General features: G+C 36.1%; 2 protein-coding genes and 1 long non-coding RNA gene across 5 annotated transcripts in view; 1 reads left to right on the top strand and 2 right to left on the bottom strand.

The window, feature by feature from the left end:
- Nucleotides 1-28,259: 28,259 nt before the first annotated feature.
- On the top strand, nucleotides 28,260-45,434 carry LOC105045383 (mediator of RNA polymerase II transcription subunit 33A). Of its 3 annotated transcripts, none has more exons than XM_029264663.2 (12): nucleotides 28,260-28,707; nucleotides 29,524-29,634; nucleotides 34,465-34,812; nucleotides 36,446-36,759; nucleotides 36,884-36,975; nucleotides 37,089-37,443; nucleotides 37,648-37,858; nucleotides 38,497-38,611; nucleotides 39,045-39,206; nucleotides 39,302-39,980; nucleotides 43,314-43,520; nucleotides 43,620-44,094. In XM_029264663.2, the coding sequence occupies exons 1-12, from the start codon at nucleotides 28,388-28,390 to the stop codon at nucleotides 44,048-44,050; spliced, it is 3,345 nt and encodes a 1,114-aa protein (XP_029120496.2). In that variant the 5' UTR covers nucleotides 28,260-28,387; the 3' UTR covers nucleotides 44,051-44,094. The 3 variants fall into 3 exon arrangements, with proteins under 3 accessions (XP_029120496.2, XP_010921944.1, XP_029120495.1); XM_010923642.4 differs by lacking the exon at nucleotides 43,620-44,094 and adding an exon at nucleotides 44,101-45,434 and having other exon boundaries at nucleotides 28,269-28,707; XM_029264662.2 differs by lacking the exons at nucleotides 29,524-29,634; nucleotides 43,620-44,094 and adding an exon at nucleotides 44,101-45,434 and having other exon boundaries at nucleotides 28,269-28,707.
- Nucleotides 45,435-62,657: 17,223 nt separating this feature from the next.
- LOC105045384 (sm-like protein LSM2) lies at nucleotides 62,658-67,726 on the bottom strand. The gene is made up of 3 exons (XR_832045.4): nucleotides 67,571-67,726; nucleotides 67,316-67,474; nucleotides 62,658-62,954 (listed from the first exon to the last, which is right to left on the bottom strand). It is a non-coding gene; the product is annotated as a sm-like protein LSM2 (long non-coding RNA).
- Nucleotides 67,727-71,784: 4,058 nt separating this feature from the next.
- The window catches only part of LOC105045385 (mitogen-activated protein kinase 15), a 19,470-nt gene continuing 19,165 nt past the window's right edge, over nucleotides 71,785-72,089 (bottom strand). Inside the window, exon 12 of the transcript XR_012141575.1 lies at nucleotides 71,785-72,089. This exon is cut by the window's right edge and continues 188 nt beyond it. The gene's annotated coding sequence lies outside the window, so the exon portion shown is untranslated.

The following is a 72,089-nucleotide window of genomic DNA, read 5'->3' as shown; positions in this document are numbered from 1 at the left end:
GTTAACCTAATGTCATCAGCTTGTCCAATCCACAGTCAACGAGCTATACTGGATAAATGGTTGGATATTGATAATTAGGTTAGATGCTATAAATTAGACTTCATAGTTGATGAAATCTAATATATACATAAGGATATGTAGACTGTTAATAACATGCTGATTCATTTGAAATAGTTATGAGATGATCAAAGTCGCATAGTGCATGAGATGCGTAATGTGCAGTTTGTCCATGATCGATGATTAAGGACATTGAAGAGCTTGAAAGGCTTGACATGACCATGTATAAGAAATTGTTAATGGATTTGATTCTGCAATCCCTATTCATATGGATAGTTTATGAAACTATTATATGAATAAATATTATAACACCTTAACTGAATTGATCAATATGCTGGTAACTAAAAGACCTTGAAAAGTTCAGAAGTACATACCTGGAGAACCTAAAAAAATATTGACATGCTTTTGGAAGGTATGTCAAATTGCTCAAATTTGATCTTACGATTTTCTCTTTTTTATTAGATTCTAGTGCATATTACGTACTTTAGTATAGGGTCTAAAGAAGGAAGAGAACTGAGAGATGGTGAAGTAACTCTTTTGAGTCGGGAATGGTGCAATAGTTGCACTGAGGCCGTGGGCACCTAACCTCGGTGATTACCGTTTGGATTTAGTTCTTTATCATTTGCATGGTCATGCATTTGTGAAAATTATTTGAGTAAAATAGTAAATGCCATTGGGTCTGAGAGATCCAGAATCAAATAACCTAAAATATATAAATGATTCTTTTGGCTAGGTCATGTATGAGAAGAAATGATCTGCCGACTGGAGAAAATGAGCCTTTGGGCTCATTGACTGTTAAGTCATATTTGATCTATGAATCATCTCTTTGTAGATTAATGATCAAGCTATCCTTTGTTGGTCAAAGGGATAGGACTACTAAGATACTTATCCTAGTACACATACGATGTGCATGACCCATTCGATGAACCAGACTAGGAGGTTATCATTACTTTATTACCTTTATCAATGAAAAGTCATGGTATCGGTATATGTATGTGAGATACAAATCTGAAAGACTTTAAAAGGTTTAAAAAATTCAAATGTGAAGTAGAAAAGATAAATCAAAAATTTTTAAAAGTACTTCGATCAGATCGAGGATGCAATATCAAATAAGAAATTTGTCTATTATCTGAAATGAATAGCATAATTTTATGATAGAATTTTTCTTATACACCTCAGCTCCACAGGATATCTATGAGATGCAATGGCACTGTATGAGATATGATCTGATTCATCATGAACATCACTAATTTAATTATTATTTTTTTAGAAATAAGATTTAACTTTTAAATTTTAAATTAAGTTTTCTCTAAAGTTGGTTTCACCACACCATATGAGATATGATATGGTGGATAGGTTAGAGGATAGGTTTGTGAAAGCTCATTTATGGGATATCCTAAAAGTGTTTAGGATCTCATTTTTCTTCTCAATAGTTCACAATGTGATTGTGAGCAATCATACTATTTTCTTAAAAATAGTGAGAGGATGGACTCAAAGAAAAAATTTTTAAAGAAGAACGAGTCACAGGACCTGTACAACCTATTTAAGATGAATTAGTATATATAGTACCTCCTCCACCTCGTAGATCTAGTAGTATCTTTCATCCTTTAGAAAGATACTTGGTATTCTTATAAAAGATTCAGAAAAAGTATTTCTCAAGGAAGATTGGGAACCTAGGGATGATCCCAAAATCTTCAATGACGAGATATGAGGAATCATGTAGTTATATGAAAGTCAGTGGGAGGATCTCATACTGACATCGGTTATGATGTGATTACATATAGAATTTTCTTATCAAAAATCTAAGTCAAACATCTTGTATTCTGAAAATAAAGGTCTATAGAGATAGATCCTAAAAGGATGTTTGATTTTCATAGATAAGTACATAGAAGAGATACTGAAAAGGTGCAGCATTGAAATTTTCAAGAGAGATCCATTATCCTCTTAGGCATGGGTGTATGTCATGCTATGTACTCGACTTGGTATATCTTGCTGTGAAAGTCACGAGCAGATATTAGTCGAATCCAGATTGAAAGCATTGGGATGCTGTGAAAATATCTTTGAGTACTTAAGAAACACTAAGGGATTATTCCTCATCTTTAAAGAAAAGTTAGAGCTAAGAGTGGGAGGATACACTGATGCTGATGGTAGAATGTATACATTAGCATATATTTTTAAGTTATGTTAGTTTGATATGTTGGAAGGATTCCAAGCAATCGATCAATGGAAGCTGAATATGCTATAGATGTTCAGGATGCGCTCTGATTCTTGTGATAGTTGCAGAACTGGATGTCATATCATGGGATGCTTTGACATAGTACTGCAAAGATAATGGTCCATAGCCCTTATTAAGGAGCCAAGATCTCACCAGAAGTCCATGCACATAGAACAGGGACATACAAGATTATCTCAAGTAGAAATACATGGAGGTATAGAGAGTAGACTCCACATAAGGTATGGTAGGCCCGAGTCACTTAGCTAGCTAAACGTCGAAGCCTGTCTTCAGAAGATGGGGCTTAGGTATATGGCAGATTGGTTTTAGTGCAAGTAAGAGTTTGTTAGATATGTGTCTTTGAAGCCAAATCTGGCTGATATATATATTTCTCTAAGATATATTTTGTACTTGATGGGCAGTCTTTATAACCAATCATGTCTTATATATCCATGATTTATCCCATAAATTAATAAAGATGATTTTGTATATTCTCAAGATATTGAGAATTTAAGACATGCATCATTAGTGGTTAATTTTTAAATGCTCCCGATCAAAGAATCGTCATGAAGGATAGTGATTAATCCATTCAAGATCGATGCACGAATTAACTCCCTTTAGGGTAGATAAGTCTTGAGTCTACGATGTAAAGATATTGAGATGAGAGTGCAAGTGGTTGTCAGAGAATAACTTGCACTGAGCATGACCAACATGAGAAACTATTTGATGTCTACTCATGCATCAGTGATTTTCTCAATCCTGCAGTGTTATGACTGTTCCTTTGACCTGTAGTATGTTGGCTATTCGTAGCGAGGCTACTTAGTTTGACTGTACATTCTCTTGATCCCTATCCATTCAGATCCTTGCTGTGTATATTGGCTATTGTAAGTTCAGGTTCGCTGTTTGGAGTAGGATGCATCTAGATGGAATCCATCGATCTTGGTAGAAAAGAAGAAGTCCTATGCAATTCACAAGATTAAGTTCAAAAAATCTCTGATCAGAGTAAGTATGAATACTGAAAAAGAGTTTTCATGAAATTCACAGATAAACTCGAGTCGAGCCAATCCAGCATATGATCGATGATCGGGTTTGATGAGTTCTTCATGACCTCCGTCTAGTCGAAACTCATGATAGAGGGATTGTGTCACACGATAACTGCACCTAGGGATTCATCTTTTCTATTCTACTGGATTGCCACTACATGCTGCTAGACATCACTGGTGGATCGTGAGAACTCACTAAGATCATTTTCAGATCAATGATCCTTATTGATGTGAGTTAGAATCATTTCAGTCCATCAAAAAAGATTTCGATGTACTGTGATGGAGATCACGGTATGTCTCACTACCAGATAGAATAGAACCTGAGGGGTCATACACAAAAAGAGCATGACTTGATCTATGACTTGGATCATATTCAAATTATCAATTGGATTGATAATTTAAATTTTAAAAACTGCTAATTTGTAAATGTTACAGTTTTGGTAGCTGCTAATTGTTAGCGCAAGGACTTAATTGCAAATGTTATAATTTTATTGGATTGATTAAATTATGGATTAAGTTTCAATTAATTTAAATCAGATTTAATTTAGCTAGACTTAATATAATTTAATATTAATTAGGCTCAATTATCCAAATCAGATTTGGATTTCAAGCTTGATTTGATTAGGCTTAATAGCCTTTCGAATTCAACTCGATTCAAACTCGATTTGAACCCGATTAAGACCCAACTTGAATCAGAAGAACTATGACTCGGAGAGCCCAAGTTCTCTAGGACTCTCTCTCTAGTTTTCACATATAGAAGAGAAAGGAGAGTATGAAAATGTGCCCCCTTTGTTTTTACGCGCGTGAAAGGGGAGGGGACGCCAATTGTTGGCGCCACACCTTATTTAGGATTCTCTTTCTTCCAAATTTTTTTTTATTTGAATATGATTCAAAATAGGATAAAAATCTATCTGATTGGGATGGGGAAGAATTTTTTGTGTGATAAAATTCTTGAAAGGAATTGGCGTGCGCTAGTTGTGTGCGTGAGACAATTCCTTCTTCCCTTATCTCAACGCCCATCTATGCATTGATTTGGATTTCATCACCTAAGATCAAATAAGATTTGATCTTTTAGGGCATTAAGAAGGTGTTGTGTGTGGGATAAGAAGAGGAGCACAACAAAAAAAAAAGGGTATGAGGTTTTTGACATGAGGGATGTGAGGCGGCTTTCTTTCTTACATCACAACTCTCTCTCCCAATGCCTCCTCCTCTTTCTCCCTTCCTCCCATGCTCAGATCTGATAGAGATCAAATCTAATAGAGAAAAAGAGAGAGAAGAAGAGAAGAAGAAGGATTCTTCTTTCTTTCTTGATGATCTGATTCAGATCCTGTTGGATTTGCACGAAAGAGTTCGCACAGCGATCTCCTTCTTCAAGATATAGAAGAAGAGATCTAGATCTAAAGTTGAAGAGCGAGATTTGAAAGGTGCTAATACATTGGTGATCTCGATTCTCCGATCAGACACTTTCATGTAGATACCAGCAGAGGTCGGGTATATACGTGGCTACGATCAGAACCCCAGACATCCATAAGATCCAAGGTATGGAGATCTGATCTCTATTTTGATTTTGATAATCATTATTTTTTCTTTTTAGATTTCAGATCATGGCAGCATATTCATGTCAAGATCCTAGTTATGATTTCTGATCAGATCTGGTACATGTTTAAATTAAAAATATTTTAATTTATAAAATTTTTAAACTATATGTACGAAATCGTAGCATTTTCTAACAATCAATCCCTTGGAGATATCTTGATTTCGACTAAGACCTCCAAGTTCTAGATAGACACAATGCTGACGGCTTTCGGGATATCTAGACTCAAGTTAGGACCCCTAAAGCTAATGCCCTCAGAAAGCATCCAAAGAGGATCTCAGGGAACATTCGAAGACACAATCGAAGTCTTCGACTCAACATTATCGAAACGGACTTCGACAAACCTACACCAATAATCCACATTGGAGTCAATCCGAGGCTCAAGACTTGGAAACATTTTCTATTAATCTCAAAATAACAGAACACTAGAGTGAAGAAGGTAAAGGCACTTCATTACTTCATCAAAAGTTCATTTACAAGGTCGTCAAAGGCAAATGCAAAAGATGAAGCCATAGACAAAGGAGCAGAAGTTCAAAACTCATCAGACAGTACCTTGACATCGACTATCAACTTGCTAGTCTGAACTTCCACCACTGTCGACTCGATGGCAGGATCCTCAATGGCAGTTGGCTCCTCGAGCACATGGGAAGGCTCAGCTATGACAAGCTCCATGCCAAGCGCAACCAATCCCTCAGCTCTCTGTCTGTCTTCTTCCTCGACATCCACATAAGGATCAAGTCATTTTATGTTGATCTCGGGGAAGACACGCACCACCTGGGCTTTGCAAGCATTAGAGCCATAGCCAAAGGTGGCCAAAGAACCTTCTGTGACTTCCACCTCAAAATCTGTTAAAGCCTTATATTCCTCGATGGCCTTCAGCTTAGCTTCAGCAACCACTTTCATCTTATCATTAGTTTACTTGAATGACATGATGGTTCACTCGAAGACCAAACGACTCAGATTCATCAACTCAAACAAGCTCTAAAAATTTTTTTCGAGGACTACTTCCTTCATCTGAAGCGACCACTTCGAACTCAAAAGTGGAGACAAGTGTTACAGGGTCATGCCACCTCAGTCGATGTCCTTAGGACTCATCTTTAGAAATTCAAGATTGATAAGAACATCAATGTGAACCTTAACGTCAAGCACCATCGAATCCGTCTTGGAGAATTGAGATGAAGTGATCTCTTCAGCTTTCGTCCGACCTCCAGCTCGGGGTACCACCGACCTTTGGATTGATGTCCCACTATAAATAGGAATGAGGTTTGTAACCAACACTGACCATTGATCAGAATCCCACCAACAAAGTCCCTCAATCTATGCTAACACAGATTCGATCAGGATAATACCACAACCCCAAGCTGACCTCAGTTCATCAACTCGTCAGGCCATGTGGATAGTTAGTTGAAATCTCCTAACAAACTCTCGAAATATAGCTATGTGAGCATAACAAACATCCATGACTAACAACTTATACGTCTAGGCCTGACAACCTTCAGACCAAGGCATAACAAATTTCAGCACCTCTATATAAGAAGGTAATAAGGGGACCCTCGAAAAAAGACTCCAGCAAGCCAATCAAGGCCACTCTTAGTTTGTGTACTCTCTCTCTCTCTGTGCTCAAGCTCCAGTTGACTTAAGCATCGGATGATCCCTCATCGGAGGCCCTATCTCCAATATGAGTGAACTTCTTTTGTAGGTTCGGTCTAATATCTCGACATCCGAATCTCCTTCCACCCACAGCCACATCACCACCTCCAAGGCCTTGACACAACAAAGGAGAAAAGTTTTTAAAGAAGGAGAATGGATATATAAAAAGAGGGACAAAATAAAAGGCCACAGTCTTGAAATCCAATATCTAGAAGAACAAAAACATCTCAAAATCCAAGAATCCAAGATAAAAATAAAGTAATAATAGTTTAAGTTTTTAACAAAAAAAGTTGATCATGAGGTTCTAGGAAAAGGGGATTAGAAGGAAGAATTCTTTGTAGATTGGAGCTCTAGTCCCTTCTCTACATTACAGATCCAAAAATGTTTCTCAAATTCTAAGAGCAAGGAAAGAGGATGGATGAATCTTTCATTCATCCTCCATGAAATATAGAAGGATGGATATTGTTGACCCTATGATTTATTTTGATGATTGCCAAACTTTAAATATATCATATATCTAATCATGTATTTCAAAGAATATTTGTAGGCCCTTTTAGGTATTAAAATTGAAGAAATATTCATTGAAAAAGATCTTCAGAAAATTCACTAAGTTAAAGTCTTCAAGAGAGAAAATTTAAGTTTAGACTTAGTGGAGTCGACCCCATAGCAAGATGAGTTGATCTTTCACTGAAGCAAGGATAGCTCATTAAGAAGAAAATAAAATTGAAAGATGAAAATATTATTTAGAAGAGATTGTAGTCAAAAAATTCAAGTTTGGAAGATCAAATGAGAAAAAATACCATTGAAAGACTCCAAATGTAATTGAAGATTAATTGAGTCAAGTAAAATTATTTTTCAAGACTTTTGGTATAAGAAAAATCACCTAAAAGAACTAGAGCCGATCCATCTAAGAATGGAGCCAGCTCTGGCACAGAACGTCCTTGATACTTTAGTTTGGCATGCAGTCGAGCCAACTTAAAATGGATCTAAGTTGGCTCTCTCAAAGTGATAGAGAAGAAATTTTTGAATTTTGTAGGTCGAGCCAGCTCTCTTAGATTGACAGAAAGAAGTATTTTCAAGTCTATAGTTCGAGCCAGCTCAAAATAACTTTGAGTCAGCTTGAGATAAATTTGAGCCAGCTCTCTCAGGTGGACAGAAAGCTGAAATTTGAATTCTGCAGCTCAAGCTAGCTTGAAGCAAGCCCCGAGCCAGCTTTGTTAGTACTCTAAAAAGTTGAATCTTTATTTCTGTAGTTCGAGCTAGCTCGAATCCAAATTGAACCAACTTGAGATCAGTTCGAACCACCTCGATGGCTCTTGATAGGCTTAACGGCTAATTTTTTGACCATTGCACTACAGCTATTTCTCCATTCTAAAGCTATTTCAGAGCTTCCAACAGCTAGAACTCATTCTCCAACCATTTTCAAGTATATTTAAGGCCAGAGAATCAAATTGAAAGAAAGTTTTTTGAGAAAATAAGAGCTTAAAGTAAGATATCTTCAAGAATAAGAGTGAGCCACATTGCACATCTATAAAAAAAAAAAAAGAGATTTTAAGTACTGAATTCAGAGGATATTTCAAGAGTAATCATCCATAGCTTTTCAAGCATCCTCTCAATATTTAAAGAAGAGAAATCAAACTTCAAATGAGCGATCTTTTCAGCCTCTTCTTCAAGCATAAAAGAGTTTATTGTTTTATTTTTGTTTGCACTAAAATCTTTATCTTATTTTATAATTTCTTTACAAGTTTCTTTGGAGAAAAGAAACTTGAGGATTAGACCAATCCAAGCCCATAATTGGATGAGTGTAAGGTTTGGTTGATGAGCTCAAAAAATCAACTAAATTATTAGTGAATCCAAAAAACTAACGGTGTAAGGTTTTGGTTGGTGATTTTAAAAATTCAACTAAATTTTGTTTGTGAGTCTGAAAAAATAAATACACTGTAATCAAGGAAGGATTATAGTGAAAATCTCAAAAAAAACTTAGAGAGTAGATGTAAGTGTGGATTGTACCGAGCCACTATAAAATTTATGTATTTGTGATTGTGCATTGCTCTCTTCATTTTCTTGCTTTTCTTGTTTTACTTGCTTTTCTTGCTTAACTTGCTTTTACTTCTTATTTTTTATTAAATTATTAGTTACAAAATTTTGTAGATCATTTGCTTTTGCTGCTACACATATTGATCACATCACAACCACTCGGTTAAGTTTCAAATTGAGAAACATTATTGTTTAAAAAGTAAATTTGATTAAAATTTTTAAGTAATTCAATTCACCCCCTCTCTTGGGTTACTATCTTTGGACAATAAGTGGTATCAGAGTAGGTGCTCTGTTATTACTTGCTAACCTAGCGGTTAAAAAGTAAAAGATTTTACAACCCAAAATGAAATCTTTTCTCAATGAAGGTTATTCGATAGATAGACCCCCAATGCTTAATGGATCTAGTTATACCTATTAGAAAATTAGGATAAAAATTTTTATACAAGCACATGACTATAGTTTATAGAGGATCATAGTTAATGGCTCACACACCCCCAAAGCATTGAAAGAGCATGATAAAGAAATAGCCCAATTAAATATTAAAGCCTTGAATATACTTTATTGTTCATTAGAAATAGCCCAAAGGAAATATGGGCAAAATTGAAAATAACCTTTGAAGAAGTAAATGAAAGAGAAGAATCAAACTCCTAAGAAAACAAGGAAGCTCACCCCAACTTATATCTCATGGCTCATGAGGATAGAAAGAAAAAGAAAAAGAAACAAAGAAAAAAGAAAGTAATGATTAAGGGGGAGCATGGCAAAGATAAGAAAAATTAAAGGAAAGAATGTATTGCAAATCCTTGTCTCATGGCTCAAAATGATGAGATAAATTCTGAAAGCTCTTTCAAGTTTACATTTGATGAATTACTTGAAGCCTTCAATAATTTAATGGATGAATTTAAAAAGTTAAGACTGAAAAATAAAGGGCTTAAAAAATCTAATCTTTTTTTAGTTGAAGAGAAAAATAAAATTTTGAATGAAAAAGAAGATCATTTGAAAAATATGAAAAACATAGCCAAAGAAAAGAAAAATTTTTTGAAACAAATAAAAGTTTTAACTAAGGAAAAAAAATTGCAAAACCTAAAAAATTCCTAGTTGAAGAAAAAGATAAACTTTTGAAATCTTAAAGATCTTTAGAGGATGAGAAGGATAAATCCTTGTTTTCTGAAAAAAAAAATTAAAAAAATGCTAAATTAAAGAAAGAGATTGAAAGCTTGAAGTCCATGCTTCAAAAATTTACACTTGGATCTCAAAAGCTTCAAGTCATTTTAAATAATCAAAAAGCTATTTTCAATAAGGTTGGAATTAATTTCAATCCTTCAAAAAAATAAAAATTTATCAAAAATATATTTACAGCCATATTTGAAAATCCTTCAATTAAGTATTTTAAATGTAATAAAATTGCTACAAAATTTTTGAATGAAATATTAAAAGAATTGGCCAAATTTCTATTAAACAAATTTGGGTTCTAAAAAGAACCATATGCATTAACCTCTATAGACCCAAGATGACTTGGGTACTAAAAATTAGTAAATAATTTTACAGGTACATCCAATGGAATGAAAAGAAAAGATTCTTGTGGATGGATGCCTTGAAAATGAAGTTAGATGGGTGATGGTGTTGATAAAATCTAAATCTTTCTCACATCATACCATTAATGATTGTTAAAATTATTTTTATTAAATCTATTAATTTTAATGATCTATTAATGTAGTTGCATATTGTGATTCCTTGTTTGAATTATTTTTCATATATTGGTAAGATTAGTATGATTGATTGATTTTGATGTTTGCAATAATCTTATAATTTAAATGCTTTGATTTTAAAGATAATATTCTCTCGTGTATATATTATGTTTTGAATGGATATGAACTGAAATTATGTTAATTTAGTATGATATCTTAGCTTTTCCATATTAAATATACAACTGAGAAATTTAAATTAAAAGAAGTTTAATTATCTATGAATCCTTTAGATTATAGAAATTACAATTGAAACTAATCCTGACATTTCTCCATAAGATGCTTAATTATTAAAATATCCTTAAAAATTGCACTAAGCTTTATGGGTATAAATCCTATCTTTCTAAAATTCAGCAAGTTTTCTTAGTCCCCTATATTATATTGACTTAAGAGAATTAAATTAAAATAAACTTGATTGAAAAATATATTACTTATGTACAAATCAAGAGAAAACAAATTTTCTAGCATTTATTGTAAAAAATGGGAGAAAATATTATTGGAATATTAAAAGAGAAATCCTTTCGGGAACTCAATAAAAACTAAAAATATTGATGATTATTCATTCTATGCTTGTCTTAATCTATTTGTTATACTGATTCATTTTGAAAATCATTATTAATTTTAAAAGAAAATTTGTAGATGAACTTTTGCAATTTGCAAGGGTTGATCTTATGACAATTAATTCATATCAAAATCAATTTAGAAAATCATTTTGTAAAATGCTTTTCATACTTGGTATCTTTGTTTTTGCCTTGCAAATTACTATCCTAATCTTTTGGATAAAAGGAATTAAATATTTCATCTCAAACTTGAATTTAGATAGCTATATTCTTAAACTCATTTGAGAAAAAATAAAACAAATAAAATATACATATTTTCATGCCTCTTTGAACTTAATTGAGTGATATTTGTTTAAAATGTAGAGGATGATCTGAATCTTATATGATCTATTTCAAAGTGACTTATCTTGATAACAAATTTCTAAATCTCGAGCCCAAAAATAGTTTGATTTGAATTTGAAAATAACAGGATGAGTTTTGAAAGGAAGACATTTTAATTTGATAAAAAGAAGGGAAAGAATTTTGAAAAATCAATTACATTTTGCTTTGAAGAAAGAGATGAGTTTTGAAAGGCTTATGTCTAACGAAACTTGAGTGAAAGCTTATTTTCTTGAAATTAATTAAATATGCATAGTTTAAAAAAAAAAGGAGGGAGGGAGTATCAAGATAAATGAATTATTTGGTACTAACTATAAAAAATAGGGGACGATAACATTATTAAAACTTAAAGAAGAAATTAATTTGAAACTTAATGAAAATAAAATTTGTTGATCTATTTGTATACCTCTATTATCTTGATTTGCTCTTGAAAAATCATGTGCACTTGATTTCTTCATTCATACTTTACATGGTTTTATTGTATCAATATTTTGATAATTAAGTAATATCATAAATATTTTACATTGATTGATCATTTTTTTAATTAGTATTAAACTGAATTTAAAAATACGAATCCTTATTCAAGTAATGAATCTAAAACTTTATCTTCCTTGATCTTGGGATGTCATCAAACTTTTTAAGAAAATCTTGATTTGATCTAAATTTCATTTTATTTGGCATCAATAAAATCTTTCAAAGAAGTTACTATTTGGATTGATTTTTAGGATAAATAGCATAAAGAAGATTATTTTCACAATTGATATCATATTTTCATAATTGGTATCAGATGGATTATTATTGTCATAAACTCAATTATTCAAATCTTTTGGCAAAATAAAAAGATTGCTTTATCTCAAATATATTTTGCATAACATTGACATTATACCTATGAGACAAATTCTAATGATTGGTACCATTATAAATCAAATTAATTAATACTTTTTTAATATATATATATTATAAAATTAAATATATTTTATGTCTTGCTTTGAATCATCTACTCAACATGCTCAATTTTAAAAGGATCTATCTTTTTGGGATCTATCAAGTTTAAAGCAATCTTGTAACTAAATTTAAGAATCTACTCGATGCATTTATTTTATTCAAAAAGAGGAAGAAAAACTTTTTGAATCTATATTATTGTAAAATTCAATTTGAAATTTAAAATGGGGGAAGTTGTGAAATTTGAATATGATTCATTTTAATGATGTTCTTTTAAATCTTGTCTTGCATCCTATTGCATTATTTTAGGCAAAAAAAATGAGTATTGAGTCTCAAATTAATTTTATATTGCTATATTCCTGATATAATATTATTTGAGATAAAGTTGAAATATTTATATTCTTTTTCTTGAACTTAATAGTTTAATGCTTGAAATATAATCTTCACTGAGCTATCATAATCAATTTTTTTTTTAAATTTAAAATTTGAGTTTAAAAATCTAGATAATCTGAATATAAAAGTCAAATTTGACATCAATTAAAGATCCTTAATTTGAAAGAAAAAGAAGGGGAGAAAAATATCATGTAATAGAATTTTTTGGTATTCACTCTTAAATATAGGGAGAGAGATATTGATTGAATTAACTAATTTAATTTAATTAGAAATATCAATGATTTTGAATATTGATCTTAAACTCTCAATCAATCACTTTATAAATTTTCTAATTTGCACTTTCATGTGTTCATTCCATTTGATTTACTCGATTTAATTTATAAATTATTTTTGACAACTAATTGGAGTTGAAGTAAATTTGAAACATATTCTCACTCCAAATAAATTGATTTTGACATAAATTTTTAATTTTGAAACACATCAAACTAAATTTTTCATGTGCTGATTTTATCATTCTTGACAATCAAGTGGAGTTAAATTGAATTGGAAACTCATTCTTACTCCAAGAAATAAATTTTTAAATCCCATCTTGCAAATTATTTGAAAATATAAAGATATCACTAAATTTTTGATATGCAATAAAAAAATTTTATAAAATTATTTTTGCTCTGATTCTATCTTTGATATATTTTCGATGCATATCTTTTCAAAACTCAATTGACTGAAATTTATTAAAAAAAAGAATAAATATTGATTTGTATTTGTTTCTCAGCTCATATCTTTCGAAAAGCTCTATCCCTTAGTATCGATTTGAAAATCTGAATTTGAATGAAAGAGTTAAATCCATTTAAAAGGGGAGAGCTTGTATCAATATGAATTTAGTATCAGGCATGCTTAATTTGATATCAGATGTGCCACATAGTTCGAATTTGATACTCTTTTGAAATTAAAATTTTCTGAATTTGATACATTTCTCTATTTGAACTTCGATTGATTTTGATGTTATTTCTTGATTCCTCCCATGAGCTTTTTGATGCTATCAAAAAGAGAGAGAAGTATGTTGAATATATGCCTAGTTAAGTATATGCCTAAAGGATTAATATTTTAGAAACTCAATGAATTTGATGCTTGAAATTCCAATACTCATTGAATTGAATTGATACACTATTTTGATATGAGTATATGAAATATATATGTGCAATGAATTAAAGGCTCATTAAGAATCTTTATGAAGTTTAATTCATTATTCATAATGTCTTGATTCACATTATCTATTTTTTTAGCATATACTCAAAGTTTTGCCATCATCAGAAAGGGGGTGATTGTTGATCCCACGATTGATTTTGATAATTGTCAAACTTTGAGTATATCATATATCTAATCATGTGTTTCAAGAATATTTATAGATCTTTTTAGGTGTTAAAATTGAAGAAATATTCATTGAAAAAGATCTTCACAAAATTCATTAAGTTAAATTCTGCAAGGAAGAAATTCAAGTTTAGACTTAGCGGAGTCGACCCCATAGAAAGATGAGTTGACTCCTTCACTAAAACAAGGATGGCTCATTAAGAAGAAAATAAAATTAAAAGATAAAAATATTATTTAGAAGAGATTGGGGCTAAGAAATTCAAGTTTGAAAGGTCAAATAAGAAAAAATACCATTGAAAGACTCCAAGTGTAATTGAAGATTAATTGAGTCAAGTGAAATTATTTTTGAAGATTTTTGGCATAAAAAAATCATCTAAAAGAATTAGAGTCGACCTATTTAAGAATCAAGCCAGCTTTGGCATGAACATCCTTGATACTTTGGTTTGGTACGCAGTCGAGTCAACTCAAAATGGATCCAAGTCAGCTCTCTCAGAGTGACAGAGAAGAAATTTTTTGGGTTCTGCAAATCGAGCTAGCTTGAAATAAAATCTGAGTCAGCTCTCTCAGATCGACAGAAAGAAGTATTTTCAAATATAGAGTTTGAACCAGTTCGAAACAAATTCGAGTCAGCTCTCTCAAGTAGATAAAAAGCTCAAATTTGAGTTCTACAGCTCAAGCTAGCTCGAAGCAAGATCTGAGCCAGCTCTGTCAGTACTTCAGAAATTTAAATCTTTATTTTTATAGTTCGAGCTAGCTCAAAATAAGCTTGAGCCAGTTTGAATCTAAATTGAAACGACTCGAGATCGTTCGAGCCGATTCAACGGCTCTTGATAGGTTTCACGGGTAATTTTTTTATCATTGCTCAATGACTATTTTTTCACTCCTACGATCATTTCAGAGCTTTCAATGGCTAGAACTCACTCTCCAATCATTTTCAAGTATATTTAAGGCTAGAGAATCAAATTGAAAGGAAATTTTTTGAGAAAATAAAATTTTAAAGTGAGATATCTTCAAGAATAAGAGTAAGCCACATTGCACATCTACAAGAAAAAAAAAAGAAAGATTTTAAGTACTAAATTCAGAGTGCATTTCAAAAGCAATCATCCATAGTTTTTTAAGTATCCTCTCAACATTTAATGAAGAGAAATCAGGCTTCAAATGATCGATCTTTTCAGCCTCTTCTTCAAGCATAAAAGAGTTCATTGCTTTATTTTTATTTGAACTGAAATCTTTATCTTGTTTTATAATTTCTTTACAAGTTTTTTTGAGAAAAAAATTTGAGGATTAGGCCTATCTAAATCTGTAATTAGATGAGTGTAAGGTTTGGTTGGTGAGCCCAAAAAACCAACTGGATTATTAGTGAGCCCAAAAAACTAACGGTGTAAAATTTTGGTTGGTGATCCTGAAAAATCAATTGAGTTTTATTTGTGAGTCTGAAAAAACAAACACACTATAATTAAGGAAGGATTATAGTAAAAATATTAAGAAAAGCTTAGAGAGTGGATGTAGGTACGGATTGCACCAAATCACTATAAAATCTGTATGTTTGTAATTGTGCATTGCTCTTTTTATTTTCTTGCTTTTCTTTCTTTACTTGCTTTACTTGCTTTTAATTCTTATCTTTCATTAGATTATTAGTTATAAAATTTTGTTGATCATTTATTTTTGCTGCTACATATATTGATCACATCACAAGCACTCAGTTAATTTTTAAATTGAGAAATATTATTATTTAGAAAGCAAATTTGATTAAAATTTTTAAGTGATCCAATTCATCCCCCCTTGGGTTGCTACCTCTGGACAACAGATATAAATGATTCCCTCATCTATTGGGATTAGATGAAATGAAAAAAATGATGGATGATATTTATATAGTATTTTTACTAAACTATCTTTTGATAAAAAATATTATTATAATCAAGTTACAATACTTATTTGTATTAAACAAGTAGAGCAATATATAAACTATAATCTTTATAATATATAATTATATAAAATTATATAGATATTTAATTTAATAAATAATTTCATAAATTAGTTATATATGAATAAATTTATTTATATATTAATTATATAACTAACCAATTAATTTGCAATTTAATTTAAATTATTGATTAAATTTATACAAATAGTTAACAAAAAATAGTGAATATAAATAAAATATAGAAGGAAATTCTAGTTGTTTACTTATAGTTATAGAAATCATATGCTAAAATTAAAATAATTAATAATAAAATTTAATAATATAGGATAAAAAGTATAGATAAAATAAAATATATAAATAAAATGAATAAAAGAGTAAAAAAGTGTTAAGATTTTGTCAAAAAGCTGACAAAGGATAACTTTGTCAATATAGAAATTTATCTCTCAGATGCTCCATCAATCCTTTCTTGCATCCTTTCATATTGGAATGCAAATTGATGGATCCGGATTGATTGGCAATCCCTTCTATCCATCTTTTCCAAGATTTTTTTAACTAAATGGTATATGAAGATTATTCATCCTTTCAATCCCATCCATCCTCTCTCGTGATCCTAACCAAACACAAGATTAATGGCAGGGGTGAAGGAATATTTATAGAGGAAAAATTTTGAATGAAAGGTTTAGATATGGGTTTCTATAGAGTTCTCTAGATTATGGAGTACTCCATAGTAGTATAAGTTCCATCTTATAATAAGCTAAATAGGGTTAGCATAGGTCATGACTCTTAGGGCATGTTTGGTATGGGGTGCTCATCCTAAGATCAAGGATGATGTAAATGGAGATGATGAGATTAGTATATTTAGTTATACCATGATGATTATATATTATAGTGATCCCAAATTATCCCCACTTCTCAAATCACTTATAGAGAAAAAAATAACTACTTGCATATTACATCAATTTGCAAATATCTCCATGAACCTCCAATTGCTATAATGGCCATTTATCATTTCACATATTATTGCAATGTCACTTAGAGACCTCCCAATTGGGGCCAAAGATGCCATCTGATGCCTACATGGCTAGTTTTTTGAGATTAGTTATATAATGTGGATTTATTGATTTCTTTTAAGGAGGTATGAAATTTGACATGGATTCTTTTGAGTCCAAGCACTAAACTATTCAGCTAGCGCCAAAGTTCCCATCAAAAATCAGCCAAGAATTGATCTTTTAGTATCTCTTGCTCTCTCTCTATCTTGGTCTCTATAGCTCTCGATGTCTCTTTTAGATGGAAGAAAGTTCTTCAAGCTTGAAACATTGGCATGGGGATGCATCTGGCTTTGGGAGCGGAGGTTCAAAGATATGTCCTTGCCATCTTGGAGCTATGGTGAAGTGCTAATCTAAAAAGGAGGTTTTGGGCATGCAATTGTTACGATGTAAAGAAATTGGTTTGTTTGATTTTCTGCTATAATGGGAAAGTAAAGAAGATTCAAGATCATGTCTGACTTCTATGACAGATTGATGGAGGTTGAGACTACTTCAAATGGTGGGATCCAGAGTGAACTAGATGTGCGCTCAAGATAATTTGCAGGTTTCAAAAGACAATTGAGAATTGAAGGCTAATAAGCAACTGATTCAAATCGAAAAGGAAAGTGTAGATAGAGAGAAGTCTTTACTGAAAGTCATCTTGCTGAGCTTGAAAAGAAGATGAATAGATTTGTAGCCTTATCTTGAATGATCACAATCATTATGATCTTCCTAGTATACATATCTGTTTCTCAAAATTACTTACCATGAGAATGTATTAAGTTCTTGTAGAACCTGTTAATGGCAATGGAAATCAGTTTCCTGTGTTTAGATTGTAATCATATACTCTTATAAGCAGATTATGTTTCAATTATTCAGAAATGGAAATCCGTTCTCCTGTAGTCTTTTGCTCATTCACTTCTACTTTCAGTTTAATTATGTTCCAGTGGGACAAATGTAACTGCTGGTGTTTAATTGTTCAATGCCTTGAACCAATATTTATTTAGTTCTATACATGGAAATAATATGCACAAATGCAGTAATGCACTGGATGCTGAACAAACTTGATTCTGATTTTATTTCAGCTCCATACCTTGAAGCCTGAACATTGAAGCAATATGCACTGAACAAACTGATGTTCATTATTGCAAATGCCTAGACATTGACCCAATATGCAGTGAACACACATACTCACTTTCTATGGTGGAGCATTGAACCAATATGCGTGGACATGGAAGCAATATGCATTGAACATTGAATTAGCACATGGAACCAATGCTAATTTCTCATATTCAGTTCAACACATGGAACTAATTAATACTTAGAGCACACTTCACAATTCACTTCACAACTAACATAGAATGTTCAACAGATCGAACATTCAGTTCATACAACATTCAATTCAATACATTAAACAATCAAACATGGAAATGATCGCATTTACATTCACAAGATATTATGAGGAAAAATTTAGATCCATAAATGAAAATGATAATATTTATATTCATAAGATAATTAGATAAGTTTCAAGACTCATTTACATTCATAAAATATTCAGACCATCCAAAACTATGTTCCCAACTTATATACATTGTAAAATATTTAGAACCCCTAAACTCTCAATAATAACAGACTGCCTTCTTTTAGAACCATGTGTAGTGAAGTTGTGAATGGTACAGTGCTACCTTGACGCAATAAAATGCTTGCATGACCCCTGATGTACTTTGACTTGGTACATCACTATCTCTCATATGACCATATCCTTTAATACTAAAACTGCATCTCCTATCCATCCCAAGATTCTATAAAACAAAGTTAAATTTTGTTAGTAATTATTAAATTATTAACAAGATAATATATAATATTTAGATCTTTGATTTAAGAGGATCGCCGAACTTGATATAGATCACTTTGGCCACTATGTATAGAGTTGGATAGGATTCAGAGGCAAGATCCATCATATTGGGAAGCTAATTTGCAAGCCAAATTTTCGAAAGTCATAACTTGATCATTTGACATTTAATTTCAATGATATATATTTTTTTAAAATTGAGTAATTTTTTGATATTTACAATATGATGCCCCTGTTAAAGGGACAATGGCCCTAGCAATTGGGCCAAACTTTTTTCTTTAGGGGCTTGAAATGGATTGATCAATTTAAAAATTTTTCTTTCGAATAAGACTTTGATCGGGCTTAGCTTCTAATCGGAGAAAAATTTAGTGAGCGATAGAAGGCAAAATTAATATAAAAATCAAGATCTATCTCTTGAAAAATTTTAGTTTTTTTGAAATTATTTTTACTAGATACGTTTATTTTAGATAAAAGAGCCCCACTAGGACTAGAAAGTCAATCCGACTCAAATTGTTCAAGGACAAAAGTTTATCTAAAAGCTAGGACGAGGAATCTGACCCAATTTATATAAGGATAGACTTCATTATTATAAATAGAATATATATACCTTATTTTTTATTAATAAAAAAATAAAATGAAAAAAAAAAAAGAGATTTGAGCCATACTTTTGAAAATTCTTCTCTTCTTCTATCTCTTTCTTTGTGAGATTTGAGTTGAGCGGATTGAAAGAAATCTTTTTTTTCTTTGATTGGATCAACCTCACCTGATATGTAATGCCAAACCCACTGCTATTTTCCATATACGTAAAGCCATAACTGGTATTACTTCCATCTACAACCTACCATATGATATATTTGCATAACATAAATAATCAATAGGTGATAGGATGCATAACAAGTAAAGAACATTAGCTATTACTTACATCTGTATCTCTATCTTTTCTCTTCATATTCTTTCAAATTTTCAAGCCAGATCTCTTTGGCTTTTCATGGGTCTTGTAATTATGCCTAGATTGTATACAGTTTAAGCACCTCATAGAATGATATCTCGGTTTGTGCTTATGTTAGAGTTTGAGAAAGATATCAACATGAGGGTTGCAAATGATGCTAGACCTTCTAACAAATTGAGTAAAAGATGGATGACTTGATTGCATCCACTTTAAAAGAGGTTTAGGACAAGAAGACGGGTTGGTTGGTAATGGTTTTAGGCATGTGATTGAATCCACTATAAAATAGTTCTGATGGATGTGCAGAACTACCAGAGATAGATTGGTCATGAGTAGCATTATGAAGAGGCAATCAAAGAGCTCTTGTGAATAATATGTCAAGTACTAATTCAATATTCTAAGAATAGGATAAACGATGATTTGTGTAAGTATGGGCAAGGTACTAATTCAATAATATATGAATTAATGGAGCCCACAATACCCATAGTGCCCACATTGCCTATAGTGTACGCTAATTCAATATTCTACAACTTGTTTAATGCAATAGATACTTGCAATAGCAGTCCAATTGCATGCGAAAGAAGCAAATTAATAAAAAAAATAAGACATCACACATTGCAAATATAGTAGAATTATGTGGATAAAAAAGCCCCAATTGTAGAAACCTTTTGTTCAGAAAATCACAAATCATAAAACATAATATTTTGCTTTGATTCAAGAAAATACATATGAAATACAGTCAAATCATTAACAAATGCTTGGATTATTATAGCATATCCCTTGCATTTTAATATTTCGAATGCTCATCATACCTAATGAAATGGAATAATCTCTAAGGAAAATTCAATTTGGAAATTGGAGTGAAACCTCTATTCCTACTTCGATGCAAATCCCATGCCAAAACATATACAATAGGGAAGAATTTGATCAAAAGGAATGGTGAAAGCGATGAAAGGTCATTTGGCTGAAAGAGTCCTATATGTGTAGCTCATGTGATGATGGATACTTCACCGCTCATAATCCATCCATGTCAGCTTTTCTCTCCATTAAAAAATATAAAAATATATGAATACGTCAGCATATAACTAGTCATGTAGGCTTTGGATGATATCTTTGGCCCTAGTTGGGAGGTCTTTGGGTGATATTGCAACAATATGTAAAATGATGGCTAGACATTACAGCAATTGGAGGTGCAAAGGGATATTTACAAATCAATATAAAATGTGGAGGATTACTTTTTCACCCTAAAAATTAACATTTTTTAAGGATTAATAAATATACTTTTGTGCAATATATTAATAATTAATATGTTGATAAAGATATTTATATTTTATTATAATACATTTCATAGGATTAATAAATATATTTTATGTAATATATCAAGGGTAACATTGGTACATATGATCAATGATCTTCAATTCTGTGGAAAACCAAATATGTTACTCATGGATACCTGTGAATCTTTAGTCACTAGAATATAACATATCAAATACTTTGTTCTTAGATCATTGGGGATTCAATTATCTTGAGATAAGGATCATGCATGATCTAAGCTTATCTTGGTGATTCCATTTATGTCACCAAATGCCATGTTAGTGGCTAGAATTGAAAGAGAAAAAACACAAATGGATCTAATGGCTTAGGTTTAAGTAAAGTGGAGGAGAAAAACTAGTGAGCTATAAAAGTGGGTCATAACAGTCGATAAGGTAAGTGACCAAACTAAATATTTAAGCGAAACTTACTAACTTGGATGGTCCATTAAATTGGAATTGGGGAAAAAAATACAAACTTGAAGAAATTTTTGGAGGTGGAGAGGGTGTCTCAGGGAAGATGCAGACTTATTTTGATCTAGGTCTGACCAAATTGTACTAGAAATCAAAGCTAGCCAATAAAGTCCAAGATAAGGTAAAAAAAAAGGGATGAACATCGAAATTAAAGAGAGAAAGATGTTGTGACACTAAATTGGACCTTAACAAGCATGCTAGATCCTAAGTTGAGTGAAGAGGTTAGGGAGAATGAGAATTAGCATTTGACTAGATTCTAGCACACTTATTAAGATTTTGTTACCAAAAGACCTAATAAATTATTGATTGGTGATGCCAGTTGACCCCCTATTACCTTGTCTTTTGATTGGGTTGACCAAAGTTTTCTATACTAGGGGGGTGATTTATATCACCAATCAAGATCTTGGTTACAAGTTTTAAAATGGAGAGTCAAAATGAGAACCGACAGATTGTTCGATAGTCAACAGTCAAGATCTTTCGTAAGAGTCTATCAAGATTATTAGAGGATCTTTTGAAGATCTAAAAAATCTTAGAAGAGAGACACAATCCAGAGAGAGTCATTTTTAAATAGAGAAACTTATAAAGAAAGAAAGTAAGATTTTTCTAGAAAGAAAGTATAGAGAGAACTAGAGAGAGAAAGTTAAAGAGAAAACTAGAGAGAAGAATAAAAGAGAGAGAAAAATCTCTTTTTCTATTTTTTCTTTTCTTTCTTTTTCTTTCTTCCTTTTTTTTCTTTTTCTTCTTTTCTTCTTTTTCTTCCTCCTCGTTTCCATTGCAAAATAGGGGACCTATGGTTACCCTTCAATCTCAGAAGCCCCAGCTGGTAGTGGCCTTGGCCAACATTGGCTGGGGTCATAGTGGCATAGTTTGGCATTCTACAATTGGCGGTCAACAGTGATGATATCAAAAAATTGAAGAAAAATCCATGGAATATAGGAGAAAATTAGAAGCCCTCGATTTCAAAAAAAATTCGATGATAGCTAGCCCGAATCAATTTTTCAAAGAACGAGGAAGAGAAAAAAGATGATAACTCAAAGACATCTGGCTTCTTTACTTGACTTTTCGGAAGGGATTTGGCCATGATGGTGGTGGATGTTGTCTAGTGAAGGCAAGCAAATTGCCCGCGATCCTTTTAGCGTGGGATTCCAAGCTTCGATGGGGAGATGAGAAAGAGTACTCTTCTTTAAATAGAATTGCATGGAGAAGAGTTAGACTTCCTTCTGACTTCAATTTTTGACTCCGATTAAGAGTTGATTGGGAAGAAGAGGACTCTGATGGGAGTCTAACTTTTCCACCTAGCACGTGCTCCCTTCTTTTTATTTGTCCAGTGCTTTGTGCCAAGTCTTTTTTTTCTTAGTTGGATCATGCCCAGTTTGTTGGGGCTTAGGTATTGCAGCCCCACCATTAGATTGCAATGACTGTCATTTGGCCATCCAACTTTGTAATCCATTCTTACTAAAACATTTCAAAGGCAACGCAATACAAAAAAATTTGAAAATGGAACAAAAATTGAAAGGAATGATAAATAAGAGACATGTGGAAAATCATAGAAAAATTATCAATTTTTGTAAAAACAAACTAAAATAAGCTCTCAATCCAATCTTAGTCAAAATTCAAACAAAAATTTCATGACAATATTGTGAAGGCTGACGTACCCCAACTAGTTCGAGACGAAGGCTTAGCATGAAATTTGGCATAAATAACAGTCACTGAAATTGACGAGCTATTCAGCCCATCTCCATAACATGCATAAAAATTGACATGTTGCAGTGACATTATAGAGAAACACATGCATGATACGATGCAAATTCATAAGACAAGATCGCATATACATCTCATACACATACATATGGCTCCTAGTAGGAGCCATATAATATCACGGTGCATCCGGAAGTAGTCATAGTAGTCCATAACCTAAAATCCCCAAACCAATGCAGTAGAAATGTGAAGTACATGAGATCAGGAGTCATCGTATGAGGAAGAGGAATACGAAGAGGATCATGACAAGCACAACCAACATGACAACAAATGGCATCTAATCTGAACAGAAGAGGCTGCTGACAGGCCTTCGAGGAACAATGAAATCCTTCTCCTCTCTGGACTCGAACATCCTTGCCAACAATGGCATGGCACCTCCTCCATGCTTGCAAATATCTCAAACAACACACAAGAGCCGCCAAGCTCTCGACTCTCGCACGCTTGCCATTTGCCAAGTAATATATTTCTCTGCTATGTGGCCAATATAAACAACAAAAAATGTTCCTCACTTCATTTGCGTCCACCATGGATTCTCTGCACGATGGAGTAATTTGCTACCAAGGTCGACAAATTTCACATATAACAATGCATGAGCTGTCTTAACAAACCAACCATTGTGAAATAACTTTGAAACTAGATGCTATCATTCGAAATATCATGCAGCATGTCGAGTCCCCATTATCTCCCTACTTAGCTGGAGGCCTTAATCATGCTAAGAAATAGACGGGGGCCAAAAAAAAATAAGGGTTGATGATGTGAACCCATGCCACTTGCTTAGCTAGATTTCCTACCATCCAAACAAATGCTTAATGGTGGGCCTCATCCAAACAGACTAGTCAAAAGATATTATTTAGATTTTTTTAATTTTATAATAAATATTTAAAATTTTTCTATCGAATAATCGATGTGAGACTAAATACACGTTCGTACGGATCCTTACATACACGCTCCATTTATATTCGGATATCATTACCAGACTGAGAGTCTAAATTCATGCATCCATCAATAAATACTATGATGGGTCTATGGTCAGCCCAATAAATTCGTATTATAGTATCCCTTGGTCCATATGAGTTATAAGTTGGATCATTCTGACATCATTTGTAACAATCTAGGATTTCATCCAAAAAAATTAATCGGAAGATATTATTCAGATTCATTGATCCTATATAAATATTCAAAATTTTTTTAAAAAATAATTGATATGGAACTAAATACACATTCATACAAGTTCTCATAAGTATCTATCTGCTTCTATCATGGCATCTCCGTAACCCATACGTATCAACAGGACAATGCTACGGTAAATTGGAAACATCACTCAAACAAGTCAGTCAACTATCTTCCACCATTCATGTTGCTTCATCATCTGCATAATTCCCAACGCAAACACAAAGGGAGCAATAATGTTACAGCACACCAGCTGAATGTTTTTTAGTTGAAATTTTTGACTTACTAAAGCAATTTCGTTATCGAAATGCATAAATCAACATCAGCTCTTTTGGATTGTTCTCTTTTTCTTCAACATTTACATTGAGTGGAACCATTTTCGACTGGAATTTACAGAGAGCATGCTTACACCTACCCACCAACTTTTGAAAATTACAAGACAATCTTTAATTGCAATGGCACATCAAGTCCAATTTTGACATATTTTGGCACAGTTTTAGATCTAGCTTCCAGCATCATCATTACAAACCTCTCGTACATTTGATGTCTACATCCCACACCAAGAGTAGCCATGTGTAAAGCGACAGAGTGGATCACCGCATGATACCTCGTCTTTTTTTCTTTTTGGTCACACATGATGCCTTGTTTTGGATCAAGCACTTGGGTGCCGAAAATACAGAATAGTGAACTTGAAACCAGAGTCGGAAGGAAGGCTTAACAAAGAGACCTTATGGTTAAAGTCACCCTTAGGCCTTGACATCTACATGCCAAACCAATGGATGGAACATCACAACTCACGAGTCTGATAAAGTAATTATTAATCGATAAGTACAAACCATACAAGGACGAATGATGACAAAGATAAAAGGTACGCTCCATTACAGAGTCCGGCCCAGCCTCTTTGCTTCCAGTATTGGACTCTTTTTTTTGGTAGAACAAGCACTGACCCTGTGCATTATTGCTGTAGATGAAGGGATTGACAGGAGGAAAGAGTAAAAGCTAATGAACAAACTCCCAACTCCATTGGAAAAAGATGGGAATGACGAGAGAATGAGAGAGACACACAGGAGGCTCTACCTACCACCACCATTTCCTCTCGTTTCTTAATGGCCAAAGAAAGAAAAAGAGAAGATAGTGGGTGAAGGAAGGTGCGATGCGCCTTCCACGCTGTTGGTCTCTTGCTCCCGATGCCACCCTTTACCTTATCATGCAACCAAGAAAAAGGACAAAGAAGCAGAGAAGTGTGAGCCGAAAGAAGAGAAGTGAAAAAAAAAAAAAAAAAAAAATCTGAGGTCTTGTCTGGATCTGGTCACCTGCTGTTGAAGTGGCCGGCTTTCTTACCCAACGAAAGGAGAGAAAAGTGGGTAGCCCTCGCTTCCGATTAAACTTGAGGCCGGCAGTGCTTGGCACCACGGTGGGAGAATACCATCGCTGGGAAAACCAGGGGAAGGTGGTGTTTGTTGGGAAACGACGAGGAACCGGATGAGCATTTTGTAGAAAGAATCTTGATTTGATGAAAGCTAATCGTAAAGATTCGTTTCTTTACTTTCTAGGCTGCTCTCTTGGGAAATGCCTTCAGATTATATATATATATATATATATATATATATATATATATATATATTTATTAGAGTAATATATTTTCACTAGATTGATTTGATAAATTTGATTACATTCAAAAAAATTATTTTTTTTTCCAACTATTCAGCATGATTTTTTTTTTAGAGGTACAAACTAGCATTTGATACCCCTTGCCGCCGCATCATCAAATTGCAAAATGGACTAGACATGCCTCTAGTTAACAGAGGTGAAAATGATATGGATAATATCCGTCCGAATTTTTATTCATATCCGAATCAATCTGAATATAGATAGAAATTTCAGAATCTGATTGATATCTATATTTATATCTATATATGTTAAAAAAAAATAGATATAGATAGAGAACTATCTAATCAGTATCTGAATTTATCTTTAATCCTATATAATTTTATATAATATTTATTAAGTTTTAAAAAAAATATATAATTATATAAATATGCTTTTAACTTAAGGTATCATCTATTTAGTAATATTTTTAATTATGTAATTATAAAATTTAATTATCCAACTTATATTCATAATGATATCCATATTTTCAGCATCCAAGTTATATCTATATCTATTTAAAATAAATATATATATAAATTTTTGTATTTGAATAATATCCAATCCATATTTGTATTCATCAAACAAAACAAATATGGATATAGATATATTGATATGCGATCTGATTTCAGTCCTAAATGCTAAATATGTAAATATACTCTTCTATTCATTTGGTACAAGTAAGGTAGTATTTAATTTTAAAGTAAATTATAAAAATTTTTCTGAGATTTATATTTATTATAGTCATATCCAAAGTTTGTAAAATTTATACTTTTTTTTATAACAATAAAATTTGTACGTATGCCTAGTTAAATTAAAGAGGCTAGTGAAACCGTTTAGTACCCTTAAGTAGGGGGAGGATTTAGATACTTTCTCATATTCTTGGATAGTTATTATATATATCACTCAAATTATTTATTTTTTTTTTTTTTCTGATGTGGCATTTAGGTTCCATTTAAGGTCAATAGTCTGATTAATGTTTTGTTAAATTATGAGTTAAAATATTGAATAAAAATAAATCTCAAAGAATAAGTGTAGATTTTTTCAAACTATTGAATGTAAGCATAATTTATCTCTAATCTCAAAAGGATTTTTATAATTTATTTTTAATTTTATATATAAGTTTAATTATATTTTATTGTCTCTAACGATGTTCTAGGCAAGATTATTAAACAAAAAAAACTATCTTGAAATAGTGAACCACTTAACCTAATTAGTTACTTGATTTAATATTTTGGGCAAAAGAGATATTTTATTTCCTTTCCAATGGAAGTAGGATAGAAGGCCTCGCTAAAAAGTTACTATTTGCTTGAGTAGCTATCATATTAAATAAAATATTTATCATTTTGGAAAGAAAATACAAGAAAAGGACTCTGTTAATATTTAAATTTTCATAAAAATTAGATAGGAACTATCAAAAGAAACAATTTTCCATCAAGAAAGCAGCAAGATAAGCAAAATAATAAAAGAAAACTTAAGAAAGGGGAAAAGATCACCATTGGAGGATAAAGGTTAGCCCAAAAAATGGGTCTTCTTTTGAGGCTTACAAGATAAATTATCATGTTAAAATGTAAATCACTATAGAAAGTTTAACTCAAAAATAATATTTTAACTAAAATGATAAAAAGTGAAAAACTTAAATAATGACCCCCAACGCAATCGCAAATAGGATAAACAAACCTGTTAGCATTATTGTAAAGTTTTAAACCTTTGCATTTGTCCCTTTCTTTATTTTTTTAAAATATTTTTTAACTAGTTTTTTATCCGACACATAATGTTATAAAATCATATAAATTATTATTTTAAAAAAATAAAAAGTTATAATGATAATAATATATATTTAATATATAAAAGATTGAGAATTTTTAATAAAATTTTAAATAAAAATAAAAAGAGAGAAATATGAGAGAGTTGAGTGAGAAAAATGGAATAACCAAGCCCATTTAATGTTGCAGGTTGAGAATTCTGAGGAGTTTAATAAAATTTTGAGAAACCGCACCAATTCATTACTTTTAATATTTTAAATAATTTTTAAATATTTTTAATATTATAATTAATAATATAATATTTATATCGTATTATCTTAATGTGGCGTAATGGGGATTGATATTGTGCCAGACTTTTATATATATATATATCCGTATATAGGTTGGACCCCAATCCTCTTCCCTATAGCATTCGTTTCCAGCACCCGTTTCCCAGTTTGGTGGCGGCGGTTGGTGGGGGACGGTGACGGGATCCTTAGACTTAAAGCTTTGTAATAAAGCCCTTTCCTTATTCCGATACGAAGCGTTGACATTTTCTGATGTCACCGCCGCGGCGGGGGACGGGATCCACATCGGAATTGATGGCGGTGGCGGAGGCGGCGGGCTTGCCGTGGGATGGAGTGGCGGAGTTGACGAAGGCGGCGCAGGAGAAGGGTTGCGACCCAACTGTGTGGGTGGCCCATGTCTCGTCGGCGCTGGCGGCCGCTGGGGCCCCGCGGCCGTCGCCGGAGCTCTCGCATCTCCTCGTCTCCCACCTCTGCTGGGCGAACAACGTCCCCCTTGCCTGGAAGTACGTCGAGAGGGCCCTTGCCGCCAACCTCGCTTCCCCCATGCTTCTCCTCGCCCTTCTTTCCACCAGGTATCGCTCGCTCTCGCCTCTCTTCTGTTGTTCTATTGAGAAGGCAGAGATCTCCCCTTTAGCATCCAAGATTTGTTTCCATTTGTGCCTTTGCTTGGCTGAGGACAGCTTCAATCAGCCTGCTGTTTATTGGACTTCCACTGGATTGATTAAAAATTAAATCTTTGGAAGCTAATTCGGGCTTATTCCATCATTGTGGCATTCTTCATATCTCTTATCCTATTTCTCCTCGTGCGTTTGGTTGTGTTTGGTTGGTTCATGACTTCAGTCCTCTCATAAACAAACTTGATTTTAGTCTTTCAAATGCGTCTTTGTTGGATAATCTAGCGGGCTTTATCACCCCAAAACAAATAAAAGATTTGTGTCCATGGATGTCCCTTTCTTTGAAAATCTTTCTTATTTCTTTTCTCTCAAACTCATAGTACTCTTTCGGATCTCTACTCTCCTCAGGGCGAGTATGGAGGTCTGGAGGAGGGTAGTGTTCTTACTGTCGTCAGTTAAAAAATTCCCAAGCCTAAAGTCGAAAATTATATGGTAGTACTCTTATATCCCCCATTTGTACCGTAAAAAAAATCTCTTTTTGAAGCTTCCTAAGAACAATACAGTAAAAAAGACCTCTTTTTGAATGTTGACATTGACTTGTGCTTGTCTGACCAAATCTTAAGCACACGGCAGGGTAAGTCTGCTGCCTATAGTTCATAACATCTATTGGCTTAACCTAAATACAGAATCTGTTCCATCATGATTGTTAAGATTATAATTTTGCTGATTGCTAGCTTCTTCTATGTTAATTTCATATAATCATTTCATCTGCAGGGTAATTCCAAGTCGGCATTCTAGGCCAGCAGCTTATAGGCTCTATATGGAACTCGTAAGGAGGCATGCATTTTCTTTCGCCTCTCAAATTAATGGATCAAACTTTAAGAAGTAAGATAAAGTTTGCCTCCCCACCCTAAATGAGAATAACAGAATATATCTGAACCCATGTATTAGTAATCAAGCTTTGTTTTATGTTGTTAGTATTTCATCAAATACTTACATGTACTTCTGCATTTCTAGTTGTTCAGAATATAAGTAGAAATATTCCATTAGCCTAAATGACATTATTAGCTACTTTCTTTATACCAAGCTAGTGTAAGTTTTTTGTTTCCACATAAAATATGAGGCTGTCATTTTGTGTCATGATCATTCATCACTAAGGGTTCTGTGGATTATTTTTTCACCTTCTTCCAGATGATCTTTTATATATATATATATATATATATGTATATATATATGTATATGTATATATATATATATGTATATATATATATGTATATATATATATATGTATATATATATATAAATTGTAGGCCTTTGAGTATTCACTTCAGGGCAATGATGTTTCTTCAGAGACTGGATTATTGTGGGGTTTAGTAAGGTAAGGACATGTACACATAAGTGGGGGGAGAGGGGGAGAGAGAGAGAGAGTTCTAAAGCTTGACTATGATTCCATGATGCGTATTGTAGTAAGAAAATAGTTTTCCAATTCATGATATTTGGAAAATTGCTTGTTATAAGTAATTGATCTTAGTTTTTGCATGCTTGTGTTAGAGCTGATTATTGCAATTGATTGCTTCAGAACATTAACATATCTATTTCTAGCATGTGATAACATCAATAACCAAAAGAAGTAAAATTTCTTAATGTTATTGCTCTCAAGTAGTATGAAAAACAAGCTCCAAATTTTCTTGACAACAAATTGAAAAATAAGCTTCAAACTTATTACTGATATAACCTATTTTCAGTTTTGTAATAGCCTCTGTTTATTTTATAATCTAAAGTTATGTTTGATTTTACTGAAGTATTTGATGTATGTGAAATTTCAAAATAAACACTTCATATTGATGTTACTTCTTCCATAATATCTTCCTTTTAGTTTTTCCAGTGAATATTGTAATTGTCTATCAACCAAATTTAACATTTCTGCTGTTGAATTATGTATGGAAATATGAAGATCTGGTGTTATTGTGAATGATATATTGGTTTAGAATCGTCAAGTTTAGAAACTTATCTAAAAAGATGTCATATGAATTGAGGACCTGGTTGGTATCAGTTCTTATTTGGTGCTCCCAATCGGACTGGTGACCTGGCCTCTTGGGACATGTCTGGGATCTTAATTTCCATAGAAGCAGTCAGTTGCTATCACTTGGTTTTTTCTTGCTTGGGTGGTTTATTGAAATGAAATAGGGAAATATGCTTAGAAATTAATTTTACACTCTTGGGCACTTATCTTGTTGGTTTATTCTTAAACACTCAATGGATTATTACACCATTATGGTCTACTTAATGCATCAAGCATCCATACAATGCAGTTTCAGCCTAAAACCACCCACATTAAAAAAAAATATATAATCTTAGGTAACTCAAAGCACAATAAAATGATGTAAAATAACTCACCTTTAAATTTTTCTTTTTTTGGATTTTTTGACTTATTCTGCCAAACTTCGAAATATGGTTGGGTATACTGCCTTGTACCACCCGATATGAGGCATATAGTACCATACCGGTACCATATCAATAAGGCGACATTTCGATATTGTATCGAACCGTGTACTAACACTATAATAGGATGATCTTGATATGGGATCCAATATTAAGACGGTGAATCTTGCTTCAAAATTTGGAGCAAAATTGCCAAAATTGCTGAAACTAAAACTCTAGCATCAAAATCGAGTTTTGGAACCTTGGTTCTAATAGTTATTTAATTACCGAGGACTCTCATAATTGGTCGTGTTACAGGTGTAGGAAAAGGAGGGCAAGGAGGTTAAAGAAGTTGGATAGAAGAGTGAAAGAAAAGGAAGGGGAAAAATGAGTAAAAGATGGAAGAGAAGAGAATAATAGAAAAAAAAGACATAAGAAAAAGAAAGAAACTGATGAAGTAAAAGAAATAAGAGAAGAAAAGTCGGTTGCTTAGCTAGTGGAACCTGCTTGCTCACTTATTTTTTTCTTTCATTTAGCCAATCTTACCCCATCACCCGCAGCCATTTGGTTTTTGGAGAAGTTTTAATGATCGATGATGCATTAAGAGTCCAATGGTACTAATAAGAAATGGAGAAGGATATATTTAATCAATTTTATTGTTAAGTTAGTAAAGCTCTCCAATTTTTTCTTCTCTTTCATCTTTCTTTTGGTATTTTTATTTCCTTTTTCTCTATTTTGGTTGATCTATATTAGCTTGGGGCTTGAAGAGATGCTAAAATCTTCCATGGACCAGAGACTTGATCACATGTGGATTTTTCTGTGCAAAATTTCGAGAATGAATTTAGATTGAAGAACATATTGGAGAAGGAAAAGATAATTTCAAAGCCAAATATTCTCTTTCGTTTGATTTCCAGGACAATTTCTTTGCCTATATGTAATATACATAGAGAATAAACTTGCATTACATGTTTTATATAACCTTTGCTGCTTACCAACTGGGTAAAAAGCAGCAGTATGGTATTCCATACTAGTCCGAACCGGCCGGTATACTCTGTACTATACCATACCAGTGGAGAATCGGTTCGGTTTAGACCGATTTTTTGAAAAATAGTCTGAACTGGATCGAACTAGTTGATTCGGTACGGTATCGGCTCGAAACGCTAGATGCCGGGAGGTTTGGTCTGGTACGGTATGGTACCGGTTCGGTACGGTACCGGTTCAGTGCAGTTCGGCTTGGTTTTCTTTTTTTTTTTGGCCGTTGGGTGGAAGTTTTTTTATTGTTAATACGGTACGGTACCATACAGGCCGACAACTGACATAGGTTCTGGTACGGAGTCTGCGAACCTTGAGCAGCAGTCCACAAATCTTCACTGTATCTCTTTAGTGGCTATATAGCCAATTCTTTAGATGGCAATTTGTTCTTTATATTATAATAGGAGTCCTATTCTATTCTGTTATAGTCTCAAATCAAGGTTTTAAGATTTTGAATATCGAATGTACCTTATCCTAAGTTGCTGATAATTGGGATAAGCAGACCATATGTTAAATTGAGGATGTTGGAATTTCCTTATCCTTGATTTTCAATAATTACAGTTTTGAGATCTAGGGTTGTCTGCCTTAAAAAGCTTCTCATCTATATGTAAGTGATGAACTATCACCTCCAGCTGGTTAGTTTGCAGCAGAGACATTCTTCGAGTAGCAGACTGAGTTAAAATACTGCAATGAATTTGATTTTATGTGCTTTCAGAGAAAAGCATTTAGCATTGTGGGCAGTCTGGTGTAAACAAATAAAACAGATTTTTCATCTCTTATTTATAAAATGCTTAAACGAACATATATGTGAAACTGTTGATATTCCTTGACAAACTATTAATTATCAACATTATCGACTCAGTGCCTACATATTCATATGTCAACATTATCAAATGATTCTGTGGATATGTCACATACAATTGCTCAAATTGATCACCGCCCAATATATGCAAGATTTATAGATTATCTTGTTGAGCATTGTATATTGATATCATAAAGGTAGTCTTTTTACAGTTTTAAATTTGGGCTACTTGTTGGATGTTTTATAATGCCTTTACAAAGGCATACCTATTTGATCTTCCTACAAAAAGCATTCTCATGATTGATTATTCTGAGACTAGAACCATGTCAAAGTTCATATATAGAGGCAAGGATCAAAATATTGGCCCTGACCTAGCATTGTCACCACATGTAACGTGTTCTGCTGCTCCATGCCACTGCTTGGCGTACATTGGCACAGTAGCATGCCAACAACTGTCACGTTATTGTGCACATGCCACATAGGCTATGGCATCATACATGCTATGCCATGCAATGCCGACCAACCTTTGAGTCCACTTTACAGAGGTCTTCACACTTTTAAACATAATCATCTGTGTAGAAAATTGGATTAATATTTTTCAAGTAAAATTGATATCATTCATTATGTTTCCTAATTCCTACTTTGAGTGCATTGAGGGGCTGCACTGCTGGTAGGTCAAATGGTGTACTGAATGAGATGTTTGCCTGGCACCTGGCACTTGCATCAGGTTTGGGGCTATATACTTTCATTGTTTTGAATCCTTCTCTTTGTGATTCTATTAAGAACAAAGAATATTATACATATCTCAAAAATAAGATCACATTAATTGGACCCAAAAGAAAGTTGGGAGTGAAAACAGTTGCCCAATAAGATTATGCTTTAGGGATCTGCAATTGAAGATGAGTTTCAACAATTGTGGCATTAAGATGAAGGAGAGAAGTGGAAAACCATGCTGAGAGTGTGTAGTGTGGAACTTTAAATTTTTCTCAGGTTGCTTTGACCACAGTAGTCTGAGATCATCTGCCATCCTTTCTGAATGCATACTGCTGGCTTAACTCTTTGTACCTAATGATGCTTGTGTGCAAAATTCTTGTTTGACATTATCAATGTTGAGTTTTTTTATAAACAAAGAAAAAAAATACAGGATTTTCTTTTTGTTGTCTTTATATGGTTGAATCTTGTGCAGTTGATTTTCTATTTGTACTTCTCATCTTTCTTATGAGCAATGAACCAACAATACTTTCTCGCAACCTCTTATAGCATCTTCATTACCTCTACATCTTTAATCACTGTGCTTTTGTTGTTTTTTTTTTGCATTTATCATGATTTGGTTCATAATTATTGTCCACAACCCCCTATATTCACTATGTTTTACTCATTTGTTACTTCAATTTGTTGCGACGAAACTTCACCTACTACAGAATGAAATAAACTGGTGGAGCTTTTTATTTGCAATGCAGGATCATGGCATCAATAGATGATGTTCTTCATCTTTCCCGAACATTTGGCATCCAAGCATGTGAACCAGGGGTTCTGGTTGTTGAATATGTTTTTTTCGTTGTGTGGCAGTTACTTGATGCAACATTAGATGATGAAGGGTTGCTGGAATTGATCCCAGATAAGAAATCCAAATGGGCAGCTAGGCCACAGGATATGGAGATAGATGGAGAAGGCATTTGTGATGAAAAAAGAAACGAGCATAATGAGAAGCTACAGAAAATAAATAGTGTAATGGCTATCGAACTCATTGTGCATTTCCTGCAGCACAAAGTAACTTCCAGTCTGCTTTCCTTGGCATGTGGAAACATGTATGAACTTTCTATCTTTATTTATATCTAGCACGCTTGATTTGAGTATGCATTTAATAGATTATATCAGGTTTAAAAGTGTGAACTACAGGTACATATACAAAATGCATACATAAATACATGCACACACAGAGAGAGAGAGAGAGAGAGAGAGAGAGAGAGAGAGAGAGAGAGAGATATGTGTATGTATGCATGCATGCATACATGTGATGTTTATCTATTGCTTTCTGTCATCGATTGCTACATACTTATGCAGCATATTTCAAAGGCCACTAATATGTAGTTGGTATTGGGCATGTCTTAGCATGCATGTCCATATTTGTAGGCATACATGATATGAGAACAGGAATAAAATGAATGTTTGGAATCTGTTAGGGAGATTTATTGATCGTACATGAGAGAGTAGGGAAATGATGACTGACCAAGTGGGTAATTGCTGGGTCAGTATCATGTGATGGGGAAATATTGGCTTGTATGACTTGAAATAGTAGACCACAATGATGACACATGACATCTGGTGACTTTCATTCTTTGTTATTTGTTGTGATCTATACATGGAAAAATTGTATTTCTCAGTTCTTATCATAATGCAGTGTGGTCTGACACATGGGAGACCCAAAAATAATTGTCCCCAACTACTGATGGTGGAGTCTGTGACGTATATAACAGAGTTGAGGAATGAAAGGTTCATGCAAGACTATCCTTCTCTTTGATCATAGATTAGTGTCTACATCACTGGAAAGTAGAATGACACGAAGAAGAGGATGTTCTTCATTGATGCTTAGAGCTATTTTTTTGGATCAGTTTTATAGTGGAAAATATAAGTTGGAAGAGAGTTCTGCTGACATGGAGGGTTTTGAGGAAGGCAGTTCAAAATCTATATGAGAACATGCACAAGAATAAATGTTAAGTCATAACCATGGGAACCAAGCCTTTTCAGTCTGGTGGGTTAACAATGTTGTCAGCACTGTCCAAAAAGAAATTTCAACTCATAATGCCAACATGGTTTCATTGGAAGGAATCATTAATATGAATTGAAATGCACTGGACAACTATCCTTGAAGTCATCACTTGCAAAACTCATCCTAATTTAAGATGACTATTAATAACTCAGTGAACACTTATTTAGTCACGAAGCATTGTGTAGTCATGCGTTTGAAATCTAGCTTCGAGCCAACATCATTATGATAAATTTTAGTGAGTCATTATAGGTGGCAAAAGTTAGCTAAAAGATTAAGCTAGTAATTGTCATGAGTTAATTCATTTCATGATAGTATTTACCTGTTCTTCTGTTTAGAAATATTTTGATTTGGGACTGGTTTGATGTGATCAATGATTCAATGGTCTAGACCAGGGATCTGAGTATTGCATCCTGTAGTTGTGCCTGTAATGAGCTGACATGATAGGGGGCATATCATATTATGTAGTCTAGTTCTCTTGAGCTATGTGGTGCCTTAATTCTATCAACAATAATCACTGCTGTGATGTGTGCTTAAAAGTTCGATAATTTCAGTTGATATTTTATTTGAATGAATCTTTTCTGGATAATCTTATTTCAGTGGATCTTCTTTTTCCAAAACTGTAAGTTTGGCTTCCATGATATTCAATTGGTTGCATCCATACAATGTTTTAGGCCCTCTCATTGGGGAGTTTTCACTCAAAGCTTATCCTTGCTTGCGACCAACTCATCAGCATTGTGGAATTCTACAATAACTGTAGAAGCAGTGCAGCGATTGGTACTGGATAATTGCAACAAATTTGGCAGACAATGCAAACTTAGTCGGCACCAAGAATTCTGCACCCTTATTTCTTCTGGATCCCTAAAATATCCTGGTGGTTACTGTCATGGGTTTAGCCATTCTGCACTCTGGATTCCTATAGATCTGTATCTTGAGGACTGCATTGATTTATCAGTTGCAGCAACAAATGCCATTGAAATTCTTAGTGGTAAAAGGATGCCCCTATATGCCATGATCAGATTCTCCTCATGCTTTGACATTCTTTGCTGGTTAGTCACTAATTCCTGGAATTTCTTGTCATATCTTTTCACTATTAAATGGTTCTATTGCAGGTTTGGTCAAAGCTCTCCAAGCTGCTAATGGTACGAGCTGGCATGATGCTTTTTTAGGCCTTTGGATGGCTTCTCTTCGTCTTGTGCAGAGGGTAAGAACCTGTAGCTCACTTGGGTTGATGTCCAAAGTTCCTGTGCATAGTTTTGATATCGAAATAAAAAACCGTAATAAATATACTATTTCTATCCTTTTCCTCACAAATAGGAAAGAGAACCTCATGAGGGTCCAGTACCTCACCTTGACACACGATTGTGCATGTTACTGTCTATTACAACACTTTCAATCGCTGATATTATTGAGGAAGAAGAAGTTAGTTTAATTGATGAAGCAGAAAACAATAATCAATGGAGCGACAAAGCAGTAGGCGGAAAGCGCCGTAAAGAGTTGGTCTCCAGTTTACAGGTACTGGGTGATTATGAGAGCTTGCTGGTTCCTCCTCCATCTGTTATCTCTGCAGCTAATCAGGCTGCAGCAAAAGCTATGATGTCTGTTTCAGGCCTACCAGTTGGGAATGGGTATCTTGAGAGCATTAACCTGCATGACAAAACAATAAACTGTAGTAAGTTATACTTTCAGTATGGTGTAAATTTGAATTTTGTTTTTAATATCATTTTTCTCTTGTTTATTTGTCTAAAATATCTACATCATATTTGTTTCTTCATTAGCTTGGTAGGCTTCTGTACTTAATAGTATGAGAAAGATTATTGATTAGTATAACAAAGATTATTGATTTTTTTAAAAAATTCTTCAAATCTTATTTCAGCTGGAAATATGTGGCATTTGATCGTCGAGGCTTGTATTTCTCGAAATTTATTGGAGACATCAGCATATTATTGGCCAGGGTACGTCAACGGACAGATCAACCAAATACCTCCTACTATGCCTACCCAAGTGCCTGGATGGTCTGCATTGATGAATGGTGCACCTCTAACCACATCGATGATCAATGCTTTGGCAGCAACTCCCGCTTCAAGGTGTGTAGGATCTTCAAATATAAAATATAACTTATGCTATTTCTCTGATTGTATATGACAACACACATCATTGTGAAGCATGTTACATTTCGGAGAATCCTAAAATGTTTTGTCATGGTTGAATTTTTGAGTCCTTTGGTTTTTCATTTAAGTATTAAAAAGATAAGTATCAAGGAACATGGTCTTCAGATATGCCATTTAAGTGTTCTTATGACGAGGATTCCCCACACCGCCCAGCTGCAGTTACCTTGCATACCCTTTCATGAATCCTAATGTTTCAAAAAAGAGAAAAAAAAATGACATGCTAGTTAAGCAGTGCATCTTGGTCCATGTTGATACCCTGACATAAAATATTCTTCAGCTAGGAACTTGTACTTGAATTTCATGTCATGTATGCCAAGTAGGCGGGTATTATGGATCTAATCTGAATACATGATTGTATTCTTCGGTCCATCTCTCTCTCTCTCCCCTCCTCTTTCTCTCTCCCCTCTATCCCTCTATCATCCAATCAATCGTGAATTTTAAACTCCTGGTCTTCAGATAAATCTTATTTCTTCCTGAAGCCAGGATGTAAGATGCTCTTTTTGTAAAATTGCCTGGGATAAACTACTGAATTGAGTTCATGAATTTGATGGAAGTTTAGCAGAGCTTGAGAAGATATTTGAAATTACAATCAGTGGATCAGATGATGACAAGGTATCTGCTGCCACCATTCTATGTGGAGCTTCTCTTATTCGTGGATGGAATATTCAGGTAATTAATGATAATTTTTTCTTGGCATGAGTCTTTTTCTGTTGCTTTTCTGAATTTCATCTTCCCCTACAAATTGGTAATTCGTATATATATTACTATAACATGTCTTCATCTTTTTTTCCTGGCTTACTGCCCTTGGATTTAAGTGCTGGTCAGCATGGCATGGCATGGCATGGAATGATTCACACCATAATTATGCCTTGCTGGCACATGGCCCTGCCTGAGTACCAGCCGCATGCATGTACCTGACATGCTGTGTGCCAATGCATGCCATGTTTGCCAAGCACTAGCATCACTTCATATTGCACAGTATTAACTGTGGCAAGCCAGGATGGCATGCCATTAGCATGCGATACTTCAATCCTTGCTACTTTCTCATGTTTACTGTATTATCAGATAGTTTCGTCAACAATTACTTTCCTGTATGTTGTAGGAACATACTGTCCGCTTTGTTGTGAAGCTGCTCTCACCTCCCGTTCCTGTTGATTATTGTGGGAGTGAAAGCCATTTAATAAGCCACAGTCCAATGCTTAATGTTGTTCTTACAGGGATATCATGTGTTGATTGTGTTCAAGTCTTCTCATTCCATGGCCTGGTAGGCTTAAATTATTTCTTCGGGACCTCTTGATTATGTGACATTAAAGCATAACATTTGCCAAATTTCTGATTCATATACACATTGACTTCCAGGTTCCCGAACTTGCAGGTGCACTGATGGCAATATGCGAAGTTTTCGGATCTTGTGTTCCTAATGTCTCGTGGACCCTTTCAACAGGAGAAGAAATTACTGCCCATTCAGTCTTCTCAAATGCATTTATTCTTCTCTTGAGATTGTGGAAGTTTAATCATCCACCGCTTGAATATTGTATAATGGGGGATGGTGCTCCAGTTGGGTCACAGCTAACTCCTGAATACCTTCTACTTCTGCGTAATGCTAAGATACTATCACCTAGCAATGTGACCAAGAACCGAAACAGCGAGAGACGACTGCCTGCAAGTATAAGCTCATCATCCATGCATCCCATATTTGTTGATTCATTTCCTAAGTTGAAAATTTGGTACCGACAGCATCAGGCTTGTTTAGCATCAACTCTTTCTGGGCTTGTTCATGGTACTCCAGTTCATCAAAATGTAGATGCTCTTCTTAACATGATGTTTAAGAAGATCAAAAGGGGAACTAATCAGTCCATAGGTTCTGGAACATCTGGAAGTAGTAGTTTAAGTAGTTCTTCTGGACCTGGAAGTGATGATAGCTCTGTTAGGCCTAAGCTGCCTGCCTGGGACATCATGGAAGCTGTTCCTTTTGTGGTTGATGCTGCTCTTACTGCTTGTTCCCACGGAAAATTATCTCCACGTGAATTAGCCACAGGTTTGTTATTTGCTTCAGGAAACTAATGTAACCCCATTGTATGGTCTGTTAACATTTACCTCTGTTTGTTCTTTTTACTACAATAAGCAAATTTACGGATCAGTCTTCTGTCAGTTATAAACATAACACAAAAAATTCCCTCAGTTTTAGTATGTCAGTCTTTTTGAATACCTCTTATTTAATCTAGACTCAGTTTGCATCACGTTAAGGAACAACTGTATTAAGGTCTTTCAAGGTCTAAGTTTACTGTATAGAAGACTTACTGGATGAAATCATGACAAGTGATATAACCTAAAATTTGATAAACGTAGTGACTCCAGAAAATCATGGGCTATTGTTGGTTGTTCATGAGTATGTGGAGGACAAGAGGATTGAATAAACTCTTATTATAAACAAAATGCTTCTTATGTTGGAGTTTGCATGGTCATATTAGAAATTCCAAATGTATATCTGACAATCCTAGTTAGGAAGATGAGAAGTTCCAGGTTTATCACCATATCTAAGTGTGCTTCTTAAGTAGAGGGAATTTATTATCACTATGAAGTACCTATAGATCATGGTAGTGTATCTCAATAGGGTTCTTATGTTTATACATTGGTATCTTCTAGTTTTGTTGTTGGAAGATTGGATCTTGTTCGACTGTCTCATGTGTGCTCCCTTTTCATTCTAGCAGGTGTTTAGCCAAGTTAATCTGTTTAAGGAAATTAATGTATTGTATCATTGCTGAAGTGCATCCATCTAGTTCTTAGAGTTGATGCATTAAACTGTGAAGCATAATGTGATTCAATGCAACTTGTGCACCTCTATTTGCCTCATGTGATACAATTTTCATGTCATGCTGATCTAGGGTAATAGGCCTAGCAGTTACCTTTCTTGTTATAGATCTTGCATTTAGACGCTCAAAACTGCAAAACCTTATGAGCATAAATGCTTCACCGTGCAATTTGATCTTGTTTTCACAAGATTGATTGATAAAAATGACTTAATCTGGGGTAAAAGTAAAATGCCGTTCAATGCTTAAGTATTTAATAAACTACATCTAAATCAACCATAGCATACCCAGGAAATCTCATGATTTTCCTTATATAAAAATGTAGCTTGAGCTGATTGGCATAAAATCAAGTGAAGAAATTGACTTATTCTGGTCAAGATAAAATTCTTGCAATTTGACATGCTGGTTCAATTTCCAGTAACCAACTATTTATTTTTGAAATTCAGGTCCTGAAAAAAATGCGCTGATGACCTGTTTGGGTATCTTGGAGAAACCTCCCACAGTTTCTCATTCGAATAGGAAACTAGGTAGCATCTTGGAGGAATGCTTTCATGAATCCCATGGTTGAAGCCTTGAAGGAAATCCCTAATTTATAATTTTGGGCTGCATTTGGACAAATGGAAAGATGTTTTTTCCCTTGCTTCCCAATTCTGCTTGTTCCTTTAGCAGAGCCTTAACCAGCGAGGGAGTTCAATTGACCATATGTCTGCAGGGAGCACATGTGAGGAGCGGGAGGTTGGGGTCAAGCAGTAGCCATAATAGTGGTGGGTATTAGTTCGACTGTGGCCCAATTTGGAAGGGAGGAGGAGGAGCTGATGCTGCTGGTGGTGGTTAGGCAGCAGTTGAGTTGCGAGAGGGAGATGGATGGTGGTGATAATCAGGTAGTGGCCTAGGTGGGATAGGTAGGGGGAGGAGAGGAGGAGGAGGAGGTGGAGGTGGGGTGGTTGGTGGTGATGGCTGTGTAAGTGGGGTGGCAGGGGAGGCAGAAGGGACATTGCTGTCAATGATGAGGTTGGCAATGCTAAAGCCAAGGTTGAAAGGAGAGGTGAGGTTGGAGCTAGCTTTTTGACAGGAACAAGCACCGACCGAGGTTGGGCGGTGCCTTAAGGATGGAGCAAAGAGGGCATAATTTCCCATAGAGAATGGAGAGGATTCGGAGGGGGTGAGAAAGGACAATTTCCAGATTAAAGAGATTTTCTGTGGAAGACTTTTTTTTTTTGTGTTCATGTGGAATTTGGCTTTTTACACAGTTTGCTCATCCTGCAGATTGGTAACTCAAATAATGATTAGTAATCTGACAGGATTTGAGTGAATCATACCATTCGCAATATTTGACCCTTAGAAGATAACTGTAAATAAGCTTTAAATTGCTGAGTTATGCTATGTCTTTACAAAATCTAGGTCTCAATATTGAGATACTATATTGATGATGCTGATATCCATGCGTGCTTTTTCTACCCCTTATATTTTATACTGGAGTTGGCCTTCTAAGAAATGTGACTGGACTATTACAAGATGATGTAGAAACTAGAAAGTAAACACAACTAGTTGCATGAGATAAAACATTAAATACTCTCAATTTTGGGCTTCTAGATGTGAATTTTGCTCTCGGTATTCCAGTTATCAGCTTAACTAATTTCATCATTGTTTTCTAGCAAGAAATCCTTTTTGAGTATTTGCTTAGTATTCATCATTAATTGAAACCTTTGTGTGTACACTCAGTTCCCAAGGTTCTTAGAATTCAAGCTCTAAACGCAATGTCTAGTATTCATATATAACTTGTTGACAGGGCACCTTGAGGAGCTTGGTATTTTTCTTAGCAAGGTTTTGCTTTTTAGGTTTATACGTTTCTCCTTGGAAGCTTTTGCTTTATTACTTGTAGAAATGGATATGGCATGCATGAACGAAGATCGGTGATAACTGTGTATGCATCCCCTTTTCTTTTTCTTTTTTTTTTTTTTTTTGAGGGAAAGGGAGGGTGAATGCACTTATTCATTAAATCAAAAAAAGTCAATTTCAGGAGGGAAAAGGAGAGGGAAAAATTGAAAGGAGAAGGTAAAGTAATATCCATCAAGAGAGTGGTGAAAGAAGAGTAGATAAGAAAACTAGGACCAATCAAGCTCGAGAGAGGGCTGAAGAAGACCAACTCCCAAATTGATAGTACTAGTGGTCTGTCCTTGCTGCTGGAGAGAATTGACCAATTCTTGAATAGAGATGGAAAGACTTGTCTCCCAAATTGTTATAATCAGTACCTCATAGAAGTATTTGAATCATCAGCGATTTGTTTTTAGTTGGCCGTATTTTATTTCTTGCCAAATTTTCTTGCAATGTAGTAGTTACAAAAGAAATGATGATATACCTGCCTTTCTTTGTTCCTATTGTGAATTTCTGTATTATTCTGAGAAATGGCATATAATTTGTTTTCATTGCCAAGTGTTTGGGAATCTCATATCTGATCATGAAGGTGAGGCTTGATGTAAGTTAGGAGGCTAGATACTATAAATCTAAGTTTCAAACCTTGGATTGTGATTATACAACTTTAACTTTTATCTCATTTTTAGGCCTCAAAGATCTGGCTGATTTCCTGCCTGCATCTCTTGCAACTATTGTGAGCTACTTTTCTGCTGAAGTAACACGTGGGGTTTGGAAGCCTGCTTTTATGAATGGAACTGATTGGCCAAGCCCTGCTGCAAATCTATCGACTGTAGAAGAAAATATCAAGAAAATTGTTGCTGCCACTGGTGTTGATGTTCCAAGTCTTGTTGCAGGTATTTCTTGTTTCTATGGAAATTCTCACATATTATTCTTTATAAAGCCAATTGAAATTTTCATTCTTTTGTGTCTGTCTTCCATGACTAAATTGTCAGGTATGTCTTGCATATCTATGATTAAGGTTTTAAATCCCGTGAAACAAAAGTATCTCTGTTTCTCTATTGAATGGGATGCCTCGTTGTCCCGTCTCGTCCCAACAATAGTCCTGATCATGCATTTCGATGGATATCCTCCATCTTTCTCCGCTTCTTTCTATTCTCTCTTTTTCATCTTTTTTTCTTTTTTTTCTTTCTTTTCCTCTACCTTCCTGTCTTTTTCTTCTCCCTTCTTTTCTTTTTTTTCATTTTTTCTTTCCTTTCATTTTTTTTCTTTTCTTCATCCTTTCTTTCTTTCTTCTTTTTTCTTCTCTCCCTACATTGATGGGTTTCAGAATCCCAAGCCTGTCCCAATATCGTTTTCTCACAAAAATAGGACAGGACGGCCGGGACACCCTCCGTCCCATCGGGACATAAAACCTTGTCTATGATGGTGAATGGATTCAATTTAATGGGTTGAAGAGATTGTTTTGGACTGTAGGAGGAAGCTTCCCCGCTGCACTTCCATTACCTTTAGCAGCCTTTGTGAGCCTCACAATCACATACAAACTTGACAAAGCATCTGAACGCTTCCTCAACCTTGCTGGTCCAGCTTTAGAGAGTCTTGCTGCAAGTTGTCCATGGCCTAGCATGCCGATTGTTGCAGCCTTGTGGACCCAAAAGGTGAAGCGTTGGACTGATTTCCTTACCTTTTCTGCATCACGCACTGTCTTCCACCACAACAATGATGCAGTTGTTCAGCTTCTCCGGAGTTGTTTCACTGCAACACTGGGCCTATCTTCCAGCCCGATATCCAGCAATGGTGGTGTTGGTGGCCTTCTTGGCCATGGGTTTGGTTCTCATTTTACTGGTGGCCTCTCCCCTGTTGCCCCAGGGGTTCTGTACCTCCGAGTCTACAGATGCATTAAGGACATTGTTCTTCTAACAGAGGAGATTCTCTCTTTACTGATGCTCTCGGTTAAAGAGATAGCAGTAAGTATTGTCTCCAAAGAGAGGTCAGACAAGCTGAAGAAGACCAAGTATGGGATGAGATATGGGCAGGTCTCGCTTGCTTCTGCAATGAAGCGGGTGGAGGTAGCAGCTGCACTTGGTGCAACATTGGTGTGGTTGTCGGGGGGTTCAGGTCTAATCCAGTCTCTAATTCAAGAGATGCTACCCTCTTGGTTTCTATCCGTGCATGATCTGGATCAGGAAGGAGGGACTGGAGGTATTGTGTATAAGTTGGGGGGCTATGCACTAGCTTACTTTGCAGTACTCTCTGGGATGTTTGCCTGGGGCATCAACTCAACACCAGTGTCCAAGAGACGACCGAGGGTCATTGAATCCCACATGGAGTTCATAGCAAGTGCTTTGGATGGGAAAATCTCTCTTGGCTGTGATTGGGCCTTGTGGCGTGCATACGTGTCAGGTTTCTTAGGATTAGTGGTCGAATGCGCACCATGTTGGGTGCTTGAGGTGGAGTTGGAGGTGTTGAAAAGGCTGAGCAGAGGGTTGAGGCAGTGGAGTGAGGAAGATCTTGCACTTGCTCTATTGCAGATGGGTAAAGTTGAGGCAATGGGTGCAGCTGCTGAAATGATTTTGGCAAATGAATGATAGCATACCCTCTCACACTTTAAATGTGCATTATATTTCATGTACATATGTTTTGTTTGAGATGTTTGTAATGATTTGGTTTACACGTTTGTGAAAATGCAAGAGCCTCAAGGGTTTGAACTAACCCTAGCACTTCATCTCTAGTTTCCAGTGGAAACACTGTACATACAGTTAATTGAGATTAACGCTTGCGGAATCCGATTTTTTCTTGGCTTTTACTAATCTTTGAACATGTTTTGTTTCGCGACCGGAAAGTCCTCGAGACCAAAAAAGAAAAATTAGAAATATGTTTCTCTAAAAAGTTGTTGGGAGCATTTGAATATTTTATGGTTTTTTTGTCATTTAAGTCTGATGGTGTTTTTGTCATTTTTCCCTCATCAAGAATGGTTATGAGAAGTATGTGAAGCAACCTCAGCAGCAATGTATGTGACATGCTTTATATCAAATGACAGAAAATTGTGATTGCTGCTAGACTGCACGCCGTCTTTTTCACTTTGCATCATTATGCATCGCTAGCATTATTATCATACGAGGTTGATAACCAAGTTCATTTGCAGTTGTGCTTTATTATCATATTTCAGTGGTTTTCATGAGCTAAGCAATTAATCCTACTACTTGAAGCAGCTTCATTTGCAGCTTACCTTCTTAGATATGCTTAAAAAAAAAAAAAAAAACAAAATTCACAGCTGCGAAACAAAATTATGAAGCAAATCACGACAATCGAACCGGAGGTTCACTACAGTCGTAGCCAAAAGCAAATTCTGTTGGACAGAATATCAGATGAGATACTTCTAAGATAATTTGATGCACTTGAAATGGACCCTGAGATGAGAAGCAAATAACCAAGTTGTCAGTACAGGTAGCTTTTCTAAACAGGCATAAGAATAGTTTTTTCAGCTAAATTTGTTTACAGCAGGCATGACTACCAAGTGAAAGTTGTCAAAGATTTCTTGGCATAGATCCCTTTTGGTTCCTTTAAATGAACAAAAACAACTTGAACCTAGAGTTATTCCAGATAATGTATCCAAAATTATATAGGAACAACTTGAGGCATAACTATTCCTCTTCCATTTTTTCCTTATTCTAGAACCAAATGCAACTGTCATGATGAGGCATTCTTGGTTTAAAACAATATTTCAGACTTGTGAACTTTCACCTCAAGAATCCTAACCGACATTTATGCTGAATAACCCCCTGGCCCTGCTTAACTATAGACAGATATTCAATCACCATGTCCAAACAAGATCTAAAAAACTGTTACATTTAGTCCACATTTGATCGAGTAAAAAGTTAACATCCATAGCTAACTCCAGTTGAAGCCATCAGTTTCGAGAATAATAGCTGAACAATTTTTTTTGATCATTCAAAATTTTATAATTTTGACACATAAAACAGAAAACCAATACCCTTATGGAATTTATGTGTAATACCAAAACATATTAACATCCAGAGAAATATTCTTTTCCATTGAAGAAAGTAGACTGGGACAGGTGGGCTCACTGTAATATCTTGGCCTGCCCTGGCACCAAGGTAAAGCAGCTGGTGTCAAAACCACCTACTCTATGCAAGAAGTTTACAGTTATAGCCACGGCATGGAAGTTACTCACAGACTATAAGTTCAAATGCAGCCAATTCAAATATGCTTCTTTTATTGACTGATAAGCCGAAGATTCTATCCAATCCTAAGTACTAAAGTGATGATGCATCAGGTCAAATCTCAAGCAGGAGCTGCAATGGAGAAGTTCACCTGTTGGATGTACTGTTGCTGTAAATTTGAGTGCTTTGTGTTATAGCCTGCCTCTGTTATGAGTGTATGATGCATTTATCTGCCAAAGGCATTACTGAGTTCATAATTTCAAATATCTCAATTTAGATGATTCTCCAAGGCTATGGTACTGGGAATAATCTATTTCTTTTCATCTCATTCTTCATTTTGTTGATCCCTTTGCTTAAATCCCTTGTGATTGCACAAGTAGTAGAGTTGCACAGCATTAACAATTCCACTGCATCATGCTGATGATCCACAATTTGCAGAAGCATCCTTGCCAATGATGAAAATTATGCAATCTCTTGTGATCAGAATCTCCTTGATTCTCTCGGAAAATCATGCAAAAAGATTCAACAGATATGGCCGGCTATGTAACATCATGTGATGAAAATCACTCCTTGATTATCTCGGCAAATCATGCAACTGTGTTTGGCAGATATGACCAACTATGATATAGCTAGATATGCAATCAAGTTATATTCCAATCCTTGATCAAATTTCATTACATGCTTCATGCCGAGATTGTACATATTCATGCAGATTTTCTTTGCATGTATGTGCAATCCTTTTGATGTAATCTCATATGAAGTATATATAAACCTATTGTCATAGATAATTAAATCAAGCCTTTTAACCACAAATTTCCATCTTAATAGCCAACATCCCAAGAATTTGCTCCTCCACAGTTTGACCATGACTTCAGACCAACCAAATAATGATGCAGGCAATATGATCATCATTGGAAAATAGACTTTGCATCAGCGCTCGGACACGAGTCCACCAATGCAATTATTCATAAAATTCCACCACATTCGGCATCTTCTTCAGCCTACCACTCTGCATTGCTCTCTGTTGCGATATACCGGACGATCTCTATACGCCGACTTATCCTCGGAACGGTCCGACCGACGCCCGACTCTACCCACCGGATGGACAGACGACTTCAATAATGACTACCGACGATATCCGACCGAACCGACCAATACTATTTTCAATCGGCAGAACGGCCGAACCCATATCACCGACCCACTGTCGGGGGTGGCAGCCGACGTCCGACTTCCACAAGGCACCAGATCATCCGATGGTGTTTTCGAGTCATCACCCGACGTCCCGGCAATCGAATACCGACATATAGTCGGCCAGCCCGTCCAAACGCCGTACAACCGCTATGGGCTGTTGTCCTGTCAAGGACATGCTGTATGACCGTCCTGGGACATTGTCCTGCCAATGATATGGGTTAATCTTGATGACCTGACAACCCACGCCAATTTGACAGCCCCCGGCGATTTGACAACTCCTCAGTTGTCTGCACCATTAATGGCGGGATCATACCGCATTCCACTATAAAACGGGATAAGGCAATAGTTTTGGTAAGCTCTCGAAAAGCTCTTAAGCTCTCGAGCTCTCTCCCTCTCGCTGAGCCCCCTGATTTTTTTCACTGTTGCCTAGTCTCCTCTCTGACTTGACAGTCGGAGGATCTCCGTCGGAGGCATCTCCGGTCAGTGAGGACTTTCCTTGCAGGTGCGCGTCCCGGGCGATTGGGCGACGAGGGGATTGGCCGCAATAGATTTGGCACGCCAGGTAGGGGTCGACAGAGGTAAGACAGTGAGCTCCATAGAGCTTGAAAAACCTCTCGAGATGACAAAAATCAAGGCTCAGCGATCGAAAGCTATCGGATCGGCGAGGCACTCTTCCCGTCGGAAAGAGGCTCCTCCTTTACCCTCCATAGAGGAACCCAGCTCTCCGCACCCGGTGGTGATTACGGAGGCACAGATCGCGGCGATCGTGCGGCAAATGACCGTTCTGACGGATGCGGTCAAAAATCTCCAACAACAACCGACTCAGTTGCCGCAATCGTCAGCGGAACAACCGGCGGTGCACCCTATGCCGTCCAGAAGCAGCTGCCGACGCCCGCGTCAACTTCCGTCTCCTCCTCAAGAGCAGCCGTCTCAGCACTCCCATCGAGAAGGGGGGAGGCGGCCACGGTGCCACACCCACCGATCTCGACGTCCCTCTCCTTCTCAGCTGGAGTGAGCGAGGAAGGAGAAGCGATCGCGAACACCGTCCGCCTCACTCTCAAATTCGTCGGGAGGTTCGACCCCTGGGGTTTCTCAATACCGACGGTTGGACGACTATGAACGTAAGTTCGAAGAAATCAACCGTCAGCTTGCCCAACTCTAGGCGGATAGTCAGAAGTCTTCAAACGACGTCGACTTCTGGACCACCCAACCTCTCTCCCGATTTATCCTCGACGAACCGATCCCTAGTCGGATCAAGATGCCTCATGTGGAGCCTTACGACGGCTCCACCAACCCAATCATCCATCTGGAGAGCTACATGGCTCTCATGACAATTCAAGGGGCAACCGATGCCCTTCTCTGCATCGGCTTCCCCGCCACACTTCGTAAAGTTGCCAGGGCCTGGTACTCTGGCCTCTGCTCAGAAGGTATCCACTCCTTCGCGCAGCTCGAGCATTCTTTCGTGGCCCATTTCAGCACCAGTCGGAAACCGCCACGAACCTCGGACAGTCTTTTCTCCCTCAAGCAGGGAGAAAACAAGACACTCCGACACTTTGTGATCCGATTCAACACGGCTACACTTGAGGTTCAGAACCTTAACGAAGATATGGCTATCTCGGCCATTTAGAGGAGGCTAAGGGGATCCCGATTCACATATTCCTTGGACAAGACCCTCCCCAGATGTATGCCAAATTGCTGGAGCGCGCGTACAAATATATGCGCATGGACGAAGGAGCTTTCGACCAGCGCCTGATCGAGGGCATGGGCCAAAAGGAGAAGTGGAAGAAAAATCGAGCTGCTGCTGAACCCAGCAGGCCCCCGACCGATAAACGGGTCTCGCCCCGACGACGGAGCTCGAGATCGCCCCGACGGTGGAGTCCGAGACTGACGCATTGCAGGTATGACTCTTACACCCCTCTCTCTGCTCCTCATGCGCAGATCCTGATGGAGATCGAAGGAGCAGAATATCTACAACAGCCTCTGCCTCTGAAGGCAAAGGGCTGCGATCGGAGAAAATACTGTCGATTCCATCGGGGCCACGGTCACAACATCAAGCAATGCATCCAACTCAAGGATGAAATAGAGGTCCTCATACGATGAGGGTATCTCGAAAAGTATCGAATCGATCGTCGAACCGACGGTCCGATCGTCGAACCGATGGCTCGATCGCTTGCTGAACTGAGGGCCCGATCGCCGAACCGACGGCTCGATCGTCGAACCTACGGCTCGATTGCCGAACCGACGGCTCGATCGCCGAACCGACGGCCCGATCGTCGAACCGACGGCTCGATCGCCGAACTGACGGCTCGATCGCCGAACTGATGGCTCGATCGTCGAACCGATGGCTCGATCATCGAATCGATGACTCAATCATCGAACCGACGGCCCGATCATCGAATCGATGGCTCGATCGCCGAACTGACGGCCCGATCGCCGAACCGATGGCTCGATCACCGAACCGATGGCTCGATCGTTGAACTGACGGCCCGATCGCCGAACTGATGGCCCGATCATCGAATCGATGGCTCGATCGCCGAACTGATGGCTCGATCGCCGAACCTACAGCTCGATCGCCGAACCGACGGCCTGATCGCCGAACCAACGGCCCGATCGTTGAACCAATGGCTCGATTGCTGACGACACATCGAACTCCCACGAGGATCGTTCTGTCTACACTAACGGAAGGCCAGCACTGGTGATGAAATATCTCTAAGTTGAAGCCGCGCTCCTTCCACAGTCGACTCTCGATCAATGCGGCTGGCTAACTTGCCGACTTAGCTTCGACTAAGAAGGGCAAAACGTCAAGACGACCACGATCGCTCTCGCGATATACCGACTTGGTCATGACTGGTCGAAGGATATTCGGCTTGCCACCGTTTATCATACGTCCCGACGTGCACGTCCGACCAAGGTCCGGGCAACGGATATTCGACTTGTCATCGTTATCCTAACCGAATACGTCGGACGCTACTCGACTATCAGATTCTACGGAATGATCGTGTCGACAAGCTACGTTTGGAGAATGGCTGACACTCGGCCCAACGTGCACGCCCGACCAAGGTCTGGGTGACGGATGCTTGACCTGCAGTCGGGACGGCTCTCGACCATTGGATCCTATGCAGCCTGTACGACAGTCGGGACGTCGGCCTGCGATCGGGGCTTCCCTGCCCTTAGCATGGCGCATGCCACTGACTACCTTGATCGACTACGCTGGATCCTACCGAACGTCCTAATGAGGTATGGTCGCCAGAGTCGGGGCATGACGTGATGGAAAACCACTCCTTTCGCCCGAGGCCATCGCCCACGTATTCACGTGGGCCAACACGACATCGGACTCAGGAGTGGGGGGGGCAACTGTTGGGATATACCGACCGACCCCCATATGCCGATTTATCCTCGGAACGGTCCGACCGATGCCCGACTCTACCCACCGGACGGACAGACGACTGCGACAATGACTGCCGATGATATCCGATTGAAGGCATGCCGGCCGAACCGATCAATACTATTTTCAACCGGCCGAATGGTCGAACCCATATCACCGACCCACTGTCGGGGGTGGCGGCCGACATCCGACTTCCACAAGGCACCAGATCATCCGATGGTGTTTTTGAGTCATCACCCGACGTCCCGACAGTCGAATACCGACATATAGTCGGCCAGCCTGTCCAAACACCGTACAACTGCTATGGACTGTTGTCCTGTCAAGGACATGCTGTACGACCGCCCTGGGGTATTATCCTGCCAAGGACATGGGTTAATCCTGATGACTTGACAACCCACGTCGATTTGACAGCCCCCGATGATTTGACAACTCCTCAATTGTCTGCACCATTAATGGCAGGACCATACCGTATTTCACTATAAAACGGGGTAAGGCAACAGTTTTGGTAAGCTCTCGAGCTCTCTCCCTCTCGTTGAGCCCCCTGATTTTTTTTACTGTTACCTAGTTTCCTCTCTGACTTGACCATCGGAGGATCCCCACCGGAGGCATCTCCGATCAGTGAGAACTTTTCTTACAGGTGCGCATCCCAGACGATCGGACGACGAGGGGATTGACCGCAGCACTCTTCTAACAAGAATGCTTCGCTCCACCTATCCACATCTACATAGATACTAGCCAGGTGTACTCTTGCTGCCCCACGAGTGGGCTCCAACCTTGCTAAAGTCACTGCAGCACTCCCCACAATCTTAAATTTTTGAGAGTTCTAGCAACAGCCAACATACCCCCACAAATTTCACTATCTTGATCAGCTGCTCCACCTCTTTCAAGCACCCAGCTCAGCCTAGATGATCAATCATGCAGCCGTAGTGTAATATCCCAGCCCAAACGAACCCGAAATCAACTGGGCCTGGTCCACTTAACCAACCCAATCATCCTGCACGACTATTAAAGCATTAGATGAAAAAAATTGAGAGAAGACTCCTGGTGGGAGTTTTCTTCCCCGATGGAGTCCCAATCAAAGCTGAAAATCGACAGGAGGGAGTCAATTTCCCCCCCCCCCCGTCCGGCTCTATTTAATGGAAAGAAGGGTTTCTATCTTTTCCATTGGAGATAGAGACCCCAACTTTAAGGAATCACACTAGATTTTGCGAGTTTTCGCCCGATGGTTTCCATCAGAATTATAGCCAAGCACCACCATAGACAAGATAAAGTCCCCTCCATCTCTTAAATAGTCATCTTCTCTCTTTTCTTTAGTGGTTAGATCATGGTTTTCGATCGGTTGTCGTCAAATTTTTAATGAGGAAATCGAGCCCTAGTTTTCCTTTATTTTTGCACTACTCTTTTCAATTTTGTTGGTGCTAATAGTCACTGCCAACCATCGGATGATAATTGCTGACTGTGCCACCGTGGCCTCAACCACTACGGGCCGTAGCCATGTTGATGATGCTCTCCTATTTCGAGAATAGAAGGGGAACCAGAATCCCTTATTTCGTCAAGAAGGAAAGAGAAAGAAGAAAAAGAAAAAAAAAGAAAAGGAAAAAAAGAAAGGAAAAAAAGAAAAAGAGAGAGAGAGAGAGAGTTTCTCTCTCTTCTCTCTTCCTTCTCTCTCTTTATTTGCTTCTCCTACTTTCTCTTTCTATAAGTTTCTCTCTAGAATTATCTCTTGCTATAAAGTTTTTTCTCTAGGATTGATTCTGTAAAGAACTTTCTTTCAATGATTTTGATCCGTTGGATAGTATGCCGACACCTACTTTGACTATTGGATGACATACTATCCTCCACCTTGCTCTTATCGGACACTACTGATTGATCACCTTCGATATCCATTGAACAACCATATCCTAGTCTATTCTTGATTAGATGAAGTTTGATGACTGAACTGACCAGCATCGCTGGATGTGACTACATGTGCATCATGTCTTTCTTAATTATCTATATTCCCTCTAATTATTGGACTCAATTTTATATAGGAGTGTAGTCATCTCGATAAGAAGATGTCCAACAGTTGGGATACTATGATATGATCTATTAATTAAAGGTTTTGAAAAAAAATTTCTAGAATCATTTAGGTTTGTTGGAGTATATATGAGGTAAGTAATACTTCACTTTTTAGATTCATCGATAGATTATACAGTATTTATAATATTAAATTTTGAATTATATTATTTATAATTTATGAATTTGAAGCATGATATTTATTTATCAAATTTATTATAGAATTATTTAATGTATTATTGAAGATATTGATTCTATTATGAATAACAACCGATTGATTTTGATTTTGAATGATTTTGTGTATTGCTAGATTAAAATATGAAATCGATCTCATCAAAAAAGATTTGATTCGAGATGGATTTTGACTCGCAGCCTGTGTATTGAAATCCTGTTAATGGGGATTATACATTGGTATATCGATATCCTACTAGTGAGGATTGTGCACTAGTATATCGATATCCTATCAATGAGGATTATATATGGATATATTGATATCTTGCCAGTGAGGATTATGCATGGATATATCAATATCCTGTCAGTAAAAATTATGTATTGATATATCGATACCCTGTCAATGAGGATTGTATGCTGGTACATCGATACCAGTGAGGATTTTAATTTTTTATGAAAATTAAAAAATAATATTTATTTGTGGCTTGTTCGAAATGTCCATGAGCACCGGCTAATAGGGAGAAAAGAAGCTAAAAATTGAGAGGATAATGAAATGGACTTCCGAAGATATTTCAAGAGGGTGAGGGCATTTTGGTTACATGAAAGACAGGCTGACGACATTGGCTCGCTGATGAGTCAGAGGACCATAGTGGAATGATTTAGAAACTTGAGAAGCCATTTTGAAAATTTTTAAAGACGAATGGGTACATGTGAGAATCACCTAAAATTGACAAGGTCAAACTATAATTTTTCGTAGGATTAATGCATGTGCAGTGCTAATATTTTATAAGCCAAACTTCTTCCAATCCATGCGGACCAAATTTTTTTGAGGTTTTTCAACCTTTGAATATAAAACAACTTTGTAACGACAGTAATGCATGAGAAATATTACAACTTAGGAAAAAAAAATAATTCATGATGCAAATTCTAAGATATTAAAGTTCTAAATAAATTTGTATAATAGACTTTGAAGTAATAGATCGCACGTAAAATCCCATCTCATTTTCATACATGCATATAACATACCTTATACTAAGCTATTTATCTATTAACTTCACTAATAAGAGCCAATGACTTTATGGCACAAATAAATGTTTACCTATATGCACTTATTTCTAAACGCCTAAGGGTGGGATCCACGTGTCTCCACCCATGACTTGTTCAACTCACCCTCCTTGCTCATGTTTAGTTGTTTTTTTTTTTTTTTTTGGGTAGAATACTCATGTTTAGTTGTTACTTTCTACTAGTTGAATGGATTGTTTTTATCCACATCACTCTTTTCCTATCATGCAGAGTGCACTCTATTTCTCATTTGTACTATAAGACAACTGAAATGGAAAAGGAAATTGCAAGGGAATGAGCACCAGCAAAGTCATCAATCATGATTCTTAAGCTGTAGCATCCATTAAATATATTTTCTCTTGAATAAATTAGATGCATTGCATATGCAAGATACCAGTACTCTATGTTACTCTCTGTCACTGAGCACTTCCTTAAATTGTATCACTTCTTTCTAAAGTGGCAAGAGGACAGGTGTTCAATTTCGGTTGAAGCCAAACCTCAAGTGGTAAGGTAGGTAAAATGTAGAAAGAAGGAATTAGCCCCTCCTAATCTCCAAAAAAAAGAAAAAGAAGGAAAAAGAAATTTTCCATTTCACATCTATTCCTCTATTCGTAAAATAATTTTGTAATGATAATAATCTATAAGCAAGCTTAGCAGAAAGATTTTACTCAGAAACCTTGGAAATACTATCATTACAAGTATATCAACAGATGCTAACGCACTATGCCTATCAATTTTACCATTAAGAACATAAGCCGCATTAATTATTAGCTAGAAGGTAATAAGGTCATAAAATATTTCTTACTCAAATATTTAATTTAGACCCTGTAAGATTCATTCACCACTCTAATGGCAGGTTTCACTGTGAGATTTTGTTTCCCTTCTTTTTAATCCATCCTTTCTAACTATAATATAAAAAATGCGTTGTGTATAGGACATCAATCTGATTATTTAGAAAAGTGAATTTTGCATAATTTCCTTCCAACTAAGTTATAGGTCACCTCAACGACCTTCACACCTACGTATCAGTTAATAACCTTCTCTCATGAACAAACCCTCTTAATTGCTTAGCTCCTTATTTAGAAAAAATAGATCGTTATCGAAAACTTAAGGTTCACAGAAAGTACTGTAGGGCTCCTATTATGTGCAAATAAAAAGTTCCTGACCTCCATTGATATAAGGCAAGTTAAATATTCAACTCTCTCCCATGCAACATAACTAATTTGTATGATTTACTTGGCATCGTTCTGGCATGCATGTCCTTGATAATATTAAATATATAATGCATACCTTGTTTCTATAGGGATAGAGCCCACCAAATTATCTTTCTTGGTGTCCTGTGTCTTTATTGAATTTGCTTAATATCATCTATGGACATTCTCTAATTTTTTAAATTTTCTATTAGTTGTCAGAAGAAAATAGCATTTATTGTTGACCTTGTGGTATGAAACCAAATTGGTGATTTGAAAATGCTGTCGATTTTCTTTTTTCTATCACCCTTTCCCATAACTTTATGGAGTTGTTGACAAGTTGATCCCAAGATAGTTTCCATATAATGCTACAATTATAGAGTTAAACAATCCAGTCTTGGATGTTCATAACTTTTCTACTTGCTCCTTGAACCTTTGAGTTGGCAAAAGGTGCACCAGATTGTTCATGATGCTGTAGAAATTGAAATTTTATTTGCGAGGCTCTTCCCTGTGCATGAATAGGGATGAATTCAGATCTCACGAGTCCTTACATAAAATCTATGGCAGATCATCTATTGGTTCAGAAGAGAAAAAAAAAAAGAAAAAAAGAAAAAAAGAGAGAGAGCTTGTTTTGCTCCAGCACTGTTTATGAATGTGTTCGTGGAAGTCATGATGAGCTTTGTTGCATTACAGCTCTTGATGCAGCAAAATTATGCTTAATCTTTGCCATATTTTTTTCTGTTTAATCATGAGGAAGGCCAATTTTTTTGAAAAAAGAGTAGGTGATTACCGAAAGGCTTCAGTCAAGTGTCCAAGATGGAGCTGAAAATTATGTCTTCTGTCTGGATGAAGACTTGTAGGCATTCATCAGTGCTCCCTTGGATCCAAGTTTTGGAAGCATATAAGATTCTTAGAGGTTTTGGAAGCATTCTTTTGTCATGTACCAATTTTTGTTAATGCTTTGTCTTGGTGCCCATAGTGCTGGTGCTTGGAAGATGAATGCGGCATATACCATGTTGGATGGCAATTTGCACCTCTCCAGTGACATTTTCAGTATATTCTTTGATTCAAGCATGATGACTAGTTGGTTACCTACTTATCCATTGGACCAACTTATGGTTTTAGGCTTTTAGTTATTGTTCATTTGATGTTTTGGTTTTAATCTACATGTCTAAGGTTTCAAACATAACAACTCATTTAAGGCTGGTGGACTCAATTGGCTTGGGATATACAAGGGATGCTCCCCTGCTTGGGGTTGTTAGTATCACGAGGGGGGAGATCAGGTTCATCTGAAGGTTCCCTAAGAGTAGGATAAGTATCCGTCGCACCCACAATCATAGAACGTGAGCCAACAATTACGGCAACCACCACAAATTCATGAAGAACTCTCTCCATAAATGTACAAGATATTCCAACATAATATCAAATGTATCAAAATAGAAATAAGTTAAATAACTAAATTTTAATTTTAATTAATTAACAAATCCACTTGATAAATAATATTTTAAAAATCTTACATCATTTAAATCTTAATTAATAATCCTTCAAAATATAATAATAAATCTAAATTGAAACTATATACTATCAAGTCTCGCTTCTAATTTCACTTCTAAATTAGTACCTATGTTTAGAATTAAATATTTGAATCTGAAAAGAAAAAAGAGTTAATAAACTAAACAACCTAATAAATAATGAATACCTTATATCATATAAATTTTAATTAATAATCTTATAAAATATAATAATAAATCTAAATTTAAATTATACTAATATGTCAAATCTCGCTTCTAGTTTTACTCCTAAAGTAGTACTCATATCCAGAATTAAATATCTGAAACTGAAAAGAAAAAAAAGATAATAAGTTAGGTAATTTAATAAGTAATAAATATCTTAACTAAATAATTTATATTATAACATAAGATACAATAGTCATATATAAATTTTCATAAATCAGAATAAAGATATAATCAATTCTTTTTCAAAACATAAATCCTGAAAAACCAATATCTTTCAAATATTTATATATATAATCATAAATTTGATCTGAAACAAATCATGTACAACTTGATAATTATTAGCCATGACCATACTTATATCTTGTGGGTAGGCTAGAATAAAATCGCACTTGTACCCTATGGAGTGGGCCATAATACTGCACTTATATCTTGTAGCATGTGCTAAAATACAATACTTACACTCTGTGACATGGGCCAGGATATCATATTTATATCTTATGGTGGGGTCAAAAATAGAACAATGATCTTAGTAATAGTCAGAGTACCAATACATAATCCTCAATCGGCAGCATCCAAAATATAGTGAGGCTGATTCTGATATATATCCAATTTTTTTTAGATAAATTACAGAAATATCCTTTCAACTTTAATCCAATTTTACCTATAACTCTTCGACTTTAAAAAATATTAAATTAGCCCTTTAAGTTTTTGAGATGTTTCAAAATGATTCTATTGTTTATCTTCATTAACGAATGATACTATTTGAGCATCATATAATATTATCATTTTATAAAATAATCAAAATTTCATTATCCCCACCTCCTCCCCCTCCATCCTCTTTGATTGCTTCCCTCCTCCGTCGCCGACTTCCCTCCTTTTCCCTCCTTCTTCCCCATTGTCCTCTTTCTTCTCATCCTCTTCTCCTTGTGGTTCTCCTCCAAGCCCACCCATAAGCCCTTCCCCTCCATGGCAGCTCCATCCATCTCCATCTATTCTCCACCGACAACCCATTCTTTCTCCTTCTCTCCTTCCTCCTCATTCACTTTTCCTCCTCATCTTCCTCCAAATCTATCCATGAGGCCACTCCCTCCATGATGACTCTCTACCTCTACCCATTCCTCGCTAATGAGCCCTTCTTCCCTCTCCTCTTCTTCCACCTCATTCATTTCTCCTTATCTTGCTCCTCTTCCAAGTCTATCCATAAGCTCTCTCCCTCCATGACAACTCCCTCTACCTCCATCCATTCTTCATTGGCAACCCCTTCTTCCCCCTCTCCCTATCTTCTTCACCCACTTCTGCTTCTTATCCTCCTCCTCCAAGCCATCCATGAGCCATCTCCTTCCTCAACGACTCCCTACACCTTCGCCCCTTTCTTGCGGCTACCCCTCCTCTCCCTTTCCTTTTCACGCACTTCTCTTCCTACAAACTCGCCCATGAGTCCTCTCCCTCCAACTCCCTCCACCTCCTTCGCTTGCTCATTGGTGCCCCCTCCTCCCTTTTTTTCTCACCCTTTCTCCACCTCCTGCTCTTAGACTTCGGCAGTGGGCTGTGCCGTGCCGTGCTCGCCACCAACCAGGCCGCTGCCTTAACCAACTGTGCCTGACATAGCCCATTTACTAAACGGGCCATTCTAGACATAGCACGTTTAACCCAACCCCCTATCTTGGCCCGGCCCATGGCCCAGGGGGTGGCGGGCCGTGCCAAGCACAGCACGACACGCGACTAGCATAACCCATGTCCCAGTTAGGCCCACCAATAGCCATAAATGGTTACTTTTTTGTATGTTTACTATTTTATCCCTCCAAAAGCTAATTTTAGAGGCAATTTGGAAAAGTAAAAATATGTACAGTTCTATCCCTCCCAACAATCGTAAAATACTAGTTTTAGAGATAATTTAAAAAAATAAAAATATTTAGATTTCTATAAATACAATATCCAATGATGACGACACAAATACTACCGATGATTACTAAGATTTTTATTATTTATTTTTAATTTTTAATTTTTTATAATTGTATCTTTTATCTTTTAATTATTGAGGTGGGTCACCTTAATTTCTTTTCTTCCCCATTATATTCTGGATGTCAGGCCTAGCCCCTTTCCTCTCTTGTACCATTTTAATTTTTATTAATAAATCGATAGGGGTCCATACCAAATCTCCTACCATTGGTCCATTACAAGGTGACTTTTTATTTTTATAAAAAAATCTAACATCCTCTCATCTTTTTTATATTTACTCCCTAACTTTCTTTTAATTTATAAAAAATTATATTTTAAATTTTACAAAAATTATTACAGGCCGTGCCTGGCATGGCCCATAATAGTTATAAATGGGCCATGCCAAGGCATAGCCCATCTTAAGGGGGCCAGTTGGCACACGGCCGTGCTGTACTTAGTCCATGGGTCGTGCTAGCCCATATGGGCCATGTCGAGCCTAGGCCATGGGCCACAAAACCCCGGCCTAGTCCGACCTCCCTATATAGGCCATGTCTAACATGGCTCGTTACTATAGCAAGCAGATTGTGCTTGGCACGGCCCGCTTTGTGTCGGGTCGAGCCGTGTCATAGGTAGCCCGGCCCAATGCATGGCCTAGTCCAATACCCATGTCTACCTGCGCTAATCTCATCCATAAGGCCTTTGATGCCATGCTTTCCCTCCACACTGACCTCCATGACCCTGCTCTCCACCTCCATAACGGCTTCCTCCACCCCGTCCCTTCCTTATCAGTGATCCCTCCGAGAGTGAGGGGCATTTTCATCCATTAAAATAGCAAGCTAATATTATTTGTTGGTAAGTGAACAGCATGAACATTTTGAAATATCTAGAAAATTTAAAAGATTAGTTTGGTACTTTTTAAAATTGAAAAAATGTAAGTAAAATTAGATTATAATTGAGGGGTATTTTTGTAATTTATCTAATTCTTTTTACAGAATAATATATGTTTCATTAAGTAATCAAATTTTGCTTATATGATATAAGGTTAGTAAACAATTATAGAAAGAATCTGAGAAATATTATTTTAAAATTATACATTAATTTTTTATTAAAAACATAGTTTCATAAACTTGAGAAACCGCATGTAAATCGATTTACGATTTATTTGATGTTAAAATTAATATTATATAAATAAAAAATCGAGAAGGGGCATGTCATTACTTACCTTATATAAACAACGAGCAAATAAATCTAACTAATCCTGAGATGTTCTTCAGAACCTAATAATAAAAATTATATTTTTATCAAATTTAATCATAATTATTTTAAAAATAGAGATACTAAGTTCCGACCCCTCAAGGGACTGGTCAAGTTGTAGCATTGGACATCTCGATTGATTCAATTTAGGACATCCAAATTAATCAACTATAAATCAATAATTATGCTTAGATGTCAAGATGTAATTAATGATAAAATCCAGTGGTGCTTGGCCTAGCCGGAGTGGGAACTAGTATGCCAGCTGATAGCCATGAAGTAGGATCTCTTTCATCAGGATTAATCAAAATCATTGAGAGAAAATCTTTATCTAAGACCTAAAAAATCATAGTAGAGAAAAAAACCATGTGGAGATAGATTTTAGAGAGAAAAAGTAGGAAGAGAGAGAAGAGAGATTCTTTTCTTCTCTTTTTTTTTTTCTTTATTTTTTATTATTATTTTTTTCTTTCCTCCTTTCTTTCCTCGAGTACGTGGTGAAACAGAAATAGAGGAGAGCTCCAACTGGAATGGCCATGGCTAGCGGGGGCTATGGCCATGGTAGCATAGCTAAGGTTTCCCTACCCTAAGATTGGCCGCAAAGATAATCAGAAAAAGGAAAAAGAAGATTGAAAAAAATCAAAGGAAACATCGAAGGAACAGAGCACCACTTTTTTCAACTAAATCTCGCAATTGGCCAGCTAGAATTCAAGCTCCTTGAGCTAAGAAGGTTGGAAAGGAGGATTTATGAGAAGAAGAGAAGAGAAAACTCTCCAACAAACTTTGGATTCTCTAATGTGTGATGGTAGAGAGGACAGGGGTCCTTAAATAAAACGGAGGTGGCATCGAAATTTCTTTTGGCATTGGCCTCCTCCAATGAAATTGGGAGGAAGAAGACCCCCATCAGGAGACTTCTTCTTCCACTTGCATATTATTTTTTAATTTTATTTTCCTTTTTGGGCCTAGCCAAGCTGTTGGGCCGATCAAGTGGGCCAGGCCTAATTTGATATCAGGCCTTTTTCGGCCAGCGTATTAGATATGGAAGCTAGGATTTATTATTTAGTGATCTGCCTAAAGCTTCATTTCCCTTTATATTTTGCATCAGAAACCAGGGTATCTGCACTGCGCGTCAGGCAAACCTGCACTGCAATGCAAGCCTGCAACAACTTTTGGCTTCATAAATGGCAACGTTTGGCACTCCAAATCCTCAGAGCAGCATCCAGGATTATTATCCCAATGGCAATCGCAGAGTCTAGTTCCATCTCCATAAACCTATCAGTTGTTCCATGGCAGGCTTCACCTGCACATTGTTCATCAAGCATTGCTCTTCACAAGAAGATTCACGTGACTAAAGTGAAAGTGCTTATGAAAATGTTGAGGCTGTAGCAATGGGGTAAAAAACAGAATAAAATGTGTCAGCAAGCATGATATATTAGCTAGATGTCCTTTAGGACAAAGGAGGATTGATTTGAGAAAGCAGATGCAATATATCAAAATCTATTTTATAGATTCATCAACTCACTAAAGGTCCGCTGTCTCCATATCGGTTCTCATACTTATATCATCCTATTACAATATCAGTATGTAATTCGATACGATATGAAATAGTATATTGAATATTAATATGATATGAGACAACATACTGGTACAAGATCAATAGAATACACCCCATATAGGATGCTATAGAGCGGCACAACAGACTATGGACTTACTATTTTCCTAATCAGATGAAGTGGATTCATGTCACCCAAGTGAAAATGCGTATAAAAATGCTCAGGTTGTAGACATGGGAAAAAAGAAGGTAGTGACAATAGAGTATTTTAGGTATTGAGGACTTCAAATTTATGTCTGCAATCCCAAGGACCAAGAACAATGCAAGAAAAACATCGATGTTTAAAAATATCATAGGTATCTTGGTGCAAGAATTCATAACAAGCATCAAATAACTTAAATAGAAACATTAAGTGGAGTCAACATTTTCTTCAGTACACAATTTTGTCATGCCATTAGTGAAGAGCCATGAATATAACAGGCAAGTCTGCCTACACTATCAACTACCACGGGCTTCTCTCCTTGTGGCATCATGAAGAATATCAATATCCACTCCATCAGGAGGAAGCTGAACATATCTCACTACAGATCCTCTGATAAAACAGTTTCTTACCGATAACTGCAAAATAACAGGCACAGCAGAAAATATTTAAATTCTGTAGACTTCAAAATAGCATAAGGCCTTCAAAATTTGATAAATAATGAAAGCATGGGAAGCAGTTTTCTCGATATGAAATTGTGTAACTTTGACTAACAAATAAAGCATGAGAAGCAATGCATTGATGTGCAAAAGCATAGTCGCAATGATCTATGCTATGTTAGTAAAAGAAAAGGTTAAATCTTACAAAGACTTGAGACATGATCCAATTGTACATATTCATCATTCCACATGATTCATTCGACAATGAAGGATGAGGAAACAATGATTCAAAGCAAAAGACAGTAATACAGATTCCTTTCTAATGATTTATTAAAAAAAAAAAAGCTATATGCCTTGTGGATCAAATGATATAAATACAACGGAGAGTGCTCAGAATACCGCAGTGGTTATAGTCAAAGAAAGCATCAATAGTTGGAAGTTATGGAACAAAAACATGATGTAAGAGTGTAGCTCTGACTTTGCAGCATCCCCTATTCTGGGCAAAGTACACGCTAACTTATAGAAGGACAGTCTATAACTGGTTGGATGGCAGCAAGATAAGAAGCCAATGGCGGAAAGAGCCAATTACCCAAAATAAATAAAAATAAACCTCTACACTGAAAGCAGTAAAGGTACATAGCACCGATCCATACAAAATTTAGGACCAGCACAACGGTCAGACATGTCATTGATGTGATACTGACAAAATTGATTATGTTCTCTCTTCATTTACATAGAAAAAAAGGTTAGCCATAATGATCAAGCAAATATTTAATGGATCATATGGTCCTTGACAATGTGTTCCCAAATAAACAATGCGGCTTATACAGTATGAATGCAACAATCGATCATTTAAAGGGATTAGTATGGAAGTGGTGATAATTGCCATTTAAGAAATAAATTTTAGTAAGTTTTATCCCATCTACCTGGGTTTGGCCTTATAAGTCAAGTACACCCGCAAAAGCTCTGAACAATAAGTACAACAGAACTGAAACCAATGCCAAGAATACTTCATCCCACCAAACCAACATTTCTCCTTCATTGAGAGCTGTATGATGGCATGGGGCATCAATATATTGGAGCCAACCCTCCCAAAACTAATCCAGCATGGAATTTATGTTCTTTACCAGATTGCAAATAGAGGAACAATTTTGTTCTCACAAGAAAAAGATTTATGCTTTATTCCAAGGTTTTGAATACCAAGACTGAACCTCATATCATTATTCCATCAGAGTGGCATGGTATCGATACCCATGGTATGCGCTAAAACTAACAGCATCAAAAAGAATGAAAAATCATCAGTTTCCACTGGTATGGTCGGTATGGTACCATTATTATGCAACAATATGGCCCAGGATACATCAGTACGGCCAATAAATATCAGTACAGAGTTTTGGCATCCCAACACCCATACAAGTGCCAGTTTCACATCAATATGGTACAACATCAAGGATTACATCCTATTTTGGCAGTTTTTGAATTCATAGTTTATTCTTTTTTTTAGAAAAAAACAAGTCAGCCTCTTAGAAAATCTTCCTAGCTAAAAGCATTTCTTTCCAAATGTCAGAAAGGTATCAATCATTTCAAAATCCAGGGCACTAATTTTTTACCATTTGGTATTTATTTTCCCATATCACCTTCCTTCAAAGTCAACTTTGATAACCCAATTAACAAAATTCATCCCATAAATTATCCAGAGTACTAAAACTCCACCTCATTTCGAGAGAATATTTTTTTCCCTTCATAGATGTCCCTCATTCAAGAAAATGTGGTGAACATAAGTTTTTCAATAGTTTATGTGCAGTTAGCTAGCAAGACAAATTTAACCTATAGGTCTAAGTTGAAGCATCTACATTTTCAGCATTCAAACATGCAAAGTAGCTTTCTTAGCCAAGTTTGTATCTTAGGATTTAAACTTAGGGCTGTGGTCCTCGATGCTTTGTAGCAGATATCATGCAGAAGTGTACTCATTGTTTTCAAGAAAACTCCCATTTGAAGTCCTAATAATGTAGAGCAGATATATGCACTACACATATACATACAAATAAAATGCATGTAAATATGTACATACATAATGCATTGCATATATGCATGCATGTACAGTACAGATGTATTTAGGCTACCACCTAGGCTCATTGGACCTAAAACAGGTGCCAAAACAATGTTATGTGAGCAAATTTTATTGAAATACCAAGTAATTGAAAAGGCAGAGTATGACCAGTTTTCTTGTAGACGGATCAGAGATCAAAACTGTATGAAAAGTAGGAATAAGATAACTAAATGAGGAAGTTTAGTGGATTATAGTGAGAAAACAAAAGAAAAGAAAGGCCTTGCTCCATTTTTCCTCTCTTTCCTCCATTTTTTGTCATAATGTAAAAATTAGACTCATAAAGACAGTAAGCTCCAGTCTCACATACAAGAAACTATGTGTAGCCAAATAGTACAGGACTCCTTACTTTGAGGAGCTACACAAACTATGGCTTGCTATAGTTTGTCCTATATGTACATTATTTATTTACTCCAGGATACATAGGCAGTATTTTATTTTTTGAGGGGTAAAGAAGGGTAGTACCCACCAAAATTTATTAAGGAAGAGGAAAGGTAAGAGAATTACAAGAGGAGGAGAAACAGAAAATCAGAAGAAAGGAGAGAAAAAAGAAATAAGGAAAACAGAGGAAGTAACAAAACGGACAAGGAACAACTACTGCCAATCATTGATTCAATCCTGAGATTGAGAAGAAAATAGTAGGAGATCAGAAACTTGATTCCAGATGAGATCTAAGGCATTGTTGTACTTTGCATTTCCAAGTAGCTTCCAAATTTTCATCAAGAATAATGCATTGTTACAAAACAGCCTTCCAATTGCATTCCTTTCGGAGAAAATTCTTTGATTTCTCTTCCTTCCTGCAATTTTGTGCTCTCTCACTTGGAACATAGATGCAGAAAAATAGTAATTTGCTAACTCTGGGTTCCAAGTTTCTCATGAGGATATCCAAAGTAAATTTTCGATCAGGTCACTTCCAAATTTTGAGTGCTAGACCATCAAAATGGCTCTCTGTCAAGAAGTATGAGAGATCATAGCACTTGCCTCATGTTTACCGATGCAGCTATAGGCACTTGAAAATTTTTCAGTTCTCATTTATGTAGTAATGAGGATGGAATTTAACTTTAATGTCCATCAATCGATTTGTTTATATTTTTATTTTTATTATCGAACTCCAGATTGCAAATGTGAAGAAGGCTAACTAAGGAGAGCAACATGTGTGGTTTGTCAAGAATCCTGATGCCTCTTTTCTATTTCTTCTTTTTATATGATAAAAACAACTCTAATTCCCAAAAAGAAGGCTTCGTAGTGGAATAAGCAAGATTTTACAAATGACTATCATTCATGACTTAGGTGATGCCAATGGTCCTAGTTTTTGCTAGTTGGCTGGTAAGAGAGTTGCCCAAAAAGGAGAAAGATCAAGAGCATTAGGATGTATAACATTAATGATTCTAAATTCTACGACAACTACTAATATTTTCTCTTCCAAACCCTACATTACCAGTAACCCAAATCCTAACCATTTCAGATTAGCCTCTGAATCCTTTTCGATCACTTGCATCAAATTAAAGTTAGGCTGATCATTAAAACCAGTTTCTTCATATCCTCCCATAGAACTTTTATATAATCTTATCCTCCTCATCAAGCATCCATTTGCATCTTCCCTCTCAGCCTTTAATCACATCCTGCCCTAGCTTACTCAAAGTCATATTCTTGTATCCTTTTCTTTTTCTTTCTTTTACTATTTTCAAAAACCTAATCTCCTGCAAACCTAGATCATCTTTGCCAATCTGCTGGAACTCTCGCCTTGAATAAGCATTGATCTTCACCACAGCAATCAATCCTAATGAAAAACGGACCAATTCTACCATCTCGAATATCCTTGAAGAAGAAACACCCTTATCCCAAAAAAAAAAAAGCAAGAAACACGAAGAACAACCGTACAGAGTTTTGACTAGCCAAATCACAACCCATAAAATCATAAAGCAAAAAACTAATCTCTCTACTGCTATCCAAGCAAATCCGGAGACACTTAGTTTTCCCATCGTAAAGTTAGGTTTCTTTGCAAACTTTAAAAGACTCCAAGCAGAAGATCTAAACTATAATCCCAAACCCTAATTCTATCTGCACCAAGTTTGCACCTTTTTTTTTGATACAACAAGTCGGCACCTTTTTGAGCACCCGACAATCCTAAACAACAAGCAAGCAAAGTTGTAAATCTGGGAATCAGAAAAAGATAATAATAGATAATTAAAAAGAAAGCGGACTGGGAGTGGGGGTGGGGGCAGAACAATACCATGTGGGGGTACTTATCTTGATCGACAACCCTAGTGTTCTCGAGCTTTATATTGAGGTATTGATCCACGGAATGGAGGATGCCTCGTATGGCAAGGTCGTTCTTCAGCTCTACGGTCACTTCCTTCCCCACCAGCTCCTTGAAATACGAGAAGAAGAGCTGAAACAAAAACAAGAGAGAGAACCGTTCGATAGAATGTCTCAGGAGGATTCTGCGTTAACGAGTAAACAAGAGCACAAATAGTTTTGAGCATACCATATTTGATGTCTGGAGAAAAATCTGAAAACAGAGACGCCCTTCGTACCCTCCTCAACGCTCTCGGCAACCAAGCGGCAGAGTTCGTTGAAGACGACCGGCTTCACCTTCCTAATATGGTTTTGTAGACCGGGGTGAGAAAGGGTCCGGTTTTACTGGGGTGTGGCCGTAAGTATGCAACCCTAAATCCTCTAAAACTCTATATCTATATTAAATAATAAAATAAAAAGTAAGAATATCAAACAATCGTTATACTATTTTGATGTATGCTTTAAGAGTTTTTTTTTTTAATTATTTCATGTATCTGAAATATTAGCTTTTGAGGGATGAGCAAATTTAACATCGCACTAGAAAACCTCCGGGCTGCCAATAAGGATGCCAATTATTGTTCCGGCTTGCCAGCTTGTTGAAATCCACTAGAAAAAAGAAAAAAAAAAGATTTTAGGTACAAACATATTATAATTTTGTCAGGTTGGATGGAACGTAGAGTTTAGATTTAAGAACTCATTATGGAGTTCACGTGGGTTATAGGCAGGTGCCATGTACCAGCTCATCAATAACACCCCTTTGGTGCTCTGAGTGGGGAATGAAAAGGTGTCGTGAAGCTTTTTTTATGCAGATTGGATGAGACCTTAGCATCTAGTTGTAGATCATTCAATTCATAGCAATATTGAAGTGGAAAATAAGCTAATTAAGGCTTACATTGAGTGATTAGATGCATCATGTAATTAATGGTTATGGTTAAGAGATAAATAAAAAAAGAGCAATGAAGCAAAAGCTAAACTGCAGATTACGTTTAAGATTTATCATATTTTTTTCCTCCACATTAGCTTCTCTCTTGTTATAGTTGAAAAATCCGGTCTTAGATTGCTTCATCATCTCGGTCCTTTTTTTCAAATATAATTAATTGAAAGAAGACTAATAAATAGGTTAATAGGTTAAATATGGATTTATATAAAATAAATAGGTTAGATATAAACTTATATTTTTTAACCTAATTATTAATGGAGATGTTAGTATGATTTTAGAAGATCACATGATTGTAGGGATCACATGATTTTAAACGAATATATGATTTTAGGGATCACACGATAATCCATATTAGCCCATAATATTTTCTTTTATTAACATGATCCTATATCAGCTTATATTATTTTTTTAGTATGGAGTATGTATACTACTATATGTAACTCCTGAGATATACTGAATATGATAAAGTCTTTTTTTCTCTCTCTTATATTTTTCTTGTTCTGCAGATATTTGAACATGATATAAAGCCACCAATCACCTAATATGATATCACCATCTCTTCCACCTTTGTTGCGGCCATCGTTGCCATATTTAGAAATCCTAAAGATCCATTTTGCCGACTTATCAATCTCTATTTCTCTATAAATCCTCTATTTTTTGATAGATTAATATCCAATGATCTTTTGATTTTTTAACTCATGACTTTGTCCCCTAGGCTTTAGCCCAAAAGACATCTTTTGATGGAGAGAATATCTCCTATCTCATATAAGACAGAGTACACCTGACTCACAACCGATGTGGAACTAAACCCCCCACAATAGATCTATAGCTTCTCTTCATTGCTTTTCTCCTCAGCTTCAGATCTTCAATTATCTCTCCTCATCATTGCTTGGTCTCTGTTTCTTCGTCTCTAGTTTCACTTGCTATCTTTGGCTCCTTTATGATCCTATTTGAGGTCTCTTGCTCTTCTTCAATGAGGTTTCGCTCTATAAAGATCGTTGACTTTCAGTTACCTTCTCTCCAAATGCTGACCCTCACTATAACCACCATCTTCTATGTATCTTCTCATAGCTACATCATCTAAAGCAATAATAATTATAAACATGTTTTCTTAGCATAGATAAGATACGTCATTTAGCTACATCACCCTTGATTAATTGTAACATCCTACCACATCATCATCTATCTAGCTGCAAAGTATACCACATCAGCTATTTGGCTATATCATCGTAATGTAAAAGCATGTCAGCCATTAACAAAACATAATAATCCATATCATCAAATATGTTAGTCAACTATATCAATTTGCTATTTTATCAAACATGTCCATCAGTCATATTGGCAAACTCATCAATCTATCATGTCATCCAGACACATTAATAAATACATCACTTTACCATATTAATCAGCTATATTAGTAGACATATCAATCTACCATATTAGTTAACTATAGTAGTATTGCCGATCATATCAGTTTGCTACACCAGCTTCTTGATCTGCTATATCAATTTCTGAGCTGCTATATTAGCTCCTATTCTACCCATCAAATTCTATATCATCACATTAATTTGACACATTAGTCTGTCATATTAGGTTCTGAGCTACTAAGTAGCTCTTGATCTGCCACATTAGTTTCTGACTTGCTATGTCTTCTCCTATTCTGCCTTATCAGATTCTATTCTGTCACATCAGCAACTCCCTGATTTGCTACTTCAGTTCCTAAGCTGCTATATTAGCTTCTATTCTGTCATATCAAATTCTATATCATCACATTAACTTGACACATCAATCTTCCATATTGGGTTTTGAGCTGCTAAGTTAGCTCCTGATCTGCCACATCAACTTCTGACCCACTATATCAGCTCTTATTCTACCATATCATGCTCACTTCTGTCACAATAGCTTAACACAATCTACAATATCTACTTCTATTCTATCACATCAGTAGCTCCCTAACCTACTATATCAGTTTCTAAGCTACTATATTAGCTCATAATCTATCATGTCAAATTATATATCGTCACATTAACTTGACACATCAATCTTGCATATTAGGTTTTGAGCTGCTAAGTAGCTCCTGATCTACTACATCAGTTTCTAACCTACTATGTCAGATCCTATTCTGTCGTATCAGATTCTATTCTGATCATATCAGCTTGACATAATCTACAATATCTACTTCCAAGTTACTACATCAACTTTGGATTTGCTACATCAGCTTCTGAGTTTCTATAACACCTCCTAATCTGCTACATCAGTCTCTATGCTGCTCCCTCAGCTCTTGATCTATCACTTCAATTTTTGAGTTGCCACATCAACTCCTGATTTACCACCGTGTTTGCTTCTAAGCCACTATATACATCGGCTCCTAATCTATCACATCAGCTTCTAATCCATCAAATCAATTTCTAAGTACATTCATGCTTCTGAGTATATTTGTGATCTAATTTTCAAACTCAAGTTGGCACTTATAATATTACCTTAAGTTCGAGGGCGAAAAAAGGGTGTTAGCATCATTTTAAGAGATCACATGATTTTAAGAATCATATAATATTTTTCTTTATCAGCATAATTCTGCATCATCTTCTATTATTTTTCTTGTATGAAATCTGTATACTAATATATATAACCCCTAAGATGATCCAATATTGTGAAACAGAGAAATAAAATCCTCTCTCTCTCCCTCTCTCTCTTATTTTTCTCTTCTTCTACTGATATTTTAACAGGATAGTGTGATGGTTGAGGATTACCTAAGTTTGATTTGTTGCCGACTTGATGCAATCCAACCCCTTGCCAGACCTAGCTAGAAGACTTAAAATTGAAGAAAATAAATATTTGAAGCTTTTCAAGTTTTATTTATTCAATTATGTTGCTTCTGAAAAATTTATAGTCTGGCGTTGTTGGAGGCCTTCAACCACACAGACCAGAGGTAGTCGCCTGTTGCACCTGTTTCATTGCAAGTAAAGTCCCTGGCCCCTAGGTAGTAAATTCGAGGTTTAATAAGTCTTCTGAAAGCGCCAGCTTACTAAGTTGATAAATTTTTTGATGCACGCACCGAGTAAGCTGGGATCACATAATTGCTTTCATCAGGATATGAAGGGTTACAGATAGTGATGAGACCTTCCATTGGATAGCCCACAGCCATCTTGAGGGGCCATTTTACCCTTTTTTAGCCCATTTATGCAGAGACAGGAAGATTTAGGTGGACTTTCAAAAAGAAGTAATGCAGAAGCCACTCCAACAAGATTCATTACCCTGAGTTGATCTGACCAGATTGTGCTCAACCCAACAGGATCAAATCCAGCCCAAGCAAACAACTGCCCTATTTCTACCATTGTTACCTGCTTGAAGACCAAGAACTCCAAGCTTTTAAAGTGTTGAAGAATATCTTGCAGATGTATCATATTGCAGTGCTTCTTGATGAAGCTTCTCTTTCTCAAATCCTGATGTATCATCAGGGACAGCTTTCATGTGCCACCTATGAAACTTTTCTGCTGCATACTTATTAGAAAATATCATGGAATCAAAATTGTTTCTCACATTGGCTGCACAAGTTCACCAATACTGTATCTATCATAATCATGATCGCATTAGAGAGCTGCAGCATACGACTCAAAATAGCTCAAACATATGTTGAGGATCCCTATGATATCCTGCGTGGTGCACATACACATTGTACATGTAATCATAGCTTTAAAGCCTTCCCAATAGTTCAAGATACTGCAAAGCATTTTAGGTGAATATAGCAACCAGATAAATGGATGCAGAG

This window comes from Elaeis guineensis, chromosome 5 (assembly GCF_000442705.2).
Source record: "Elaeis guineensis isolate ETL-2024a chromosome 5, EG11, whole genome shotgun sequence".
Lineage (NCBI taxonomy): Eukaryota > Viridiplantae > Streptophyta > Magnoliopsida > Arecales > Arecaceae > Elaeis > Elaeis guineensis.
The sequence above is the reverse complement of the archived record's forward strand: the minus strand, read 5'-3'. Positions and strand labels throughout refer to the sequence as shown.

Excerpts from the sequence above, each read along its gene's own strand:
- LOC105045383 (XM_010923642.4), top strand. The coding sequence starts at position 28,388 with ATGTCACCGCCGCGGCGGGGGACGGGATCCACATCGGAATTGATGGCG. Across the intron at positions 29,635-34,464 it reads AATGGATCAAACTTTAAGAA|GATCATGGCATCAATAGATG; the intron begins GTAAGATAAAGT and ends TTTGCAATGCAG. Across the intron at positions 39,207-39,301 it reads TCTTCTCATTCCATGGCCTG|GTTCCCGAACTTGCAGGTGC; the intron begins GTAGGCTTAAAT and ends ATTGACTTCCAG.